Source organism: Pipra filicauda, unplaced genomic scaffold, assembly GCF_003945595.2.
Source record: "Pipra filicauda isolate LSUMZ 115617 unplaced genomic scaffold, ASM394559v2 scaffold279_size1008630_pilon, whole genome shotgun sequence".
Lineage (NCBI taxonomy): Eukaryota > Metazoa > Chordata > Aves > Passeriformes > Pipridae > Pipra > Pipra filicauda.
In genome coordinates, this window is record NW_024104397.1 from 573818 (window position 1) to 645906 (window position 72089).

Below are 72089 nucleotides of genomic sequence, written 5' to 3' on the forward strand. Positions count from 1 at the left end.
CTACCTACTTTCCAGGGCAATTTGTTCTTTACATACCTCTTTTTTGCTTGGAAATCCCTTAAGACTATCTGCACACACCACCCATCTTTCATAGAGAGACTTTCTCTGGTAAGATAGAGCATTCATCACAATCCAGGCTTAGGGCAAAAAAGCACAGAAGCTTCATTTACACTCCTGGAAACACCCAAAAGTTTAGATCTGTCAGGACTACTGCTAATTTCATTTGACATAGTGGTGATATTTCCCTTCCATGTAATTATTTTCTGGTTAGGAAATTTATTCACAAGAAAGTAATTTAGTCAGTTTTTATTGGATGAGTACTCAAAAGACACAGGTCAGCTGCAAGCTGACTTGAGCTTCAGTACTGACTTAGTTATTACTTTTCAGGGGGACGAAAGATGAGCTGGACAGCCCGGCCACTTGAACCTGGATAATTTCATTTATTTGTTAAGAGTTGTGCTAAAAACAGAAAGCCAAATCACTATGGCTTTTTAATTCTCAGGAGTAAACTAAGTATACTGTATCCCAAATGGTTGGCAGCATTTGACATGCAATGTTGGTTCCCTATATTCTCAATGAATGTAACAGAAACACATTTTAAGTAGACGGGATCATTTTATGAAGACAATCACGTTTCCCTGCAGTCAATGGATAGAAAGAAAAGGAGAAAATAAACACTCTAAAACCACACCTAAATTAATCTGAGAGTCCCCTTCAGAGCTCCTCAAGCATCAACCCCTTTCCTCTTCCATTCCCTTAGATATCAGCGTTTTAAGACAATCATAGATTGTACCATTATAGAATGGTTTAGGTTGGAAGGAACCTTTAAAGCTCATCGAGTCCAAACCCCCCTGCACTTAGCAGGGACATCTTCAGCTAGATCAGGTTGCTCAGAGCCCCATCCAACCTGACCTTGAATATTTTCATGGATGGGGCATCCACCACATCTCTGGATAACCTGTTCCAGTGTTTCAGCACACTAAATGTAAAAAATTTCTTCCTTATATCTAGTCTAAATTCATCCTCTTTTAGTTCAAAACCTTTACCCCTTGTCCTATCACAACAGGCTCTACTAAAAACTGTCCTCAGCTTTCTTATAAGCCCCCTTTAATTACTGGAATGCAAAATATATCATAGGCATGAGTAGAAATCACAGAATCATGAAACTATTTGGGTTCAAAGGGACCTTAAAGATCATCTAGTTCCAAAACCCTTGCCATTGTCAGAGATACCTTTAACTAGATCAGGTTGCTGAAAGCCCTATCCAGACTGACTTTGAACACTTCCAGAGGTGAAGCATCCACAACTTCTCAGGGCAACTTGTTCCAGTGCCCCACCATCCTCACAGTAAAGAATTCCTTCCTAATATCTAATCCAAACTGACCCTCTTTCAGTTTAAAGCCACTACCCCTTGGCCTATCGCTACAGGCCCTTGAGAAAAAGTTGCTTTCCAGCTTTCTTACAGGCCCCTTTAGGTGCTGGAAGGCTGCTTCAAGGTCTCCATGGAGCCTTTTCTTCAGGCTGAACAATTTCAACACTCTCAGCCTGTTTTCATAGGAGAGGTGCTCCATCTTCATGTCCCTCCTCCAGACTCACTCCAACAGGTCAACATGAGCAAAAGGAATAAATGATTGGACAATTAATTTCCATTTTCAAAAGTGTCCCTACCACCTAATGTTCTGGAAACCTAGAAGGAAACTATTAAGTCTTATCAAGACCCTATCACATTTTGTGATTTTATAGAAACTACTGCTATATGCTGTAAACAGAATGCATATAAGTGGAGTTACTTTAAGCTGAAATCCCAAGTACTCTTGTGTATTCTTTTGTGGGAATTTTACCAAAAGCCCTCTATAGCTGCTAAGGAGAATTAAAATGCTACTAATGAAACTTTAGGAGTACAAAATCTGTGAGGATTGAGGCCAAGATCCATTAATGCGTAAACTCCATTAGTCTGAGATTGTTTAGCACCATCAGTGACATAGGCATGCCAGTAGTAAGCATAAGGAATTCTGAAGAGTTTACATACAGATAAAAAAATAACTCGGAGCAAAAAATTTTGTCTACAGACTCCTAGAAATGGAGGAATATGGACATTAGTAGGTAAGACAACATCCACCTTAGTTTGAAATCACAGACAGTGAAAAGAAGGGAAATCAGCTAATTTGTGCATGGAGAAGTCCACAATTAAGGAAAAAATCTCAGGGAAATTGAACACATGAAGCTCTTGGAAGTTTCCTCAACATGTATCATTAATCCCTTAAGTAGTGCTGGAGCTATTTGACTGGTTGGGCATTTAGAAAATATATTACTGTCCATAACTATTGTTTTAATAACAATAGACTTGGTTATGACTACTAAAATTTTATTTGGTAAGGAAATAAAATGGCTTTCTTACATTTGTAAGTTGAAATTCATCTAGACAGGTGTCTAAATATACAGATAAGGGCTTAATTGAATACTCAGAAATACTCATCACTAATATCCACTAATTCCAAAAATCTCTTGATTGGCACATGTTACTAGTACAGAGATGTTGCCATTCCAGGATGGATAGGGGACAGACAGATGCTCTTGTACTAGTAACAGAGAAGTAGTTTATAAAAGATCACTGAATTTGCCATATCAGCTCATAACACAAAATATCTCTTACAGGTAGCAATATCACTACAGTATCACTGCCTGACCAAGACAGCATCAGATGTATTGCTGTGAAACGCTGAGATAAGTCTAAAAAGTTGCAAATCTAGGAGGTAGAAAATATGGGATTGCTCAAATATATAATTATGAGACATCACAGACAATTCTGAGACTATATTTTTAGACTCTCTAAATGTAGCAGCTAGGCTGAGAAGACAGGAAAAGACAAGCAATACCATACCCCACAAGTTCTAAAGGAAATCAATTTGTGCCATATGTAACCATGCAGTTAAAACTGTCTCAATATCAAAAATAGAAAGTAGTAAACACGATGACAATTTTTTAAAAGGAGTCTGGTGAAATAAGTCTGGTGAAGTGAAGTAAGTCTGAAATTGTACCAGGCAAATTATCAGAAAGTACAATAAACAGTAGAATTAAAGAGTTTATATATGGATGAAAAATATCTTGAGGAAGAATCAACATAGCTAGGTAAAGAAAAATGATACCTCACCAATCAATTGCAGAAAAATCTGTTTGGTATAATCCTCTAGGATCCCCAGAAAGCATTCCACAGGATTGTTCACCAAAGCCAGTTACAGACAAGAAGCTGTCGGGAAGTAAGATGGAAGTCTTCACATGAATAAAGATCTGCTTTAAAGCTATAAAACAAAAGTAAGGCAAAACAAACAATGAGTTACTTTTTTTCTCAGTGGAAAGAGGACAACAGGATCCTAAAGATATCTCTGTGAAGCTTTGTATCATTTAATACGCTCAAGAATGATTTGGAAAATTGAAAAATGCTTAAGTGATATGGTTTTCTATGCCACTAAGTTATTCAGGGCTCTAACAGCAACAGTCCAGTTGGTAGGGTTGGGGAAATTACAGAAAAACCTCATGATAGTAAGCAATAACAAATGAAAATCAGTCTACATAAAATAAACTAATGCACAAAGAGAAAAATAATCTTACCTTCATATTATCATATTATCATATTCAAAATTACCTATCATTACTTAAGAAAATATCCTGCTGTTTTAGCAGCACTTGTGAAAACCTGAGGTCAGCAGAGGGCAAAACCCATACAGAAGAAAAAATAGACAATAGTATAGAACAGATCGTTATTAATCCAAGGTGCATCCACAAGATGAATATATGGAGCTCTTTTGGTCTCTCCCCACTCTTCACTTCATAATGAGTAGAGCATAATTAGAGAAATTTAGAAAGGACAATGAAGGATGGAGAATGAGATGCTCAACTAGGTGCTTCAATCCAAACTCTATCTTTCTCTTCAAAGAATTTTGCTTCATAGATATTCTTAAGTGATTCTTAGAGATGCCTAAGTTTTTACCTGGCACCCTGAGTACTGACAGATCTGCTCTTGATCTGTCAGAACTGCTTAATGGTACTGTACTAAGCAAGCCAAAGCATGAAGGCTCCTTAGCTCCACATGAGCTGTAGTCACACTTCTGCAGATTTGGCACACATGCTATGGGGCCGGTCAAGGTCCTGAATCAAATGAGAAGGAGATGGTATTGCTTCCATACATTCTCCCCTTCTACAGGCCATGAAGAGATATGAATACTCATCAATCACCTCTCAGAGGAATGAGTGTGTTTCAATCTCTCCCACCAAAGTTACTCTATTCTCCAAAAATTAGCTAAATATAAGAAAGAATAATGTTAATATAGCACCAAATATCAACCTAAAGCTATCAGCTCAGCACTACAGCTCTTAAACTTTCCTGTGTGTCTTTTGATAGTGGGAAAAAGCCTCTAAATTACTCAAAAAATTCTATACGAATTGTATAATGTAACAGCAGGTGGCACTGTCACATCAAAACTCATACAATTATCTCATGTTCATATTTAATCAGATTTTGTTCATAGATAATGGAATGGAAAAGTGAGTGACATGCAAATTTGCACATTATAATTAAATATTGTTTTCTAAATATTCTTCTTCATTTCTGATTAACTATTTGTCTCGCAATGTTCTAATCCTGGATTTGAGCTATTACATTTGCCAATACACTTGCACTGATTCCTTTTGTTCTGTTCAGTCATTGTGGCAGTTCTACATTCCCAGAAGAAATAAGCTGAAGCATACATAATTATTTCTTCCAAAACTGCTGATCATCTCATAGGTAATAAGACACAAGACTGAAATTTCCTCTCTTATCACATACAGAACTATGTAGGAAATCTGTAATGACAAAGGAAAATGAGCTTTTACAGGATGTTTAAAGGAAAAGCTTTTTACCGAAAGATTTAACAAATGGCTAGAAATACTCAAACGCTTCATGAATGAGGAGCAGGAGCAGTCTGGCCATTATGAAACAGCAATATTTACAGCCATAACAGTTCATATATAGAATTATCAGCTGTAACCACCTCTGGAAAAGACCCCAAAACACACACACTGAGTTGGATATCTATAAGATACTTGTGAGTGCTTTTGCCCTTTACATTTGTAACACATGCTGATACACGTTTTTCAAGCCCCTTATTTCCATACTGAGGTCAAATTTCTGAAACACAAACACTTTACAAGTCACTGGGCACGCAATGGATAACTAGGTACAGCTCATGATTACAAAGCCTAAGCCAACTATCAGAGGAGCAACTGCCTGTTTAACTGCTGGTTCCTCTCTGCCATGTAGAACCTTTCCATTTCCCTCAATCAGATAGAGATTTTGTCTTCTCAGAGTAGACGGCTTAGACCATAAGCTTGAAGACAAAAGCAGTCTCTCAGAGATTGGACCTCTCCCTTCACAGAGCCATCCTAGCTCAAGGGAAGGTTTTCATATCAAAAATGTATTTCCAAATCAAAAGTGTAAGATTGCTGGATGGTAATGAAGGTTGTATTGGTCTACTTCTTATTGGATTGGACTAACAAAAGCTCAGATTCATCTTGGGTCAAATATTCATAAAGCATAAAACAGAGGGTATTACATCAGCACGTGTTTGTAAATCTGACTGTGACTCCTCCCTTACCACAAGGCAGCTCACCCTCTAGCCTGCCCTCCATCAGGAGGCCCCCTGGTGCAGGACACCAAACACCACATCCTCCCCCAGGAGGCACCATGCAAACACCACAGCAGGCTCCATCAGGCTGCTGAGAAATGTGACACAAACTGCTGTGTCTCCACATATTATGATATTTTGTAAAATCTTACACAGTCTTTGAAAGTCAAAGTAGAAAGCCCTTGGCTAGCCATCCCTTTCTCTGTGAGGTAAAGCTCTGACTGCCACCTGGTTTAGTGACAGGGAAGCAGCTGTAGAAACGTGATACACACCTTCCACAAACCTTATCCCCCAACCATAACTCCAGTGAGGCCAGATGTGGGATAAACTTCTAGTGCAAGGCACTCAAATCCCGTGAGACCTTTTGAAAAGCATATCTTTTAATACTTAATAGTTTATTTTCATTCCGTATCTGGGTTTGGATTATGAACAAAAGTTCAACACTTTCTTAACAAACATGAAAGCCAAGACTTTTATTTGACTTTGTATTACAATAAAAAATTAGATTATTGACTAATATCACAGGAATTTTGGAGCCAAGAATGAAGAAAGGAAAATAATACCAGATTTTAAAGAGAATTATAGAACTTGAAGTAAGATTTGTAATAAATGGGTAATTATCCATAATGGAGTTAGAGGAAATCTCATCACAGAGGAAAGTTTCATATACAAACCTTATCTTTGGCCTGCAATGGAAAATACAGACTAATAAAAATAAAAGTCAAATTTTAAATACTGCAAGAAGCTTGCTGAAATATGTGAATCTGCTAATGTAAAAATGTATTTGTGTTTATAACTGAAAAGCCAAGTTTGTGACATCTTGGCTTCTTGGTATAATATCTTACAGTTATATCACAGGGATCACATTACAAAAGGGATGGCCAGATCCAGCCCCAGCCTAGATGAGGGCCCCTGTGCAGCAGCACATGCTCTGTGCCTCAGAAGACCAAAACAGGGGAGCAGTTCACAACAGTGAGAGGAAGGTAGGGACTCTCATTTCAATTAGGTTCATTATATTCTTCCACCATTGCTAGATGTCTCCAAAATATAACTAGGTCTCTTCAACAGCTTCTCTGTATTCATTATCCTGTTTCTGTTGGCATCCAGAACATGGAATGAAGTGCAACAAACTGAAGCTGAACAGGAAAGCTGGACCAGGTGACTTCTTCATCTTCTTTTACTGAGGATCAAGTCTCCTTCTAGTGTTTTTAAGACTTGTTTTTTTGTACTAAATCTCCTCTCAGAAGGAAGAAGTAGAGGACTGCATAGAAAACCCAGGAAAACAAGCCACCCAAAGCCAGTTCATGTGGTTTCAGGAGTATGATGTTTAGGATTTAAGCTATTCTGCTGCCATACAAGATTAAATCAAAGTAAAAAGAAATCAAATGTTCAATTTAAATTTAAGATAGATTATATTCAAGCCCATACTGTTTTAAATTCTTCAAAGAGTATATAAACTCTTCGGGTGGAACAGCAGAAACAATTTGCTATCAGCGAGGCCTTTCCTTCAGTTATTAGCAAGACAATTTCCCAGACACATAAAAGCAATGCCTTAAGCCAAAGAAGCTTATCCTAATTTATTCTAATTTGTTTCAATTTATTCCAACCAGTAATCTGGCCCAGTACCCTTAAACTTGCTCGCTTGCTCATACATCTCTGTCTCCCAACTATATTTCAGTGCACTTATTATAGCATAACTATCTAGTTAGGTGGTACATTTCACACGTTACCATATTTTTCTCTCTGACAACTTTGGAAAGCACAGAAATTTTCTCTCTCTTCTGCACTCCAAAATTTGTATTACTGTGATGCTCGTGCTCTGAATCACACCACAGTGTTAAAAGTACTGAGGGCTATTACTAATCTTATAACATGTGAGAGTGAGCTATCAGGTTTTTACTTCAACAGGATATCTTAAACAGTGCTTCAGTGAAATTAAGTCACTGAGGTCTTTAGAAGGATAAACAGAAGATATAAGCCAGAAAAAAAACAAGCATTTGCTTATAAGTCTTCTGGTGTACTGTATTTTAAGAATTCATTAATCATTCACTAGGTGAAGCTGATACCTTACAAGCACAAAAAAAAAAAGATACAAAACAGCTGTAAAGGAATTGCTTCTGTAAAAGTAATGCTTTCATTTCAAGGAAATTCTTTGGGTAGGGTAACATTAATAATTAGCCTTAGATGAGATTTTTGTTTTGAGGTTTGATTTCCTACATATGACATTTTACTCATTTAACTATAAAGTATTTAAATTTTTTTAATAAAAATACTTTGGGCCTAACTCACTTTTTTATGTCCAAGTGTCTACTGTCATTTAATATTTCTAAGGGTACCTGACATATTGTCACAGGACTAGCACATGTGATGCAAAACATGTAAAAGGTCCATGCTTCCCCAAGGAAGCAAGAGGAAGCCAAGCAGAAGCACGTCTGTATATGTCGGGTGGTATGAGATGCACACACATAAGTAACATTATGGGAAGATGCAGTTAAACTGAATATGTCAACTGCAGGAAAAGAACAGGTAAAAATAATTTGAGGGTGTCCTTCGCCTATCTATCCAGACCATAAACCCTCATCTGGACAATTCGAAAGCTGATTTGGAAAAGAGGAAGGGAAGCCTCTATTTTAAAGGTAATATAAAATATCATAAGCCACAGTCAGAGAAAAGTTTGCTTTAAACCACTTCCCAGAAAAATTACTTGTCCTAGATTTAGTTAATGACATCCAACCTAGACACTTCAGCCTGGCACCTAGGATTTAGCAATACACCTCAGTTGAAGCCATGAAAAGGGAATTGTTGTGAAGCAAATAAGCAGCAGAGTAAAGCATAAAGGGGCTGGCAGTGTTGCTGAAGTAGCTCAAAGCAGCTCTGATGAATGAACTGAACCCTGAGTCACTGGAATGACCCTGGAAGTCATTAAAACAGCAGCAGCAGAGTCAGTATAGTTATTAAACCTGATGATCTCAGAACAAGAATTTAGGAAAGGAAGGACTTGTTTAGTCTAGAGAAGAGAAGACTAAGAAGAGATCTCAGTAATGCATACAAATATCTCAAAGTTAGGTGTCAGGAGGATGGTGCCAGACTCTTTTCAGTAGTGCCCAGCAACACGACAAGGAACAATGGCCATAAACTAAAACACAAGAAATTTCACTTCAACACAAGGAAAAACTTCTTCACATTGAGGGTGGCAGAGCACTGGAACAGGTTGTTCAGAAATGTCATGGAGTCTCCCCTCTCTGGAGACACTAAAAACCCCCTTGGATGCATTCCTGTGTAACCTGCTTCAGGTGACCCTGCCTTGGCAGGGGGGTTGGACTAGATGATCTCCAGAGGTCCCTCCCTACCTTATCAGTTCTGTGATTCTGCTAAAGAAAGGCAAGGTAAGGCTACAAAAGCTGACACAGGGAAGGGGACACAAAAACTGACATAGGGTACAACGACTACCTGGGTTAAATTTTTTCATGGAGAGGGGAATTCAAGTGAAAAGAAAATAAAAATTAAATCTGAAAGACAATACTCGTTCCACAAACCACAGATATCTAGTTTAAACTGATGAATTAGATTAGAACAATTTTGTTAATTGTATGAGTAGAATTTAAAGCAAACAAAATTAAGTTGTCACTAAGGTTCTTTTGTGGCAAGGAATATACAAAGAAGGACTATTCATAGTATCTATGAATTCACAGGGAATTCATAGCTTTGTAGCCTTTGCTCAATATTTCTACCATTTACTTTTAAAACACTTTCACTCATTAACAAAAACTTATTCCTACTATAAATGATCAAGTAAAACACTAATAACAGCACATAAATTTAATTATGCTTTCAAAGGCAAATGAAAAAGGATTATTTTACAGAATCGCATCCCAGTTATTCACCCTTGTGAAGGGTCTGGAGCGCGTGTGCTATAAGGAGAGGCTGAGGGAGTTTGGTTGTTTAGCCTGGAGATAAGCAAGCTGAGGGGAGACCTTATCACTCTCTTACTGAAAGGAGGCTGTAGCCAGGTGGCAGTCAGTCTCTTCTCCCAGGCAACCAACAGTAGGACAAGAGGACAGTCTTAAACTGTGCCAGAGGACGTTTATGTTGTACATTAGGAAGAAATTCTTCACAGTCATGATTAGATATTGGAATGGCCTGTTCAGGTACGTGGTGGTGTCACCATCTGTAAAACTCCAGGCTCCAAGCTACAAGCTCACCAAACAGCTTTTACTTAAAAAATATACAAGGCTCCAACAATATCCGCTCTCTGTGGATATATTAGAAGAGCTTTCAGTTCTTTTAACACCTTAAGAAAGAGCACATAGGAGAAAAGCTGCACACCATTTCTCAGGAAGCACTTTTACTGGTAAACTTTAGAAAATAAGAGAACTTGGCAAGACTTTAGAGGGTAACGTTCAACCAAAATAAAGCATTCCATAAAGCATTGACTCAGCCCATGCTAACCCACACGACTTAGCAAAATCCAACCCATCCGGCTTCAAGTTACTCAAAAGAGGAAAGGAGATTAGGAGAAGAAGAAAGACAGAGGAAAAACAGAATTATAGCTACCATTCCTAGATCCAGAGTCCAGCTACAGGAACCCAGAAGATTGCAGAGTTCAACAAGCATAGAGAGTGCAAAGTGCATGTCGCTGCTTTTATTTGCTTTGCCCCCCCTGTGGCCACACCCCCCCCAGGTGGGACTTTCCATGTTCGAGCCAGTCCTGGGCTGGGTCAGGGGCTCCGGGGTGTGGTGTGGGCAGTGCCCCCGGACTGTTTTGGACTGACAGCTGCTCCAGAGGTGCCCAGTGAGGCTCCCAAGGGCTGGGGTATGGGATAGGGCACTACCTCACCTTCATGAAATTCAGCCTGTCCTTTACCCCACCCCACCCCCCCTACACCAATACTTGAGATGGTTCAAACCAGTAATTAATATAATAATCCAGTGCCACACACCATCTCTGGAGATGTCTAAGGAAAGACTGGATGTGGCACTTAGTGCCATGGTCTAGTTGACAGGGTGGTGTTCAGTCATAGGTTAGACTCGATGATCTCAGAGGTCTTTTCCAACCTAATTGATTCTGTGATTCTGTGATTCTGTGATAAACCTTTTGTGGAATTATTGCATTCCCTTCCACCTCCACCCTGCCCCCCAAAGATCCTCTAATACTCCAAAGGCTTTAAAACCCTAAAAGTCAAAAATCAAGCAAAGAATTTCCTTCAGAAACTGTCAGTGGAACCCCAAACCTGAGTATTTAGCTACTTAATCTGTGAATTCATTATTAGCACGATCTTAGGACACTTCCTGCAGTCTGATAGATTCTTATTTGTGAATATTACATGTTTGATCCAAGCTATACCAACTCTCATGCAGCCTGAAAAAAGGAATAAAATTGATCAGCACAAGCATCGCCACCCCGAGGAAATCTGTTTGACAACAATGAAAGGTTTACAAAAATCAGAGACATTAAACAGATTTTTTTTTTGACAGGCTCATACCCATAGACATACACCTACTGACATCTATAAAAGCACTGCCTGTTGGAGTTTTAATATGTGAATACTACAGATATTGACACAGAACAACTGTAATTGCAATACTGTGAGTGAGGGTAATCAACACTAACATATCTAATTTTATAGATGTTTGAGGTGATTACTTTCATACATTTGCTTATACTTCATTATTTCCTCTTGCTATATGCATTCAACTAAATCAAGAAAAACTTACTAGTGTTGTGTGGGAATAATCTGTGAGATGACTTATCCCCACAGTAAAGAAGATGGATTTTAGCTATCCAACAGAAATTACCATGATTGCTTATTATTGTTTAGATGCAACAAGATGTGACTGGATTATGTAGAATGCTGTCTTCTTTTTTTAAAAAAAAATTGTTATGCTAGTTTTGTCTGGGATAGAGTTAACTTTCTTCATAGTGGCTAGTATGGGGCTATGTTTTGGATTTGTGCTCAATACAGGGGTGGTAATTAGAGATGTTTTTGTTATTGTTGGGCAGTGCTTACACAAAGCCAAGGCCTTTTCTACTTTTCATCCTGCCACACTGACAAGGAAGTTGGGGGTGCACAGGAAGTTGGGAAGAGACACAGCTGGGACGAGTGACCCAAACTGACCAAAGGCATATTCCATACTTTATAATGTCATGCTCATTATAGAAAGATGGGAGAGGAAGAAAGGGGGAGACATTTGGAGGATGATGTTTGTCTCCCCACGTAACCATTACACATTACATATGATGGAGCCCTGCTCTCCTGAAGATAGCTAAACAGCTCCCTTCCCATGGGAAGCAGTGAATTAATTTCTTGTTTTGCTTTGCTTGTGTGAATGGCTTTTGCTTTCCCTATTAAACTGTCTTTATCTCAATCCACAAGTTTTCTAACTTTTACCCTTCTGATTATCTCCCAGATCCTGCTGGTGGAGGAGTGAGTGAGTGAGTGGCTGCGTGGTGCTGGCTAGATTTAAACCACGACAGTGACAAGACATCATTAGTTCCTACAGCCACACTTAGGTATGCAAGTCACAGTGCATGAAACAAGAGAATTGTTCCAGGGAGTGTTCAGGTCACATTGTTGATCTAGTTGAAAACCTTGGGAAATGTACTCTGGCTAATTTAATGAGGTACTATTTATGTGAATGTGACAGACTGAAGCTGAGGAACAAGGACTGTTTTTATCCATGAAAGTTTTCTCAGAATTGCATTCCAAAAGCTCTCCAGAGGACAAGGAGTCATCGACCGGCACAAATAAACGCTCGTGCATGAGCGAAGTAGTCAAGGAATACACTTTCCCTTCTATGCACCCAGAAGTGATGAGGAATATCTGTCCTAAGTTCAGCACTTTATCATGCAATCCTGTAGGACGCAGATGCCTCTAAACATTCAGTCACCTGAAAGCATGAAATGTCCTGGGGAAGTACATCTTAATTGCATATGGCAGCAATTAACTGTCATCATTTAATCATAGCAGTACTTACCTATTCACAGTAATATTGTGAGGACTAACCAAATACTGCATTTCTAAAATTATTTGTGACATCTAAAAGAAATTATGTTATTTCAAAAATATTAAGCATTTTCATAGTTATCTAAATAAGTGAGCAATGCACGGGTACAAATGCTTGTATTAGTAAGCAAGAACTAATAACTATACTGATTTAAGTAGTAGAGAAGTTTTTTGTTGTTTTTTTTTTTTAATACAAAATACAAAAAGTAAAAACCTCTAGAGTCAGATTCATCTGGCAAACAATAGACATCTCAGTTGTTGTCTAGCCTCCCCTTTCCATCAGGGGAGACAAATGGACCTTTGTGAGGTGTGATTCATCCCATCCTAAAGCAGATGTGTTTGCAACAAATAATGAATTGGGTTTTTGAGGCTTCTATTTCTCTTCTTTGACTGAAGAGGCTAAAAGTAACTGGCAGGGTAAAGAAATCTCTGCTTCTCGTAGGCAGACAAAGTTGCTCAATTATGCACTCAGTCACATGCACAGAAAGTCAATTTACGCATAATCGCCACTTAAGAACCACAATTCCTCTAACAAAATTAATTATTCTAGCTACAGGATATATGTGAGGCTAGCCAATATACACAAATTAATTTTGTAAATTTAAAGGCTCTTGAGCTAATTTGGATGACTGAAAAGATGATGAACAGTCATTTTACATGCTACACCAAGTATGGGATTTTGCATTATTAATTGAAGGAAATTATTCAGTATAAAAAATGTAAATTGCAGGATTCTGGGGCAAAGAAACCCCACTTAAAACCAGCAGAAATGAAGTTGCCTCAGCATGTTTCTCTTCTGCACTGCACAGATTCATCTGAAGTTATTTCCATGGTGATGTTTCTTTCTGTATGAAGACATGCCTGTTCTGGTTCTCCTGTTTGTTATCAGATGCTCAGCTATTATGCCTGTTCAGAGCTGCAAATGGAATTGTTAAGTACATAGACAGATGGATTGGATATTTTTCCATTAGTGCAGATACATACATTAAGACAATAAAAAATTTTATTAATGATTCAATATTTGAAAGCTGTCAGAGGTGGATAATTTGCTGCTGTTACAGAAATTTTAAATAAATAATGATTAGTTTTGCCTAAAATATTTATCTTTCATACTAACTATTTCTCAGATATTGCTACTGATTTATATGTATAAGTAATATTTTTATAGGCTGGAATTGATCATATCACTTTTAAAGAAGATATTCTTGCTATTGGCTGTTATACTTTCTATACTTTTATAAGTGGGAAAAATGAAGGCAAAATTAAAACCTACCAAAAAAAAGAATTATTTTTTTGTCTTGTGTGCCACCAGAACATCATGATGCATTGCATAACACAATGAACACATTCAGGAGCCAGTGTCTTTGAAGAGTATAGACTTTATTGCCTGAGAGACGTTTAAAATTTAAAATATCATTGTCTATCATCTCTGCTAAAGTGTATAATGAGAAAGTAAATAATAACAGGATATTATTATTAATGGTTCTATGAAAAAAGGTCTGGCTCTAACCTGTTTGCACTCTTAGAAGAGAAAAATTCCTGGCTATATGATTTTTCTCTCTTCAACTCTTCCCTTCTCAGCTATTCAACTATCTTATCTTGAAGATGGACAGCAAACTTCATAAAGTGAAAAATATGTATAATTCTTTGCAAGGTCTTTCTCCTCAGAGTGTCTCTGGGTTCACCTGCATACAGAGGTCTCTCCATAATAGCTTACAGGAGTGTTTTTTCTTATCATAAGGGAACAATGAAGAGTCACCATAAAGTCAAGGCTCCGTAAAAAAATGGTAACAGCTGTACAAGTTTTTCATGTTCTGAAAGGAAGAGTGGATCTTACTTGTTTCATATAATTGGGTTTACTAATCAAGCACAATATTGCAGCAGCACGTCATGTTCTTTCCTGTGATGGGCTTTCCTAAGTGACAGATAAGCCCTCACCCAGATGATGATTTTTTTCCCCTGTAGTGGGATGGGGGAGAGAATAGGAAGGTTAAAAGCAAGAAAACCATACGGTTTGAGAGAAATACAATTTTGTAAGGGAAGGGGAAAAAAGAAACAAACAAGTGATGCAAAGGCACTCATTCACCTCCTCTCACCCACAGACAGGGGCCAACCAGTTTCCAAGCAATGACTGGTTTCAAAAGACTTACCTTGACTCAGTTTTACCACTGCCCATAATGTCATATGGTATGGAATATCTCAGTTTGGGTCAGCTGTCCCAGCTGTGTCCCCTCACAGCCTCTTGCCCACTCCCCAGCCTACTCCTTGGGGGTCAGAGTAGGAAATGAAGAAGGTCTTGACACTGTGTAAGCACTGTCCAGCACTAGCTAAAATACTGGTGTGTTACCGATACCATTTTGGTCAAATCTAAAACATGGTCCCGTATGGGCTGCTTTGAAGAAAATCAACCCTATTCCAGCCCGTCCAACTGCACTTCCCTTAATTTATAAACAAATGTGTTGAGGTGTTGTTAACATTAACAATGCCAATGTGTACATGAGAATGCAGCAACTTTCTATGGAGAAGAGCAGTGAGAATTGATGTTGGTTTGAATTCCCAGAAGATGGCCCAACCAGGTTCTTGCCCTGGTGATGAGAGCTGGCTAAGATAAGCACTTGCAACAGTTTACAAATAACTCAGGTAATAAGGTCTTGAAAGGAAGCAAAAGTCTGTGTCGTAAGTTATCACAGGAGAAACTAATGAAGAAACACAAACAGTAAAATGTAATCATTGGAACAGACCACAGGAAAGAATGAATACAAAATTGATTTAAGAGCTGCAGCATTTACCTGAATTGCTAGCAGAAAAGGAACTGACATTTACCAAATTAAAAGATTTCATCTGAAGGATAAGTAACTTCAAGTTTACTTAAGGAGAAGACCAAAAGCTTTGCTAGTTGGCTTATGGAGCAGTGACTTTAGCTGTTGAATAAAACAAGTAATCCTGGGCAGGGACAGTATCAGGAAAAATACATAGATTGTGGCATGTATTTAATGTTTATTCTGTCTCTGTTAATATAGGTTTAAATCTCAGATTGGTTGCTTTAAAGTTCTTCCTATGTTAAAGGACTTCAGTCTCTTTGATCTATTTTAAAATTTATTGTGAATAAGGCATGATTTTGCCATAGAAGCTTTCTTTCAGAGTAAAAGCATGGCCCCGTTTAAAGAGAAGTATTCTTCCTCTCAATATTTATATGTAATCTTCCTTGGCATTGCTGGGTTGTACCTGTTCAGTGATAGGAGGATGGAGAGTAATAGCTCCTAAAATTGCATTGGGTAGGTCAACAGTCAGTTATGATTGCATATCTTTTATTCATCTCTGAGGACTTTGGGGATTTGACCTAATGCGGCTAAAATTAAAATTTGAAAATTCTTATTAATCCCCTTCACCAATCTAATAACAGTGAGAATAACATCCAGCCTAGCATTAGACATATGTTTACCAAACTAAGTTTTATATATTAAAGCCTATTTCAATTACAATTTCAGCAGAAAATATCAGCAACTTGCTTCCCTATGCAGTTGGTGGATGAAAAGGTATCCCTTACTTTGAAAATAAAACTGCTCATATATGTAAGTTGCTCTACAGAACTACCTCCCCAGCTACGCTTTTTTTACTTCCTACCACATTGTAAAAGGCAAGAAAATAAATAGGGTCTGAAAGTGGGTAGTGTTCAGAGATACTGAAAACAGCTTTCTTAACATAGCCCTGATTCCATACTCTCTTAAACTGTTTTCACACAATGTGAACCAAACTGTGTGTCTTCTGATCTGTCTGTTCTGTGCAGCTAGCTCAAAGGAAGTGAGATCTGGCTGGTTTTGGCTGGACCATTTCCACAAGAAGAGCAGAATATCCCTGGAGGGAACAAAGCTGTGTTAATAAGCTCTTATTTCACTTGCCAAAGGAAACACCACAGAGTTGTCTACAGAATTTCTAGGTTTAGCATTTTGTCACCTGTTATTGCAAAAGTGACATTACAGCAGCTCTCAGACTATATGAAAGGAAGGCAGGCTTCAGATAACTAGATTGTAAAGGAACCACAACTGCTCCCAAAGAGCCCTGCTTCACACTAAGCAAAGGAGAAGATTCAGCAGAGGATCTAGTCAGTACCACTGTCATTTGCAGGAGTGACTCATGATCTGTGTGATGGGAATGGAGTTTATGATACAGATTATATCTTGTGTTGAATGCAATGGAACTCAGGGCTCAATGGCTTGCATCTTTTACAAAATTTGCAACAGACAAATACTAAAACTGCCAACATCCATTAATTTTTACACTTGCTATGATTTATTACTCACAAAACTTGGATCCATATAAAAAACTAAATATATGTTATTGAAACGGACCACTTCCATAGAAACTACTGTATGGCAGATGTCAGGAAAATCATGAATAGTGCTGGCAACATGAGCAGGACCCCATTATTCAGCAATCACAGCACGAGACTGAAGGACAATTTAACAGAACTGAGTGCGGTCTTTCACCCTGTGCACAGTTAAATTGTGGAGAATCTTGAACAAAGTCTTATCAACATCAAAAAAGAAATGTGTTCAAACAAGAACTTGCAGCATCATAAAAGGTTATTAAACATGTTAGGCTCCATGCAGCCTCTCACTTATGAAATTCCTGTGCTGCTGAAAACTAAGAAGGTGTTCCTGGAGGAAGTTTTCCCTCGATATGTCCTACCTATCATACTTTTTCCTAATTCTTTCCCTCTCTTCTACCACATAAGATCTGGGAGAGCAAATTAGATTTTAAGTTCCAAACACAGACTAATATATGAGATCAAAACACTTTAAAAATTTGGAAACACGTGTCAGAAATGACAGTAACTCACAATCAGCTGATTGTGAAGCACTACTTCTCTAAAAAGAGAATCAAGGCTACCTGAAAAGATAAGGACAAATGTTGGCACCTGCACATCCTGGCTTTTCCTGTATATCACAGTATACCAGCTGGAAAAACTGACTACACAATTGCCATAAAATCATAGCTTTCAACATGAGTAGAGAATATCAGGAAAACATATTATAAAAGAGGTTTTTGTAACAGCTGGCTTTTTGCTGAAGCAAATTTTTCAACTCCCACAACAGACATACTGGGTTGCAACTCATGTTTCAGCATTCCAGCAATTTTTTTTTTGTACAATCTCTTGAAATAATGCAATCTGTTTTTTCAGTCAGTGGTATACCAGGGAAATATCAACCGTAGCATTGGTAAAGACAATAGTTCAGACAGATGTCACTAGCGTTCAGTTGTCGCAGATATTCTGACATGACAAAGCAGTGCAGTAACCCCTTTGGTCTGAACCACAGCTCTGAACCAGGCAGGCATGGTTCTATCCAACATCACAAATTCCATGAGCCAAACCATCTTGGAAATGTCCGTGGTTCACTTCAGCAGCAGCATTTCACTGGCAAACTGCGCAACATCAAATGACTCTTTGTACTGTTATAGCGGTTTTTCCACTGCTCCAGAGAGATAAGAATATGGTTGCTTGAGTCAGTTTGCCAAGAAATAATAAAATTACGAAAGTTGTTACTTTGGTTCCTCATATACAAACGAGCAGGAACAATGAATAGCAGCTCCTTTAAGAGTTCTGCAGAAAACAAAATATGTGCCAGTAGTGCCTGTTTCTTGTGTCTCTAGTGGTAGAAAAATAAATTGTCTATTTTTGAGCCTTTCTACTCATAAAACATTTTTCTAATTTCTTTGAAATGTCCCAGATTTATTTTAGTGGTACATTTCAAAATAATTTTCACAACAGTGTTCTGAAAGTTCCTTTTTTAATGAAAATCTAAGTTTATGACTAGAAGAGAACCAGCACTCAGAATTAAGATGCTATATCATACGTGGATCTCCCATCTAATTGTGGTGATGTGAGTTCACATTATGGAAGTTATGAACACTATGATATTTTGCTGGTGATGTCGCTTTCCTACAGTGAGGAGTGAATAGAAGAATGCATGAAACTAAGGGAAAGAATATCCTTAACACGTGGCTTTCCTCTAGTGCTTTGAAGAAAACATTCTGGTCTGAACAGCTGATAATCAGACAAAAAATTTATTTTGAAGTGACATACCTGTATGCAGTCATTATTCCATAAAGGACATAAATAAACAGAAGGATGAACTTTGTCTCTCAAAGTCCCGTACATGTGCTGAAAATAATACATCAGAGTATTTTATGAGAAAATGGTCTACAGTTTTATGAGGCTGGGCATTTGATACTCACTTTGACTAGACAAAATCAAAACTTATAGCCAGGCTTTTAGAAACACCAGTAGATCTGAAGTAATTGAAAGCATCCACCCCTTGAATCACTGTGATGGGAGGGGAGTGTTTTCAGATCTCTCTTCTAATGGGGAAAATATTCCTGAAAAAGTCTTTCTGGTTGATGGAAAGAATGTCTACCGAAAAGAAGTTGAGTTAGTAGTTTAATGATTGAACAATATTAGTCTATTACAGTCAGTAAGGCATCTTGCTGTTCTGAGGTACTTCCCATTGATAGTCTTAACAAATTGATCTCACAGTTTTAAGTAATTTTTTGATTATTACTTTTAATTAAGTGCTGGTTTAATTGCTATCCATCAGAGGGACTGCACTCCTGAATGGCAATCCTGGACTAAAAATGGGTGATTCCTGAGAGCCGGCTGCATAACAGCAGCTGTTGACAGTGTCAAAGGAAAATGAATGAAGTTTTGTATTATTCATTTAAATTATTTTTAAATTTGATTGGTTTTAACAATAAAAAGTAAAATGTCTATGCAAATAAGTAATTATTTTTCTTTATGACACATTTGAAATACAGAATTTCTACACCTGTCCAGTGTGTCCAAGGAGGAGTATATTAGCCTTCATATTTGTGAGCAGCTTTTTATGTGTCTGAAGACTATTACAATGCTCATTCCCTTCCACTCTGTCTTTTCCTCTTGGGCCATGACTTACAAACCCCACCCTTGCTCTTCTCTACCAGATTCTCTCTGATCAGTGTATGCCTTTGCAACAGTCACTTGGAGCAGATTTCTGTGCTAACAAGTGCTGAATAGAGAAGTTGCTGCAGGTGTTGCAATGCTGCAATACAGCAAATGTTCAGCTCAGCTTCATTTAAAATATGGATTACCAGCATCCAAAAGATGAACTGCTATGAGACTACTCTGCAGCAAATGTTAGAAATGTGCATAACTGGACACAGCTGTATGCAACAAGTGGAATCAAAAGCTGATGGCATAGCACATGATGCTGGTGGCACAACACAAAATGCCACATTTTGCATGCTCCAGAATATCCCCTCCTGAGAGGCTCCATTGCAATGCCAGCAGCTGCCCGCCCTGGTGAGGAGTCAGAGGCAGCAGAAAATACAAATTTGCAAACGCAAATATTTTCAATTTGTCAGAAATAACTGTTTTATAGGAGAAAAGAAAATATAGTAAAAAGGGTGAACTGAGGACTTAAAAAGTCAGCATAGGACAGTGACAAAGATACTCCAGAGTATTTTTGAAAACAGGTTGACTGCAGGTCAGTTAAAACAGGCTCGCTCACACACACCGACTGGCCTTTATGCGAGTGACTTCAGACTTCAGCCGTGGGAGCAGGCAGCCTAAGTGAGGATGCGCTACCTACTTAGAAACACGTTTGGGGTTCCACACAGCACAGGAGGGCGACTTCCAAACAGCCCTGGGAACTCTCTCGGAGAAGTTCGCAGGGGCCGGTTTGTCCCGGAGGGAGCACCCGGTGGGCGGAGGGAGCGCGGAGCGCTGGCACACAGCGGATCCCGACCCGCCTGCAGGGGGTCCCGCAGTCCAGGGCCGTGCCGGTGCCGTGCCGGTGCCGTGCCGGTGCCGTGCCGGGTGGGGCGGGGCGGGGGGCGGCTCAGCCCCGTGACGGCTCCGCCCGGCCCAGCCCGTGCAGCCCCCGCTCCCGCCTGCCCCTCGCAGCACATGACCCGCCATGGAGGGGCGCTGGCGCTGCCCAGAGGTTTGGAGCCGGGGGAGCGAGCGGAGGCTGCCGCCGAGGGGGCGGCGCAGCCGGGCGGCGGACAGGTGAGGCGGGGGCAGGTGAGGAGGGCGGGGGCAGGGGCGGGGGAGGGCCGGGCCGGCCGTGGGGAGCAGCCGTACCTCTTCGCCCGGTCCGCAGCGGCTGCCTCGGAAACGGGGGCCGAGGGGCGCGGGGCTTATCTCCGGCGGCAGCGGCCCCGGGCGAAGTGCGGGCGCGGGGCGGGAGGGGACGGGCCGGGCAGGGAAGCGGCGCAGTCCCCCGGGCTGCTGTCGGGGCGCTGCCCGGAGTCCCCGCTGAAGCCAGTGTTCCGTGTTGTGTCGTCCCGGTTGGTTTCCCGCACCCCGACCCAGCGGCTGGAGATGAGCGCTGAAGCGGAGGGGCCGTCGCGGGCGGATGGTGCCGGCGCGGACAGCACGAGGTGACGCCGCCTCAGGTACCGTGGCTCCTTCAGCATCCTCGGGGGTGCGGGCGGCGCTGGGCGTGCAACACCCCGCCTGACCTCCGCGTAGGTGGAGGCACCGCTCGGAGGCAGCGGGGGCGGTGAGGTGTCCCTGGGACGGTAGCCAGAACCAAGGGACACATTCCCAGCCTGGTCTGGCCGCCCCCCAGGCGGGGCAGTCTTCTCTGCAGCTTTGTTGTGTTTTTGATCCAGGAGAGTGTGGGCTGCTGCTGGCAGCTACAGGATGAAGTCGCCTCCCTGCTGCATGTCTCTTTCTTCCCAAGCATCCCTGGATGAACCAGGGAGTAGCATGTCCCTGGGTTCGCTGAACTCCAGTGTTTTCTCCAGTGAGGAAGAGCAGGGGCCCCTGCTCCAGAAGGTCATTCCCCCCTTGGACTGCTTTACTATCAATGTAGGAGGCAGCCGCTTTGTGATGTCCCAGCAAACTTTGTCTTGCTACCCTGACACCCGCCTTGGCAAACTGGCTGTAGTGGTCTCTGCTGCCCGGGATGTGGCCTCTGGCCTCCTTGAGCTTTGTGATGATGCCAACCTTGTGGAGAATGAATATTTCTTTGATCGGAGCTCACAGGCATTTCACTACATCCTGAATTACTACCAGACAGGGAGGCTGCATGTGATGGAGCAGCTTTGTGCACTCTCCTTCCTGCAAGAGATCCAATACTGGGGTTTGGATGAGCTCAGCATTGATTCCTGCTGCAGAGACCGGTGAGTTGTGGGAAGATGAGGTTTGTGGGATAGTGGGCTGCGTAAGCTCAGCACTGACTTGCATTCAGGGACACGCAGATGAGAGACCCAGCAGCGAGGATAGGTGAGGTAGCAGTGCATTCAGAAAAGTGTGCTCAAAGCTGGATGAGTTCAGCCCCGAGTGCTGCTCTAGAGGTGAATGGGTGTCAAAAATGGGAGGAGATGTATTGGGGGAGGTCACAGATAACCTTTGCTGAGCAACAGGTTGGCAGGGAAGGTCAAGATAGTGAGACCCTAAAAGAAACAGGGTCTGGGTTGTCCTGTACTGGCTTCAGACTGGCCATGGAAGCTCAGATGTTTAAAGAGGACAATGCTGGAGATGAAAAAGGTTGTGAAAGGAGAGATACTCCTTCAGTCATTCACTTTGAGGTTATCAGAGTGATTGGATGTGGAGTCAGGCACGATGCTGGGAGGATTTGAATCCTCCCCACCCCACACTTTCATTTTGAAGGATTTCCAAATCCAAGCAGGAGAGGCAGAAGGGGGGGCTGGTCACCTGCCAGGCTGAGTGTGGGTGGCATGGCTCCAGCAGGAGCCATGAAAGGAAGCATCGCACATGGATGTAGCAGCTTACAGGGAGGGGGTAGCAATAGCGGGAACATGGCTCACTGGAGACAAATTGTAACAGGCAGTTTAGGAACGAGGTGGGTTTTGACTGAACCACCCCCAGGATGTTTCTGTTAATTCTATTTGTAGTTCATTTTAATTTTTTTCCACCATTTTTAATGGTACTGGTTTGGTTTTTTTGTGTTGAAGAAATGAATTTTCTAAAGAGTGTAAGTGCTATTTATCTAAAGTAGTTATGTCAAAATTACTGAAAAGAAACAAGCAATCTCACCTCAAAAGGATACCAGTTATCTTATGCTAGTGGGTTTAGTTCTGTAGCTGAGAGAGTTGGAGCCCAGTTTTCATCCCTTTCTTCCTTCCCTGAGAGGTGTAACTGAAAGCTCGTACTTCTCTGGTGTACTTTCAGTATGTTTTTGTTTCATGCAATTATTCTGTAAATATACTCTTGCTCTGAAAAATTATGTATTTGCAGACTGTAAATTTTGCTCAGCACAAATCCGTGTGCACTTTGTGTGAGGACCCATATATTTAAAAAAAAGAAAGATACCTTGCCATCTTAGTATGTATTGATCAAAACTTCATTTTCTGGCTTTTAATATGCCATCAGTTTTAGTATTGCAAATAAGCACCAATGTAATAAAAATGCAATATCATTAATCAAACTGAGGATCTGGGGATACCAGAATTGCTTACAAGAGTGCATGTTAGTCATGCAGCAGATTCTGCTGTAGTCAACATGATCCATATAAATAAAACGATATGAGAATAAAATTACTCTGCACATAGAAAGTGTCGCTGATGTGAAATGGGGGAATAGAAATATATCAGGTCAGTGGAAACATGCTGCAGGGTCTCAGTTAACAAAATCTTCAACCATATGCTTGATATTAGGGTTTTCTGAGTATGGTATACTTTAATGTGTATTAATGTGTGATGACTTGCATGGTAAAGGATGAAAAGCATATGCATATTAGTATTAAAAATCTTTTGGGGGGTGGTTCCTGGACAGGTACTTCAGGAGAAAGGAGCTGAGTGAAGCCTTAGACATCAAGAAAGATGCAGAAGAACTGGATGCCCAAGATGAAGAAGAGGACTTTTCTGGTACCCTCTGTCCCAATGTCAGACAGAAACTTTGGGAAGTTTTGGAAAAGCCTGGCTCCTCTGCAGCAGCCAGGACTTTTGGCACTTTGTCCATGGTTTTTGTTGTTGTGTCCATTGCCAACATGGCTTTGATTTCAGTAGAGCTAAGCTGGCTGGCACCACCACTACTGGATGCCCTCGAGTACCTGTGCATTGCCTGGTTCACAGTGGAGTTTGTTCTGAGGTTCCTGTGTGCACGAGATCGGTGTCGCTTCCTGAGGAGTGTGGCAAACATTATAGACCTCCTTGCTATTCTGCCATTCTACATCACCCTGCTGGTGGAGAGCCTGTGTGGTGGTGAGAGCTCCCAAGAACTGGAGAACGTGGGACGTATTGTCCAAGTGCTGAGACTGCTCAGAGCCCTGCGGATGTTGAAGCTGGGAAGGCATTCGACAGGTACTTTTGGCCATAGCAGTGGTACTTCTTAGTTTTGCTGCCTGCAACAGTAGTCCCTGGGCACAATCCTCCGTTTTGTGTGGATTTCTGCCAAAGCTTTGAAAAATTAGATGCCAATAATAAATCATGGTCTCTGTCCTGCAATATTAGCCTGTTCTGAAGGTGGTGATGATCATTCTTAAAATGCACCCAGTGTACCCTTCCAGGATTCCAACCATGAAGCAGGAATTGGTTGATGCCTGTCCATTTGTTTTGAAAGCCATCTCTGTGAATTGGCCCCAATTCAGCAGGAGTTACAGTGTGCTCACAACAGCAGAATGTGTCTCTATTTTTGTTCTCAATGAGTAGCTTTGATGCTACTAAGCGTAATCATAGGGGTTTGGGAGGTATCTTAAACTTGTTCTCAACCCTAGATTATTCCTATACTGATGCATAATTATCCCTTAGAAAGCAGTTGAGAGGAAGCTTATAATGGTTTGATCTGGCAGTGTGTTAGTTTTGCTTCATTATAAGTTTTGCAGGGTTTGGTAGAAGGTTTTTGAAAGAAAGGCTTATACCCACTTTGAAGGTAGCACTAATGTGAATGCATTCCTCTCGAACTGTATTTTGAAAATAAAAAAAAATATTTAATCTCATCAAGGCACTTTTGTGCTGACTAACAAAATAGTCACCCAAAAGTATGTTGATTCTAGTTATAAAGTTTCTGGTTTATTGCATTTTACTGTTACAGAATGAATGTGTGAAATTCAGTTCTATGACTCTTTCTATCAGTTTGAAACCAGATGTTTGAGCTGCTTGTATAACTGTAAACTTCAAGTACATTAACTTTCATGGATGGCCAAAACACTTGGTCCTATTTATTCTTAAAGTCATTATTCAGTATTGCCACAGTCTGTGTCACAGTGTTAAGTGCCTTTAATAATTCCATATTAGCTAGAAGTGAATTAATCATATAAAAATCTAGTATCCTAATCTGGAGGTGTGCTGGAACCAAAATATTCGTTCTTTTTACAGGGACCAAAATACCAGTTTCAAAGTACAAAACGCAACATATATATCTGTTTAAACTACTCAGAGCAGTGTTACCATCACTGTGCTTGCTTCTTTGGTAGTTCAGTTGCTGCCCATTTAGGTCCAGAATGCTAAATCAGATCTGTATAATTTAAATGTAGAAACTCACTGTTTTGATCTTCTGTCAGAGGAAATGCTGCTACTAAGATGAAATAAATAATAAATGTGCTAATAAATCAAAATAGAAACACTTGCAGATATGAAGTCCAGTTTCTGACCCGTAGAGGTATGTTGCAGAAGAGAGCTTTGTTCATGTGCTTCTAAATACATCCTTAACCACAAGTCCTAATATAAGATGAACCCCATAAGTATGATACATAGAGACCATCCTCCTTGCACAGCTCTAGGCAGATAAATCTCAGTGTTCAGGGGTGGTGCTTGCAACTCTTCTGCTCTCTTGCCTCGGATCAGGCAGCTTAAAGCTGCCTCACAATGAAGCTTCTCTCTAACTCCTGGCTTCTCAGACCTGACAAAGCTTCATGCACTGCTCAGTTGTTTTGTATGGCAAGAGGAGTGCAGGGTCAGAAGTTGTAGGCAGCAATTCTTCTTTCACCGAGTGGAGGTGTTCACAGTCACAAGGAGAACATCTCTGTAGTGCTGTGCAGAACCATAACAAAGCTGAGATCACAACTGCAGCCTGGCCCTGCTGTCAGAGGAAAAAAAACATATCAGTTCTTTTCTTCACTTTCAAAAAAGGGTAACTGAACCCTTTCTGTGAGAAAAGAACAGAAAAAGAAATTAAAAAAGTAATTTCTGCCCCTTCGGAAGCTGAAGCCAGCTCACAGGAGGAATGTGATACCTAGGAACACCTGGTCTAGACTGATGTGAGTAATTATGCAAAGTGGTATACTTCATCAAGGAACCACTGAGAAATCAGTAGTACCTCTATTCCTTAAATATATAGCTAGAGGGTGAGACTACTCTTCCAAGATATCAAAATTATGGATTTTAGTCCCTTCAAGAATAGATGAGAATGAACCTGCATTTATCTTGTTCTCTGATGCTCCTCAGCTGCTGTCTTCTTCCTGGGGCCTTGTTTTCTCTGAAGTTTTGCTGGTCCTCCTCTGGGAAGCACTTACAGAGGGACTTCTTGAGAAGTAGGATGTGAGCATCTTGTGATGGCAATGGGCATATGTTTGAGAAAAGACAGTAACATATTTCCGGCTGTCATGCCGCTGGAGACATGAAAAAGTGAAACTTCAGCACTTTTAGTGCTAAAAATTTAGGATTATTTAAACACTGTGTAAATTGAAGCTCCTGAATATCATCTTGTAGTGTCAAGTCTTTTGGGGCAATAAAGAGATGGAACTTGACCTGAATGGCAGAAATGCTTCCCCTTCCTACTCCTGGGGCTGCTTGCCAGCCTCACGCCAACTCTGTTACAGCACCTTAGCACCTTGCAAGCATGAGTAACCAAGCTGTCACATCTCCTGGCAAGGAGTTCTCATGGGAAGCCGTAAGACTTGCTGAGGTGACTGTGCTGGAACAGCCCTAGTTTGACCATGTGCTAGAGCTCATAGACATTTTAAAAAGTTACAAAATAATGTAGTAGAATACTTTATACATGTGATTATATACCAACTGATTCTCACTTAGAATGAGATGTGGAGTCCAGTAACTTGTCCGATTCATAGATTTGTCTAAAAATGTCTCCTGACTTCATCTAAAGACATGAAGAACTATATCATAATTTCAGGTGAGGATAATGGAACTAAGAATAGTAAGAATAAAAAAATCAGACTCCTGAACAAATAGAGTAATTAACCATAGGAAAAGTATTTTACTGAAGGTGTCATCAATGTGATATGAAGAGTCAACAGTCACTGTTCTGTTCCTCCTTATTTTAATCTCGTTTATGTGAGAGATGCATTTTTTCTAGCTATAGTATTTTCAAGATCCATCATAAGGTACAAACTCTAGCTTTATAGTATTAATTTATGCTTTGAAAACAAGTGCTACAGGGATAATTTTAAATCGGAGTACCTTCTTCCTAGCTCACCTGAAAGGACTTACTACCTTGTTCAGTAGGAAGTTTTACAGGGAATTGTATCATACTAATTTCCTTGGAAGATGAGAATTTGATCTGGGTCCTTGCAGTTATCTCACAGAGCTTTTGCACTGCTGATATTAGTGTTTCCAAAATATGGAGGTATTCATAATAAGAGAGAAAATATTTCACTGATGTATCTTATTCCCCTTGTGTTACAGATTTAATCTATATCATTGCAATAAACATTCTAACTAACAGATCATAGTTACAGAAATATAAAACTTTGATATGGGCAAGTTCTTAACTGGAGTTGTTAGCAGATAGCATTGAAAAAAACTAACAAAACATTTCCTACAAACTGTAGTGTGTACTTCCATTTTTGGCTGTACATAAACGAAAGCTTTAAAACCCACTATACCTGCAGGGGAAAAGAAAGAGCCAAAAGCAAGACATTTAACATCTTGTAGTTTGAGCCTGTGGAAGGAAAAGCAAATAAAATTGCTTATAACACTAGTGCATGTGAAGTCTGCAAGTAGAGGCAGAGCTCCAGTAAGCTATTTTGCAAACACTAGCTTAGTGATAAGTTTACCCCATGAAGGGTAATTCATAAAGAATGTGTTTTTTAATTTATTAGAGAAAACATAGCACATTTTTAAAGAACAGTATTAAAAACCAATCCAAAATCACTTGTGATTCAAAAGATAATTTCAGTCTCCCGTGTGTCTCAGCTGAATTGGTACCTTGTTATCTTCCTTCATTGTTTACATGTGTAACATTTATCCATTGCACTATTTTGGGATTTACTTTCCTGCTTGCTTTGTCAGGCACTGTAGCCTTGGATCAGCAGCTTTGAAAGGAATGTAGGGGGTTATGGAAAGTGGTCAGCTGCACGTGAACTCCCTGTGCAGCTCACAGGCAGTAGGACTGATGCAGTACATCAGTGAATTAATGGGATTACAAACTTGCATTGGGAGGCTTTGCCATCTCCAGTTTGGCAAAGTGCGGCTGTTGCTGGAAAACTGTATTTTTTTTTTGATGTGCACAGATACAAGATGATAGTTTTTTGGGGGGAAAAAGGGGTCGAAGAGAGTCTACGACAACTATAAAAGGATTGGAAACAGTCCCTAACAAAAAAAAAAGTTACTGAGTGAGCTGGACTGGGCTCTAAGCACACACCTGGTACCACAAATTTGGTAGCTGAGGGCTGCTTGGTCCAAGAGAAAAATAGGACAATGGCTGGAAAACAGAGACTTGGTACATTCAGCCTCAAACTGTGAAGCAGGTTCTTTTAGTGTGCTTTTAAATAGTTATTTAGATAACATTACAAACCATGCTAGATCTTCTCTTATAGCCAATTACTAAATCAAGATAGGTTAATTTGTCTAAATTACATGTGTACATGGTTCAAATGATAAGTAATGAGGAGAATTTATATGCTCTGTATTAAGGAAATAGAGATTATGTCTGAAGTTCAGTCTAAGATTATGATCTATTTCTTTAAATCCCTTTTTCCCAGTAGTGTTGAGAACAGCACCTCTTTTTTAGCCTATGGGCAGTGCCCAACTAGACCAGAAGAAGGGTTTGTGGGAGATATGGTGGTCAGAGGCCGTCTTGGGTATAGTGACCATGAAACAATAAACTTTTTGATTCTTGGTGAAGTGAGGAAGGAGCTCAACAAAACCACTGCCTTGGATTTCTGGAGGGCAGACTTTGGCCTGTTCAGGACACTGGTTCAGAGAGCCCCTTGGGAAACAGCCCGTAAAAACATAGAGGTGAAGGACAGCTGGACATATTTAAGAAAGAAATCTTAGAGGTGCAGGAGCAGGCCATCCCTATGTGCCTACAGACAAGCCAGTGGGAAAGAAGACCAGCCTGTCTGGACAAGGAGCTTTTGCTGAAACTCAGAAGAAAAGAGAGTTTATGACCTTTGGAAGGAGGGGCAGAACTCAGGAAGAGCACAAGGATTACATTAGGTCATGCAGAGAAAAAATTAGAGAAGCGAAAGTGCAACTAGAACTCAATCTGGCCATCACTGTGAAAGGTAATAAAAAGTGTTTTTATAAATGCATTAACAACAAAAGAAGGGCCAAGGAAAATTTCCATCCTTTATTGAATGTAGGGGGATCATTATCAAGGATGATGAAAAGGCTGAGGTACTTAATCCCTTCTTTATCTCAGTCTGTAACAGAGAGACCGGTTATCCTCATGGCAACCAGGCCCCTGAGCTGGTAGACAGGGAGAGGGAGCAGAATCCAAGTCTATGGGTCCAGATGGGATTCATCCTAGGATTATGAGGGAGCTGGCAGAAGATGTCACTAAGTTGGAAGGGAGTGTTGATCTGCTTCAAGGTAGGAGGGCTCTGAAGTGGGATATGGACAGGCTGGATCAATGGGCTGAGGCCAGTGGTATGAGTTTCATTAAGATAAAGTGGTGGGTCCTGCACTTGGGTCACAACAATCCCATGCAGTACTGCAGGCTGGGGGAAGAGTGGCTGGAAAGCTGCCTGGTGGAAGAGGATCTGGGGCAGCTGATCAACAGGAAGCTGAACATGAGCCAGAAGTGTGCTCAGGTGGCCGAGAAGGCCAATGGCATCCTGGCCTGTATAGAGTGGCCAGCAGGTCTAGGAAAGCTGTCATCATCGTGTACTCAGTACTGGTGAGGCTACACCTCAAGTACTGTGTCCAGTTCTTGGTCCCTCACTACAAGAAAGACATTGAGGTGCTGGAGCAAGTCCAGAGAAGGATAACAGAGCTGGTAAAGGGTCTAGAGAGTAAGTGATATGAGGAGCGGCTGAGGAAGCTGGCATTGTTTCTCCTGGAGAAAAAGAGGTTCAAGGGGGACCTTATTGTTCTCTACAACTACCTGAAAGGAGGTTGTAGCGAGGTGGGGGTCAGCCTTCCCTCCCATGCAACAAGTGACAGGGCAAGAGGAAATGGCCTCAGGCTGTACCAGGAGAGGTTCAGGTTGGACATCAGGAAGAATTTCTTCACAGAAGGGGTGGTTAAGCATTGGAACAGGCTGCCCAGGGAGGTGGTAGAGTCACCATCCCTGCAAGTGTTCATGAAACAACTGGATGTGGCACTTAGTGCTATGATCTAGCTGAAAGGTGGTGTTCAGTTACAGATTGGAGTAGATGATCTTGGAGGTCTTTTCCAACCTTATTGCTTTTGTGACTGTCAAAACATGTTCACTAGCAGTTGAAGAAAAACATAAAGCAGTCAGCTTTTAGATAAGAGATGTTTTGCAAAGCTGTGATGACAGCTACATGAATCAACCTACTGACAGCCTTTCTTGTCTTTCAGGTTTGCGCTCTCTTGGGATGACTATCGCTCAGTGCTATGAAGAGGTTGGCCTTCTGCTGCTTTTCCTCTCTGTAGGAATCTCTATATTTTCCACTGTGGAGTACTTTGTTGAGCAAGGTGTGCCGGGCACCACTTTCACAAGCGTACCTGGTGCTTGGTGGTGGGCAACAACTTCCATGACAACAGTTGGTTATGGTGACATTAGACCAGACACTACCATTGGTAAGGTAGTAGCCTTTATGTGTATTCTATCAGGAATACTGGTTTTGGCTTTGCCAATAGCTATAATAAATGACCGTTTTTCTGCCTGTTATTTTACACTGAAGATAAAAGAAGCTGCTCTTCGGCAGCGCGAGGCTTTAAAGAAACTCATGAAGAACTCATCCAGCGATTCAAATATCAATGTCAATTTGCGAGACGTGTATGCACGCAGTGTCATGGACATGTTGCGGTTAAAAAGCAGAGAGAGAGCAAGTACAAGGAGCAGTGGTGCAGATGATTTTTGGTTTTGAAGTTATTTAACCTTGTATAGCACATAGACCAATTCAAAAATGTAGTATTAAGTGTCTCCTTTTTTATTATTCGCCACATAGTGTATTTGCTTTTCCAGGTGGAGTTTTACTTACTTGGATGTACTGAAATAACAATTATATACAAAAGGTAGAATTCATAACATGAAATCTCTCAATGAGCTCTAAAACCTGCTCTCAGAACTGGATTGTGGTGGGTGAATTGGGAAATAATAGATCCTTGAAAGTAAAACAATGATGCAATGATTTGTCCATTCTTATATCCCTGCTAATGTATAGTAATAAAGTCTTGATGAAAATTGCCACAGTGTTTTGAATTTTAAACATCTAGGTTTTGTAATTGCACTGGGAGAACAAAAGTCAAAGTCGTTCAGGAAGACTGAAAGGGGAAATCCAAGAAAGTGAAATGTTGAATAAATTTAGGATGACATTTCTATAAGAAGCTTAATTTTGATCTCTTTTCTTACACCGATCTTCTACTCCATTTGCATGAAAAAAAGGTTATTAGACCAGAGCAGTGTGGCAGGGAGTTAGGGGATTGGAGTGCATGGGTTTGAAATTTTCTCATTTGAAGAGAAGCAAGTGGCTACCAGATACATAAGGGGTATCAGGAGACAGGTGAAAATATTAAGCAGATGCAAGATCTGTAGCAAAGTACAAAATAGTCATGAAATAAGTGCCATACTATAGAGCATCATCTGTATTTGCTTCAGAAGTTGCAGGAGCTAATACAGCCTTTGCAATACACAAGTAATTTACAAACTTAATTTGAACTATACCTTCTTTATGTGTTTTGATTTCCATGACTTATTTGTGTAGCTAAACAGTTTTTGTGCTCAAGTAAAGTTACCATTGGATAGCAGAAGAAACAGAAATTGTAAAAGATAAAAAGCTACTCATTTCTCTGTCTCCCATTAAAATCAGTAGGTATTCCAAGTGGGTCTGATTTTTTAAAAGTTAATCATCTTCACCGACCCGTTATTAGAAAAATACTTCAATAAAGTCTTTTGTTCCAAAGGAAAAATGAGTACTTGTTGGACTGAACGCTTACTCTAATGCAGTACGCAAAGTAAAAAAGTTATACAACCAAAGGTATTTTCAGTCCAGTTTCCCACCATTTACCTCTACTGTGGCCCAAGACCATTCTTAGTAAACAAAGCTTTTCTTTAATATAATTTCACTGTTCTAGACTATGACATTGCCATAGAATGCATATAACTCAACTAGTAGGTTAAATAAATAAAGTCACAGACCTCTCCCATGTCCCATTTCTTTGGGCAATATAAATAATAAAAACATATCTATTAACCGTGGATTATTTAACTTTATGTATTTATGTACATAGAAGGCTTAAACTGCCTTCAAGAATGTATGAATGGGTGAAATAGCCTGCTTTTAATAAACATTGAATAATACTTGTTTTGAAACAAGTGTGTTTTTCTGTCATTCCTTATAAATTGTGGTGTAAATATAATACAGCAAGAAAGATGTTGAAGGGCACCTTGATGCAGACTTTTGGCATGAAACTTTTTCTGATTTATCAGCTGGCATCAGTCAGCATTTGGATTTAGGACCAATGCAGCACATACAGCTGTCATCAGGGTCAGAAGGAAGCCAAGGAAAACACTGGACACCAAAAGAGGGTGTCTTGCTCCACCAGAAATTGCCTAAGTGTGAAAATTTGTAGATCATGGTCTTTGTTAAACAGAGAGCCAACTGTGTTATCACACTGTTCCCCTCTCTCCAAATATTCTGAATCCATCGTAAAACTCCCAGTGATGTCCAGGAGACAAAATTAATTCTGCAGGGGAAGGTCTGATGCAGCCCACTCTAGGTTATTATTTCATAGCTCCTTGGAGCAGGAAGTCTCTCAGGCTGCACAAATTGTACAGGCTGTTTCTCATTCAAAAGTCATTCTAATTATAGAGAATTAGGAAGAAGCTTTCATTGTGGGATGGCTGTTTTGTAATGTCTTTTGTGCTCTCTTGTACAGCATCTGATCTGTGTTTGAGAAAGGAAATGCAGTTAGATAGCTGATTTATTCTCTTCAGGGAAAGGCTGCTTTATTGCATCCTGTGCTTTTTATGAAAGACTCAAAAGAATGAGAGAAATGTTCTGGGGTGTATTAGTTGATTCACTCCTTTTACCAGCTCTGGAGATAAAGTTTCCTAGAAATGCCCATGAAGAAACGTGGCTCAGACTTTATCCAGTAGCTGCTTTGGCTTCTATTTTCAGACCTCTTGATTTAAAATTCAGTCTCCTAAGCAGTGTTTGTCAATCATGTTGTTTATACAGCAAGGTTATCTATCACATTATGGGCTGAGACTAGCAAATCATTTTACGGAGGAAGGCCAGTTCTGCTTTCAGCTCTTACAGACAGAAGGACCAGAGCATTCGTACTGAGAAACACACAGTACAGGACATCACAACTCTAAAACATGAAGCTGCACCATGTACTTGATACCACAGATTTGGGAAATAGCTCAGACACCACTAAGGCACCAAATAAAGAATGTTACTGAACTATCTTTAGAATATCACACTAAAGATAAGAAGCTACCTCTTGTCCTCTCATCTGTTCTACCATTTCCATCCCTCCACAGACTTGGCAGAAAGGATCAGTAACATTGGCTAAAAATTCAGCATTTTAACTCAAAACACCAAGTATTTTCACAAGCTGACATCAAGGGTGTAGCTGCAGCACATACAAAGAAAGCCTGCATTAACCTCGCTTCCCTAGTACAGGAAGCAGTAGTAGTGAAAATCACAGAATCGTAGAATCACAAAGCAGTTTGAGTTGGAAGGGACCTTAAAGATCATGTAGCTCCAACCACCTTGCCATAGGCAGAGACATCTTCCACTTAAGTAGGTTGCTCCAAGCCCCATCCAACCTGGCCTTGACACTTCCACGGAGAGGACATCCACAACTTCTCCAGGTGTGTGCGTTGACACGAGCAGGCAGCTGGGACAACCACAGACTTGCAGCTAGAGTGCAAAGAGTAAATTTATTCCTGTTATGTTGCTAACCAGGGGATCCTGGAAGCAACACCTGGGCAAAGGCACACAAGCAGAGATGCAGGCACCGTTAAACTTGGTCCATGTTAGATGATCACTGGCCTGCTGTTCACACAGGCTTATCAAGTGTTTCCCAGCTGCAAGGTCCCTTGATCAAATTACAGTCCTCCTTGCCATTTTAACCCATACCTTCCAACACTGGGCAACCTCACCACCCTCATAGTAAAGAATTTCTTCCTAAAATCTAATCTAAACCAACCCTCTTTCAATTTAAAGCCGTTCCCTCTTGTCCTGCCACTACATTCTCATGTAAAAAGTTCCTCTCCAGCCTTCTTGTAGTGGCATAGACTACAATGTGGACAAACAGCCTGAAAAATCTTGCATACTTGTTTATAGATGCTTAAGGACAGATTTTCATTTGGGCCAGTGTGGTTCAAATCCACTAGAACTTTTCAAACATCACTAAAATTTTTCTTTGTCATTTTTACTTTGAAGAAAGCCAGCAGCCTCTGGGTCTCATCAGGCAGAGCACTGCCAGGAGGTCAAGGGAGGTGGTCTTGCCCCTCTGCTCAGCCCGATGACACTGATCTGGGTGATATGTCCAGTACTGAGCTCCCCAACACAAGAAAACAGGGACAGGCTACTGGTGGTAGTCCAGCAAAATATTGGAGGACCAGGTTGCAAAAATCAGCATGTCAGGGAACCCCTATGTCCAGGAGAGTTGGGTGTGCTGGTAGCCTCTGTGGCTGTTTTAGAAAAGTATTTAAAAATTCATGTTTGTTAATATTTTACATGTGTAAAATATTAGCAAAAATGTGATTTACCTATTGTATTGTACTGATATTGATCCTGAATGCATACTTCACTAATCACTTTAATTATGTGTTGTTAGTAAGTTAATAAAACACTTCAATCTTGATTTGATATAAACTGTGTAAGCTGAGTAATTTTTCCTCCAGACAGTTTTCCTGGTCAACTCTGAGCTTGTGGGACTGCCACATGGCAAATATGTTTGAGCACAAAAGGGAGCAAAATGGAAAGGAGAAAGTTAAGAGGTCTTTTATAAAATAATTTATTTTTGTTTTCCAACATAGCAAAGTATTCTCATCGTGTTATAATTATTTTGATAATGAATGATATGTTTTTCTCATTTGCTACAGTACTGTCCTCTCAAAACTCCATTGAAGTATCCATGCACAAACACAGCTCTACCAGAACATACTCTGTTGAGATGCTCACCATCTAAACCACACTAGAGCAGCCGTTGCTGATGTCTCCAGTACACAGTTGTCTGTGCTCTCACCACACAACCTCACTGCAGAAAGAGTAGAGCAGTGCAGGCTGTAGTCATACCTCTGATTGCAGACAGGGGCCTTCAGGACTCTGGGCTCTTGTAAGATCACCAAAGAGTAAGGCTGGAGTTAATTATGTCTCTAGGACCGAAATGCATTTTTCAATTACAACCTCTTGTCAATCGGGGGGGGGGGGAGGGGTTGAGAGTTTTAATGAGTCCTGCAATTATAATGGCTTTTCCTTTTATTTAAACACAAATACTAAAAACCACATACATCTCCAGACAACAGCAGAGCTGCCACACGCTCACTGCTCATAACAGTTTGATGAGACATTTAAGTTTGGTGCAAATAGTGAGTTTGACCTGATAAGCAGTCAGTAACTGAAGTCATCCCTTAATAAAATGGATTTTAATTAAAGACTAAGCTGAAGAATTCAGTTATAACTAACTTTGTTGTTGTTTGTTATATATGAAATAGAATATTTTCTGACAAAACTGTGACCCTGATGTATAGGGCTGGTGTTTCTGCTTTGCAGACATCGGGAACCCCTTTAGCTGGGGTGGGGATAAGGAAGGAATCCCATCTATGTCATAAAAGCATTCCCAGTCTTTCTTATACCCCCAAGAAGCTTCCAGTGAGATGAATTTACAGCATATCAAAGAACCCAGAACAGCCTGAAGTTAGGTTGGGTCTTATAAGAATTCATAAAAACAAGCACAGTGAATTGACTTGTCCTAAACACATTTTTTTCAAGACAGCCAAAAAAACCAGCAATTGGCTTGAAAATAGTTAAAAGATAACTAATGATTTCACTCTTTACAGCTGGCTCTGTGTTACAGATTTCTGAATTGTAACTCTCAGCCCGATGTATGAAATGTGTTATGAAATCTGAACATATTGAATTATGGAAAAATATTCCGAGGTGAATATGTCTTTGCTTAAGAACTTCAGTGAAGCAACATTCATAAACTCATAGCTCTTTTGTCCTGGACTAGCAACATCACTACAGCCTTTAGAACATGATGTCAGGAACTGCCAGAGTTACACGCTCCATGGGTTCACTCCATATCTTTTGCGATGTGTGTTAGATGCTGCAGTGATAAAAGCTATTACTACTGTGGCCCTGAACAGACAGATTAAGCCATTATTAATTCTGAATATATGAGAAGAAAAATAATGAAGGTAGAACAGGAAAGAGAAAATTAATTTAAATTTAAATTAATTTTAATTTAAAATAAGAAGTTGACATTCTTCAGCTGAGATTTACCAGTGTCTTTTTGTGACTGACCCTGTGTGTGTTAGTCCTCATATCTTCTCATAAGAAATGGAGAACACATGGTTCAGTGCAGAGGAAGAAATTCTTTTCATCTCATTAACTGACATTCATCATAGGTCCATACCACAAATTAGATCACATACTAGTAATTCATACCTCATTCTACCATTCACCCTTGTATATAAGACACACCTCTGCCCTGAATCATGTGTAAGTACATGCCTCATATTTGCATTGCTCTTCTGTAGATCAGCATCAAGAAATAAACACAAAGTTAAAGGAATAAGATTGGATTGAATCAATTTGCAGTTGTTGCTATTTGTTATTTCTGCTCTCAGTTTTCATTTAATCCTCCCATCTTCTCTTCCTGGGTGGAATTGCCAAAAAAAAACAGATGGAAGAATTGCCAATCACAGTCTTTCACTGTTAAAATGTAGACAAACCTAGTCCACAAACCTGTGTTCTGTTTTCCTATATTAGAAACAAAATCCAAGTCAAAAGGAATGACTGTGGTGTTTCTTCCCCAGACAAAAGATGGCATTGATTAGGAACAAACAGGACCAGTTTTCCAAATTATTGGAAGCTGTATGCTTACACTTGGCCAAAACTGACCTGTCATATAACACAGCTATCTATCACTAGGAAACTAGACCTGAGTAACAAATAAAGAAGGAATACATTCTGAGAAAATACCTCTCCCCTGAGTTTAGACAGTTCATAGATTTTGTACCACAAACACACCCAAGAGACACAATCCCATTGTGCAAATGTTACACTAAGTCAAAACACAGCTCTTTCTTAAAGACCCTTCCATCCAAATGTGTAGCACAAACCCAAACCCTGTATTCAAACTGAGAGTGTAAAGGAGCAGAGCTTGTCCAAAAACCCTTTATAGGGATTTATTGTATGAATAATGGGACATGTGCCCCATGGCAAGTCTACTGATGTAATGGAATTACACCAGCATGAATTTGGCCAACTTCCCAGCCAACACCCTCTTATAAGAGGCTTTGTTGTATGAAGACTGGAGACCAAAACCAACATCCAGATTATGGCCTGTGTTATGCAGACTCCCTCCTTCCATATGGAGATGAATCCAGTTTCCTTGTGCCAAGCATCACTATGGAATTACTGGCAGGCTGAGCTAACAAAATGCCACTGGCCAGCACTACAACACTGCATTATGCTGCAGATGCTCTCATCAGCTGTCCAGCAGACGTGACAATACACAAGCCAAAAAAGAAAAGAAAAAGAAAAAAAAAGGCAAAGGCAAAGGGGAAGCTCTTGTGTTCACCTATCAGCAAGATTTCAGTCTAGTTCAGAGCTAGTGCATTTTATTATCAATTATTTAATGTACTTAAGAGTTCAACACTAGAGTAAGCAAAATATTCAATGCAAAATTGATGGGTGTAATTTATTCAGTAACTTTCTGTATCAAGAACGTCACTTTGCAATGACACTTCAGTAACCATTGCTTACATTCCCTATCACATACATCATCACAAACTTCAGGCCTGTCTCCAGCTGGTGGGTAGAGACAGTTTTGCTTATTCATGGTAGGCTTCCGTTCACATTATCCTTTCAGTTTCTGAAGATCAAGCGTGCTTTTCTTGCCTGTGTTTTCACATCTCAGATCAGAGCTACATTTGCCAGGGAGACATGTTCCTTCAGAGGATTCATGCCAGAATAATGTAGTCTGTGATGCAGGCACTAGTAATATGAGTTATTAAGCAGGAGAACAGGATACAGGTGCAATAATAGGAGAGAAAGTCACAAGTGCCTGTTTCAGAAGCAGAAGATGCTATATGGAATGCAGTAAGCCACAGCTTTTGTACATGACATCCTGCAACCCAAGTCCAGTCCATGAGATAAAACCAAGTGGTCATTAAGTAAGCCCAGTCAAATGCAGCCCCACAAGTCATGTACGCAGAGAAGGAGCTGCTCTGCACATCCTCAGCTCCCTCTCTAGCTTGCCTATTCTTCATTTTTCCCAGCCAGCCCCCCAAAACTGTGGAACAGTCCCCATTAGGTTACCTGCACCTGGGACGATGTATTCAATGCCACTGAACTAGCCCAGGGAGCAAATATTCTTGAATTCTAATGTGTTAAGTGATAAAACATTATTTGCACATTCAATTCTAGAATTGCAATGTATTTTTTCTATTTTCCAGATGGTTTCATTCCTTCACCTAACCTTCCCCTGAAGAGGTGTCCAATTAGCAAGGTAAAAAATAATCTGTTGATTAAAGGGAAGATTTTAGCAAAGTCATTTAGGAATCTCAGTAAGGCAAGCAAGATGAAAATACATTATAGTTGGCTATAATTAAATATATAATTTTTTTTAATAATAATTATAAAAAATAATTAAAGGAGAAAATAAAATCTTATGAAGACTCAAGGGTAGTTTAAGCCTGGGCTAAGAAAGACAAAAGTCAGAAACTATAGAAGAGGTAAGTCCCAAATAGGAAATCCAGGTTCAGGAACTAAATGTTTCCAACTATGCAGCATATGGCAACTCCCAAGCAAGCTACTAACTGTTTTGAATTTCACTTCATTGTGTACTCTGGGCAAGGATTAGAAATTTACTCGTGTCAGAGTCTGGTTTACCAGTTTAGGTGTGTAAACTCAAACACTTAAAAATTTTGATAGACTGGACAAGATCTGGTTTTGAGTGAGGGAAATAGCACTGTAGCTGGGTGTATGCTTACCTTCCAGAAGCTGAATAGTTATGAATCCTTTACACTTTAAAAAAATCTTTTATTTCCTTTCTGGAATAAGAAGATCTAAAACATTTGTTTAAAATGCAAAACATCTGAATGCACATGCCAGGTTCACCTCCTCCATTCCCACTCCAGCACACGTAAAACAGGCTCTTTTCCAGGGAAAGGCTCCTGAAAAACATTTTAGAAAGAATATTTTAAGTTTGGTTTTGCACATTGGGACAAATTTCATACCAGGGCAAAAGCTAAGTGGTAAGTTTGCTTCAAATATCTGAGAAGTGTTGGTATCTGCCACACAGTCGCAGCATTATGATAAGGGGATGAGAGAAAAAGAAAACAAATAGTCATGTCAGTGAATCAGCTGGTTGTTTCTGACATGAGTTTAGCACAGTGCAATCCAGACAGAAAAGACAGGGAAACCACAAAGGAGTGGCAATTAGATTTCGCTATCAGTTCCATTCCTCAGCTCCAGAAACCAACTTAAGGGTAGTAATTGTAGCACATGAAAAGCATCCCCCATACTTATTTGAGCTATATAAAAAATGACAGGCATATTCCTGTCCTTCCAAGGAGGAGGCATGGCCAGCACTGGTGCTCAGAATGTCTTTGGAGGAGCAGCACTTAACTGCTGCAAGTGGCCTCAATCCATGGGTTACACTGGCTAGCAGGATGCCTAGCAGGAAGGTTTATATCCCTTCTAGAAGCTGCAGAGAGGTTTGAGAGCTGACACCCAGAGCTGAGACAGTGAGACAGTGATAGGATGCTGCTGGATCTCAGTTTCTGATTCAACAAGTGTGTTGACACTTCTTGATATTTTTGGAGTCACAACAAATCATGGCTTAAGAAGAGGGCTCCAGGTTTGCAGCTTGTAGAAGGCCCTCTCATACAGCATCTCTGGGGCCTGTAGCAGAGACAACTCTCCAGCTTCCGTCTGTGCAGCTGTGAGTAAGAAGCAGACATGCCAGTGACCATCTGATTGAGCTGACTCCCTTCCCTTCCCTCTTCTGTAATTTGGAATCAATTTTTCTCCTATACACGGAAAGGCAATGCTGGAGACTTTCTATAAGTCTATTCCTATTCTGTTGGGCTGTGTGCTCAGAAAAGCATAGAGTATTTTGTAAACAAGCAATTAAAGGCTGCTTGAAAACCACTTCTGCTGGAAGGATTCAGTCCCAATTGCAGTATTCATATGGTTTTATCACCACAGCAACCAAGACTGTACACAATACTGGTGGTCATGGACAGCACACCAGTACTTGGTTTCACGATTAGAAACAAAAGCTTTGTCAGTCTGTATTTCTTTCCTGCCATTGCAGGCTTCCTGATTGAAATGCCATTTGGAGGGCTTTGCTCTGGATTGTAAGTATATTAGTCTTTGTCTTACATAAGATCTCAGAAGGAGGTTAAGCTGCAAAGCTTCACCAGGTCGTCTGGTTAGGATTTGACATGTTATTCATGTGCTTCTAATACACACCTGCCAGCACAGTGACAACATATTTATTAACACACATGGGTCCTGTTCCTTCTGAAATAAGACAAAACTATCATTTAATTCTGGTACCTACAGAGTGGGATGAGTCTTTTGAGTTCCTCATGAATGGCATCTAGGGAATTCTGCAAACCCCATATTAAATAATGCTCTACAGAAATATTTAACTCACCTGCAACCTGAAAACTATATAAATCTAAAGATATGATCTTTGTAGAGCAAGACAACTAAATCCAGGATAATACCCACAATCTGTGCTTACAAAGGGTTATTTTGGATTGACTCCTGCAGTGTGTTGATATGCCTGAGGCAGCTACACAGTACTGATGAAAAAGCCTGAAAAAGGTGAGGTTCTAATCTGCTGCCTTAAAACTCACAACAGAACTCCCAGAATGGGTGAGCAGTATTAGAGCCAGGAGTGAGAGACATCTAACTTGACCCTAGATTAGTACAGTGTAAAAAACCTTGCACTGACACAGATCATCTTAATGACTCTTTGCAGTGATTTAGCTAAAATAGGATGTCTAAAACATAATTGTTTGTTACTCTCTATTAGCTGAAGGGACCTTTAGAGTGACTAGCCCCAGTTTAGACACTTTAGACACTTAGATTTTGAACTCAAAGTTATGGAGAGATGAATCATTTCTCTGGAGACGTTTTTGGCACCAAGAAGTTTATTGTCTAACCATTCAACACATAGATTTCAGAAAAGCTCTTGACTCTGGATCCAGATAGAACTGCTTTGAATCAATCTATTCGGGCTGCAGATGGAGAGCTATAGTTCTTTCTGGGAAGATTTACTGTATTGTAAATGATAATGAAATTTTTTTTCTCCTTTTTCTCACTGAATTAAAAATTCTTCTTCAGCTCTCTGAGTCCTCTCTTAGTGCAAGTAAATCCACGAATTAAATGCATAAACATATCACCTCTGAATATTGGGGGGACAAATGGTTAAATATTTATTATCTTGTTTCTTTAGCCTTGTTGTTTTTCTATGACTATATCACACATCAGATAATCTTAAAAAGTTTACAAAACTTGATGTTTTCATGAATTTTGGTTCTCTTTCTTCCATCAATTCAGAAAGTGATTTATAAATTCTCCATTTCATGTCTTCCTCTCAGAGAAGGGGAATAATACCAGGTGCTTTGAGTGATCAGCTACAAAACATGAATCACAATTACTGAATCATTGAAGTGAGCATTTCACAAACATCCTTCAGTCTGAAATTTATTTATGCAAAACTGTTCCACAACTTCTTGTAAATACCAAATAGTTGAAAAAGAGGAAAAACTCAGGTTTTTTGTTTGAAAATCAAATGCAGATCTACTTTAAAATTGAACAGTAATTGTAATGACCAATTTGAGCAAATACATGATGTAGTGTGGGTTCCCTTCCAGCAGTAAAAAACATATTCTTAAGTTTTAACTGATTTTTTCATAATTTGCATGATAAGTATGTTATTTTAAACACCTGTAAAAGACTGATCATATATACCTGATGTTCATTTTACTTGTAAGACTATATAATCTAACTAGTTTAAGCAGCATCTGTTACAGTTATGTCTTAGTAAAGGCCATCAACTTAATGACAGACTCTTTTTAAATTATTTTTTATGTTTCGTGTATCTGCTCCACAAACATTACTCCTGTTTCTGACCTGAACAGTAAGCAAACGCGACATTCACACAATGACTTTAAAGTTGTCATGATTAACTCAACAGGAGACATGAAGAGAAAAAGGACACATCACACTATAGAAGTGCATGAAATAGTTAATTTGTATTTTTTATAGACTGCTAACATAATTTCATTCCAGATGGCAGTGAGAGTGCAAATCTGTTCTGTTCTGTGAGGATATGGGTGTTATTATGGGCTCCAATGGATCAGAATTATTTTTCAATGTTTTTTTTCATAGAATATTTTAACCATTTCGAACAACTGCTGTTTTGTTTTGTATGCTCAGTATGAAGTATTCATATAAGATACTGCCTGTCATTGCTCTCCACAAAATGCCATACCATGGAGATGATTTTTTGCCAGGGGCATCTCCTCTTAGAAGATGATAAGATGATTAGTCTTTTCCATGCAGGATCTGATCTTAAAGGCAGTCAGTTTAGAAAACAGACTCTCTCTATTACCATAGCCTTTTCCCTCATTTGACTCCTGCACTGATGTTGCACCTAGAAAGTTTTTTTTCCTATATAAGGACTCCAGTGTCTTCACATGTCTCAAAGCAAGAAAGCTTAGGGGTTGCCTCTCCTTTACTCTGGGATGCTCCTCAGTCTCCTCGTCTGGTAGGATCTCTGTAGCTTTACAACAAGGATGTTGGTCTGCTAGTTCGCACTTCATTCCTGAACATCAAAGCCCTAGGGAAAACATGAGGTTATTAGCGTGAGTGTCTCATAATTTTTCAGCCAGTTCACCCATGTTTCGTTGCAAAACAAAACTAAATGTTGTGCAATCTTGAAGTTTTAAATTTAAGAAGTATACTGATTTCAATACACACGTCCCACCACTCTGCATTAAGTATCTGTCCCCAGCTGCACAGTCCCAGACCAATCCCTCAGCACCCAGCACCGTGTTGTTTTCAGAGGCCCCACCAGTCAGGAGTTTCCTCTCAAACCTTCCTATGTATTCCCTGTCCTAATTGATGGCACTCTTTCTTTTAGGAAAACCACTTTCAACATAGAACACAGTTTTGTTTGCCTCAGGATCTAATGAAGCACCTCACAGTGGAATACATTTGATAAAGTCTCTGAACTAGCTACTTCATGGTAAGAGCCAAGACAAATACCTTGTATATGTGTTGAGAGACAAAGAAGAAATGACAACTAACTTCACTCCTTCCAGTTAGCTGCACCTCACCAATCAAAAACAATGTTTTAGGCTTTAAAATCCCTTCTATATTTTCTGTCCTGCTTCTCTTTGCTTTAATGAGGTTTTTTGTTTGTGTTATCAGCCACTTGTCCAAAAGATGCTTCAGAATTGCCTTCAAAGGACTTCTCTGATGTGGAAAAGAACTGCAGTCTCCATCAGCACCTGTTCTGCTCTTGAATGGAACACTAGAGAGACATAATTCCTTACTTCACTGTAAGGTAACTCGAAGAGTCTTCAAGAAAACTAGTTAGCTATTTCATTTCAGGCTATTAATGTTTGACATAGAAGACCAATGACATCAAATTAACAGCATATCTATAGAAGCTAAAAAGCAAAATAAAACTAGTTTGCTTTAAGATAAGATCTTGTTCTGATCCAAGAAGAATAATGATACTAAGATATTAATAAATGGGTCAATAAGCACTGGAACTTGCAATCATGGTATGATTATAAAACAGAAAAGCTGGGAGTAGAAGGCTGAGCCTCTACACTCTGGACCTGCTCGGTAACAATGAAGTGCTAATTGTGATATAATGATATTTAGGGTTATTTTTTAATTTGCATTTTTTCATCTCTTTTTCAAATTTGCAATATTATTTAAGCATGTACTTAAGATTTTTATTCAGATATTAAACTGACAATAATGACCAGAATACTAAAGGATTAAAGCACAAAGCTGTCACTATATTGAAGCTTGGACAAGAAGGCGGACTGTTCAAACCAGAGAGAAATCTTTGCTCTCTTTTTAAATAAATTGAAAGAAGGAAAACACAACCTTAAACTTCACCCATAGGACTGTATAACTATATTGGCAATTTTCACTATAAAATTTCAAGCACCTTTAATAAGTCTCTTCTTCTTAAAATCAAAAAAGACCACTGAAAGTGAATGAATGGTACTGAAAATGTACATGTCTCACACAGTTTATACCATACTATTAAGAACCTATTTCATCTTCCTTTAACAGATTTTTTCAGTTGACTGAAACTTAATTAAATCTTATAAGTGATGTTAAGGACATGTCTATAGCATAGCACTTGTTTACACATTGAATATTCTCATGTGCGTATGTCTGTACCTAGAATTCTAGTCCTGATTCGGACATTGATTTGAGTGCTACTTGTTCCCTTATAAAGGGAATTCAGGTAATAAATCTGACTCTGCAGGTGATGAGGTAATTGATGTCTATTTCTAAACAGGACTATACAAAGCAGGTGGAAAGAAAAGTAAAGACGTTTTTCTTAAGTAGTTATTGAAATTACTGAAATATTTAATTGCAAAGAGACCTAAGATATGTATGCAGTATATAAAAGAAATAATATATATGTCTATTTTGGATGTAGTCTATGCTTTAAAACAAGGTCAAACTGTATTTGATAATGGAAATTGTAGGGTAATGTATTGTAACTAACCAACTGATTATTCTGCTTCTCTACAACTTTGAATTTTGTTACACTTCATAAAGCACATTTGTGCTTTAGTGTCTGTTCATCTGTTTCATTGTTGGAATGCTCAGATGCCTCCTAAAATACCAGAAGTAAAAATGATAATTTCTGATGGCTACCAAGTGGCTAATTAATGACACAAGTATACCCCAATTTATGTTTTTTTTAAGAATTTGTTTGTTTGGTTTTAGTAATTATACTAAAATAATTACTTCTTAAACACTAATTTGAAAAGAACAAATTTCACTGTGGAGAAAAGTCTTTTTAGCATACATTCAAAAATATAAATGTAGTGTCCTTCCTCTGGGTTTTTTAACACCACAGAAATGTATGTGGATGAATGTGCTTTTGCTGCGATCAGATAGGATCCTGGAAAATGGAAATTATGGAGAGGAAAAAAATCTTCCAGAACTGAATATATCTGTAAAAAGAAACCAGAGATGTCATAGAAGGCTGATGGGAAGACCTGATGCTGCATGAAGGGAACCATTTGCCTCTCCTGGGGTACTAAACTGCACCAAACTGAATAATGAGCCAGGGAACAGCATTCGATATTGTTGCAACATCATTTCTTGCCGGACAGGGTGTTAGAGATGGCATTGATTAACTCATTCAACATAGACTTTATGAGCAGCTGGATTTCACTTTCCCCTTTACAATATAATATTATTTTAAACATACCTGTGAGTTGGACTTTCTTGGCAATTACTTCAAATTATGTTCGAAGTTGTTTAAAATAGAGAAGCGGATTTATGTAATTATCTTAACATGTTTCTCAGCAAGACATTCTTAAAAATGAGGACAGTTTTATGGGAAAAGAAAAATCCTTTTTTACTTGCCTACACTGCTGAGCTCTTACCTTGTTTTCTTTAACTGAGAATGCATCTCTCATTCTCACATCCCAAGCAGACAAGTGCAATCAGTGGCAAACAGTGAGGATGAGAGAATACGTATACTTAGAGGCTACAGAATAATCTTGTTATTCCACTTTTTGCAAATTGAAAGCAGTGGGAAATGGCACTGAATGACTAGTGGTGATTCAGTAGTGATGAGGAGCTATTCTCATAAATTAGAAATTGTGAAATAGTAATAAGAAAAATGTCATTTAAAGCATAATATATAAAGTTGTCCAAATTCTTTCTGTAATATTGCACATACTCAATACATGAAGGATTTAAGGGCTCTAAATCACTATGAACTGTCAGGATTCAGGAGTCTCTATGGACTATGTGAATTATTCAAGATTGGCTACCTCATGTTTCTATCTGGGCAAAAGAAATGGCTTGCAGGGCTTATTGCACTGGATCTCAGTAGACTGGAGTTATGGAGTAGATAGGTTGGGATGGAGAAGTGAATATGTATTATTGCCATTTGCTCTCCTCTGACTTCAGTGGCCTTTTGCTGTGCAAAAGTAAGTAATTTTCACTCCAATACCAAAACTGTGTCTTTGATATACAGCACAATAAATAAGTTTGATCCAAACTGGGACTTCTGGGCATTACTGTAATGCAAATAAATATTTCTCCACGCGCTTACAAAAATCTGTTAAAAGAAAAGATATTAAGGTTGTATATTCAAGCACATGTAAGTTAGAGACAGTTGTATTTATGCTTTCCCCTGTGCTTTTAATTCTACCACATTGTATTCCCACTTGGTATGATGAATGATTTCTTCAGGAGAAAAAAAAACAGCTATGAAACATGCTGAATTTTATTATATATCACAACCCTGACATTATTCAATATCTGTGAGTTTGTTTTTCAGAACTAAACCATGGTCTTTCAGACCATTTTAATATCTTGTTGATAAAAAAAAATGAGACAGAATTTATATTTAAATGTAATATTCCTTCCCTTTCACATATCAGCAGTTTGCCTCTTGGCCCTTATTCACCCCAAATAAACATATGCCTTCACGTCATGAAGAGAATTCATTACATTTTGACACCTACACCAGGAAAGATCCTTTATCAGGAAAAAAAGAGGATAATAGCTGGATCCAGAGCTGAGCGTAACCCAGTTTTGATGCTGCTACATAATGAGAACTGATGTGGAGTGGGCCAAACTGGTGGCAATACTTTGGCATGGGGCAGATGTGACCTGTGGTTGGCCAAGCACATGACTCTGGTGGACAAGGGGTACCAGGCCAGTCAGAGGAAAGAGGATGAATGCCCATACCAGCCCAAATTTCTTCCTCTCCAGGGCCTGGTGTAGCTGCACTGTCATCACCTGTCCATGGAAAAAAGCAATCAGGACCAGCAGAAGTTCCTGCCTATGTAACAGAGGAGTGTGTGTTGTCTATAAGAAGCTGTTGTTCTCTTTCACTGCCCTTCATGGTCTGTTACTGTGATCCCAGACATGGCCCTGGAGAGTCAGGGAGAGAGATCTGATCCCTGCCATAAGGAGGGAAAACCCTTGAAGGGTCGTGTTGTGTCCAGAGGAAGGAAGAAAGATCTGATCTCAGACCCCACCCCTTCCCAGTCTCTGGAGGGGCTTGGGTTTAGTCCTAGTGTTTCTGTGTTCATTTATTTTGCTGATCTGCTAAATCTGAGTTAAATCTTCAGGGACCAAAATATGTACTTTCTGGAGTCTGTGCATTCCCGCTGCTGGGTATCAACAGTGGGAATCTTTTCCAAATCCACAGATATCTTCTTCAAGCAGATCTATAGCAGAATCCTTTGCATAGGGAAGCAGGTGATATTTATACAAAGGGTGAGAATTAGCTGCCTTCTGATACAACAGTCCTTACAGTCATGGACTGCTATCATTCTTTACATAAGCAGGAAGGAAATTTGTCAAAGTCCATGGGAGATTAAAGTTTCATACAAGTAATACCGCAATACCAAATATTGTGAATATTAAATTGTCAAATCAGAATACTGAAATGTTTGTAACCATTGCCCTCTGTTCACAGAGACTCAGCACTGTCCAGAGCAGAGTCCCACCACATCTCCAGAGCTGTCTCTGTAGGTCCCTTCACTGGGGGCCCTCATGGATTTGTGGCTAAAGACCAGCAGTTGCCACACAGTGATCACTCAGAACAGAAAAACAGTTCACACCAGATTCAGGGCAACACCTTCCCACAATTATTAGGGTCAGCTCTCTGTGAGCCATTGCCCACTAACTGCCTGTGTTTGAGAAGTAAGGCCAACAAGAACTCAATCCTCTGTACCCAATCCTTGCTCAACCAACTATTTTCAGAGCCTGGAATTAGTGGGACTAGGAAGTAGGTGGGGGACCATTTGCAGAAGTGGATCTATAAACATGTTGTCACCCAGAAAAGGGCAGGCCATTCTGAAACATTCTGACTACACTGAACTAGTGCTGTGCACTCAGGCACCAAGTCCTTCAACACCTGACATGGGAGAAAAGCAGTGTGGGTTGCATGGAGTCACGATCCATGTTGCCCTCGCACCGTTCACCCACACAGCAACCCAAGGGCAGAAAGAAGAAAGAGTAACAGAGTACCAGCATAGAAATGAGCAAATGAGGGCATCAAGGCCCACACAACATGAGATATTCTGTATCCAGATACTATTTCTATTTGGTGTTTCTATACCAATTTCTATGTTCATTCTGTATTGATTGAATGTGTTCTTACATAATGACCATGGATGCTGCTGTGACCTGGTCAAAAAAGGTGAAGCTAGACTGAGTAGTCCTTTTGGAGAAATGGAGGGTAAATCAGTTCAGGCACACACACTGGATAGGGCCAAACAGCTTCATATAAATCTCACTGCTCCTCTAGATGATCTGTCACTGTCCAGCAGCATCATGTAAGCTTCTTCTAGCAGGTTGGATTCAAGACAAGTCTCAACAAGCTAGTCAAAGAGAAAACCGTTAAATATTGCTAAATATATACACATATATATATAATACATAATATAGCTGCAAAACAGGGGCTGGGGAAGCAGAGAGAAAATACTACATACAATTGCCTTGTTATGTAACATATTCTTCACAAGACATCCACTTGGTTACTTTCAGTGACAAGACCTTAGGTGTAGCCCAGAATGGTCACTCTAATATTACAGTGTGAGAGGTTGTTATATAAAATTTGGCCTTGTGACAACATTGATCTTGTCATTTGACTAGCAGCGGCAGAACAGAAGCCCTCAGCAGAGCAAACTGTCTCTATAAATTAAAGGTCTTGAAAAGCATGAGTGTTGTGGCGATGCTGCTGATCACCCAGGTGGCTGTCCAATAAGAGGAAGGTGTTTTCTGGCTGAAGCTATAGTTGTGCATGTGGTCCTCCCTTATTAAAGTCTTTCAGTGGGATTCCTTTTAGATTCAGGAGAGAAATCTTTCTGGCTTACAACTCACTGGCAAAACACCCTGGTCCTTTAATGCAGTAAGAAGGGTGGACATTTGCCAGGGTGCAGCTGGTGAGCAGACGTGTTAGACCATGCACCAGCCTGCAAAGGTTGTGAGGACCTGCCATGCCTGGCATTTTGGTTTACATAATTCAAATGTGCACAATAAGGAGCAGAAACTTTCTGTGTAGCTTTCTCAGGGGTTCCAGGTCTCCCAGACCACACACAAGAGGTTGTCGGCATTTCACAGGGTTGAAATAGTCTGAATAGTTGAAGAACTCACCTTCAAGGGCCTTCAGTGAGCACTCTCAAATAAGAATGCAGACACAGCCTTATGTAGCATCTCTGCTGAACTGGGAAATTTCAAGCAATTTCACTTCTCTACATGCTGAATGGGCCTGATCCTCAACCTGTTGAAACAAATTTGTTTTTCTTCAAATACATTCTCTTTAATTTATTAAGAAGTAATTGAAATTATGCATTACAAGGAGTTCTTTTGCCCATAATATTACAGCTGGTAAACTCCCAAATTAAGAAAAATTCCCAAAATAAGAAGAGTTGATGGGAAAAAAAAAGATCCTTCATCACGTTTGTTTGTCTGTTTTTTTCTTTCATTCATAAAACAGTATATTAAAAGCTGCTAAATATTGTCACAAGATCATTTGACCATATAATCTGAGGCAACAGTTAGCCACAGAAATGTTTCCTCCTGACAGCCGAAGTTGTTCTAGAAATATGAGGAGCATAACCTAACCAGAAACTGTTTTTTTAACATCAGTACATATTTGTGATGTTGACTGTTTGTAATAGGACTTCAGAGATTACAGCATTAAATTAAACACAATAGATATAGTTAATGAGAGCTACAGGGAAATGAAGAAAATTTATTTGAGAATGTACCACACAAAGAAGAAGTATTAAATTATAAGACTCTTTTCTGGCTGTAAAATACATCAACCGTAACAGCATTTCCAGAGAAACTACTTACAATTACTCATCCAAATGAGTGAGATAACATTGTCTCAGAAGTAAATACCTTATGAGCAAAAGCTTTCATTGGTACTGAATTTGTTGATAACACCCTTTTGTCCAATATATATTCAACTTGATATCTCCAGAGTGATGAATGTCGTGTCTCTGTATATTCTCAGCTTCATGGGTTCTGATGCCCAGATCTCATTATAAAAGATTAAACTTTCAAGGATTAACTTCTATATGCATTCAAGAATGCATCCATTATTATATTGTTATTGGGCGGTAACAGTAATTGCCTTTGGTTTAGTCGCTTACTTGGCAGAGGGCTGAATTTTTGGAAATTAGGTATTTCTGCAGACTGCTAGTGGAGGAATTGCTGTTTCAGTTTTTTGTGACATTAGTGTACCCATTCTGAGGTACAAAGGAAAAATAATATCAGTAAGAGGTAAGAAGATTTCTCATTAATGTGTTTTTTCATGAGGTACAGGTCTCAGAAATCACACCGCAAAGCTGCAGTTGAGGAATTCATGGGGCAAAAATAACAGCTGACTCTATGAGTCAGAATGAGACTTTAGAGTATTAGCATAATATCTCACAGGTTTTATTTCCACGTCATAGATTTTACAGGCAAAATTTATCCATAACATAAAAACATTTTGGCTTTCTAGCTCATCTTTGAAAAGACTTAGCCATTAAGGGGTGGTGATGGATCACATACAAGAAGTAAGATTGCCACCCAGGCTAAGGCAAGGAGAGTCATAAAATTCCCTAAGCAGGGGAAAGGTCTGAGCAGCAATTCATTGCATTTGATGAGAATTAGAAACCAAAAATAAGAGTGTCTCAAAATTAGGGAACTGGCACACGAGGAGAAAGACTATGGAAACAATGATGGCTACAGTGAAGAGGTATAAGGGAAATATAGCAAGAATGGGAGGAAGCTTAAAGCAGTGTAAATAATGAGATACTGCAATGGAAAGAACAAAAGAAGAGTGGGGATTTAGAATGAAAGGAAAATAGACAACAAAACAAGGCAAAAGGAAAAAAAAAGAGTCAGTTGAAACAGTGAAAATAATGTGATGATGTCTCATTAATTATGGTAATATTGAATAGAGAAAAATGTGAAGGTACACTTGGGAAGGCAAATCAGAAAAAATTAGACAAAACCTGTTCTTTTTTCCAGAGGGATTTTTTTTTCTGTATTTATTTTTGCCATCTATCCAGCAGTTACCACACAATTCCTTTACAGGAGACTTGCTCTGGGAAGACTAACATGAGCAATTTACTAATGGGAGGAGCTCATTTAACTCAAGATATTAAACTACCAGCTGGAAACTGGCATGAGATGAAGGGAGAAACTGCTCATGAAACTGTAGGAATAGGACTGGATAAAACCACCAGGGAAATTCATCCCTACTGACACAACTATATTGTCTGTCTGCACCTCTAGATCCTGACTCCAACCATGAGATCTCACACCTTGATTTGAAAACAGTCAGTTATCTGATTTGAAAAGATTTTTTTCTGCTTTTAAAAAGATTGTAGGGCATTTCCAGTGTCTTTCAATCCATTTAGCAGGCCTTGTATTTTTCCTTCCTAGACAATCAGAGCAACAAGTCTGAAATAACAAGTGGCAAGAGCATTTTAACAAACAGAAAAAAAGCCAAGCAGTGAAGAACTGTTAGTCCTGACAGTTTTAGTGCCATAGATACAAACATTAATAAAGTTTTAGGAACACAGTAGTTGCATGCAAGCTTATTTTCAGAAATTACTTTAAATTATAATTACCGTAATGAGCGCACTAAAGAAAAAGCATAGCATTATATAAGAAACGCCAGATGGGAACTGTAATCAAATTTGCAGATGAAATCATTTAAGAGAGAAAACAATAATCCCAAAGGTGAGTGTACTAAAATAATGACTGCTATTCATGGAAAGGAGGTATGAACTTTCATATCCTAAATTATAAAAAAAAAGGGTTTATGGCATTTTATCTGAATGTTTCACTGACATGTACTTTAATTTTGGGGGGGTTTGAAGAAGTTTGCTGTTTGTTTTTCTCTTTTTTTTTTTTTTTTAGAAAATAGATTCTATCAAGTTCTTATAGTGTAGATTTCTTTGTAGTATTTTACATATATTCTCTAGGGGTTTTCTCTCAGCTTAGGTTGAGTGTAAAAAAAAAAAAACCACCAGCCACTGAATATTAAGCAAATGCTTAAAGATATTTTGAAAAGGAGATTTTTTATTCACTTTATCCTTCTATTTACAGTTTAATTTAAATGAGTAAGAGGAAAATTAACCAAATCATGAGCTCATTGTGAACTAATTAAAGATCAAAAAAAAAAATCCATAAATAGATCAAAGCACTTCAGAGAATTAAGATTTAGGTGCTGAACTGTTGATACAATATGCAGTGTGTTCTATCTTTCTATTATGAATTATGTGCATTTGTTTACAACAATGTCAGAGATACATACTTTATACGGCTACAGCTTTGAGCTTCTTTAATATGTGCAACCCATTGTCTCATAAATTACACCTTATATATGCATCTGTCCTAGTTAGGACAACTGAGACCAGTTCATCAGGGTATGGGTGTAACCCAAAACTGTGTATTCTATAGCCTTCCATGCCATTTCCCAGAAACTGTTATCAATGAACCATTTACACCATCTGCCCATAGAGCCTGACTCCTCAGGCTATAAACTAGGTGTTAAGAGGCCTGTGAGATAGGAGGATGCTCCTGTCCTCACACCCTTTGTGGAACTCCCCGCCCTGAATTGGGCATTCCTGCCTGAACTGCAGGATATATAATCTTGGAGTCTTGGAACATTTGGAACCACTCTGTGGGATCCAGAGAAGGACTGTGGCTCATCGCTCTCAAACAGACTTGGCTCACCACCCTATACTGGACTCCAATCACCACTTTTGACCAGACTGCAACGGCTACAGCTTTGAGGTTCTTCCCCTCTCCCTTTACTTTGGACTCAAGCGGGGCCCAAGGAACACCACGTTGTTCATGCCCCAGGGTACTGGGTTATACATTTGGGTTTTGTGGGTTAAGACCAATTGTTTGTTTGTATGATTGTACTTACTGTATTATTTTAGTAAATTGTTATTCTGACTTATAATCTCTCCTTTGAGTTGAGTTCATTTCCCCTGCTGGTTAACTCTTAAACCAGTACAGCATCTTAGCATTATTTTGCTAGACAAAGAAAGTAAAACACACAGAAATAAAGAAAAAGAAAGTCAGCTCTGGAGCCTTTAACCTGGCCATCCTTTCAGCTTAAGCAGTGGTTTTTCAATTTTACAAGTTTTTGCAAGATCAGTATTTAGTTTAGAGCCTGATTTAACAGGGGTAATTTTCAGTTCTCTTTTTAGCTGCGCCCTCCAATTCACCTTACTGAGGGTTGGATGGTTTTCACTCCCATAGCACAAAAAACCAAGGAAGTATGAAGAAAGAGGGGGTCAGCTGCAGGCTTCAGATATGTTTCAGTCTGTCAGTGTCCTCAGACAGATTCCGGCACACCTAACACATGTGGGCCTTCCAGCACATGTTGGCATTAGCTGAGCATGAAAACACAGGCTTCAGAACTTCAAGGAAACACAAGCAGCAGATAGATACAAAATGCTCTGGGACTCTAAACAGAATAGTGAGGTTGCTGCCCATGAAAACTGGGTCCAAACCAACAAAAAATAAAAGCAGGTTCAGTCACAGATCATGTTTGCCCCACCCAGGTGACTCAGGTCAGATGATGGAGGCTGATGGTCCCAGCTTGATACCCCAGGCTGGGGTACTACCTGAGGTCAGCCTGCAAGCTTGCCCACGGGAAGGAACAGGAGCAGGGCACATGTCCTAGCTAAACAAAGTCCTCTCTGGTAAGGCTTCTCCTCTGTGAATAGCAAACCCCACCTCTACACAGGGTCTCCCCCATTCCCCATCACCAATACCCAGGGCAAGGAGCCACAGGCTGGAACCTGGAGGCTGGGGAGCTGGTGAGAAGGCAGCTGAGTGGGGAATCAGAGGAGAGAAGACTTGATAGATCTGACAGTAACTGCAGGAAGGGACTGTGCAGGTTCAAATCACCAGCTTTCACTTAGAGGGGGTTCAGGGAGGACCCCAGGAGAAGTGCTGGGGGCATCCAAGCAACATATTGATCAGCATGTGCAATGGCAGGCTTCCCTCCTTGAAGGGAGACCTGAATCATAGCTTTCTTGGCAGTATACCCAAGAAATTCAGGGGCATAAACACCACCTGCTCTACCCAGGAATTGCCTTGACAGTGTCAGCTGTTACATTGTCCATATTTTATTTTTTTTTTAATTATGATTCAGTGACCTAAACTGGATCAGAACAATAGCGAAAATGTTATCAGTGAGAAAGCTTTGTTTACAAAGCCACACTGACCACCAGCAGCCCAGCTGCCCTGCCAGTGACTCTGATCCCCTGTCCCTGCTGTGAGTGAACCTCAGAAACCAACACACCCTCAAGGCAGAGGAACTAAATGCAGTCACTACATTTCCTTCTGATTTGTTTGCTCATCACTCTGTTACACTCCAGGTCGTATTATGGACAAAAGAGAATGCACCACATAGCTCACCAGCTTGATATCTGCTGTTAACAACATGCTGACACACCCACCTATGCTCCAGTCTCCCCAGCTGCTGCACCACAGACACATGAATGCCTCTGGTCTATGGTCCAGTGTGCTGCACTCAAACCCCAAACATACACATGCACAGAGAATAGAGAGCTCACACCCAGAAAAGGACTGAGAAATGGAGTTTAATGAGATGACAGGATAGACCACGCTGACTGGGCAAAGGGCATGGCCAGACAAAATTACCAACCAGCAAACTGTTCACAGGCAGCTGGCCACTTTTATCACCTTATCCCTCTATTTTATGTTCTTCCTCAGTCTGCTCCCTTCCCCCATCTTTGGTTTCTTGCTTTAACCATCCCATGATAAATCTTAGACCACGCTGACTGGGCAAAGGGCATGGCCAGACAAATGTACCAACCAGCAAACTGTTCACAGGCAGCTGGCCACTTTTATCACCTTATCCCTCTATTTTATCTTGTTTGTTCTTCCTCAGTCTGCTCCCTTCCCCCATCTTTGGTTTCTTGCTTTAACCATCCCATGATAAATCTTGCACACCCCCAGAGTGCTCTTCTGAGTATCCCATAATGAGTGCCATCCCCCAGGTCAGGTACTCCTCCAAAGTCTGTGCAGTGCCCCAGAGAACCACACCCCTGGGAACTTGCAGTGCTGGGTCTCACTTGACTTACGGGGTGGATGCTCCCAGGACAGCCCCAGGGGTCTGGGGCAGGGCCTTGTGTCCCTGACTGGGACACTGGGACTCCCCTGCTGACCTCCCACCATGCTCCTCTGTGTGGGAAGGGGTGACCCTTTAGCAATACCCTAACAAACACCAGCACCACCAGTGGGAAGCATTCTGACTGCTACTGAATCAAAATAGATTTGTCCCTTGTGGTCATTTATTCTTCTTATAGAGCAGAAGAAGAAAGAAAGAAAAAAAAATTTATAAAAAGACTGGCAGCACTTTCTCTACTACAGAAAATAATGCTTCAAAGTGGAAAAAGGAGGATGGAGTGGAAGACCTATTATTTGTCCACATACATTTCCACAAACTGGAAGCCCTTGGCAGTACTGGCAGGGCAGCCAGGCACAGCTATCTGCTCACACTGTGCCAATGCCCCCGGATAAAATGATCTCATGTGGCACCAGGCAACTGGTCCAGCTGTGGAGAAAGGACTCTGAATCACACAGTGATTATGAACATCTGCAAGAGTGTCCACGAAAAATTCTTGTCCCTATTCTCTTGTACCAGTTCCTGGCTTCACAGCCAGTACTCCTTTATGTGGCAGGATATACCCTCAAACAGTGCCTCGCTGAGGCAGAAAAACAGAGCTAAGCACAACCATGTAGACAGGTAAAAAGGAGCAGGTGCTCAATTCTTTTCCAGGAGATACCAGAAGGGAGCACTGAGGGATCGCATCCTAACACTAAGAGAGCACAGTGGGCCATTGAATCCCAGAAAATGGATAAGGAGACTCAGCAGCAAGGTCAGGCCTGCTCTGAAGAACAGAAGCAGTACTATTTAGTGAAGATTTGGCTACAGACTTCTGAGTTTCTGAGCCTTAAGGCTTGCTCCTCTACAACCTTCCTGATTGTGAAAGGGCACCCAGTGGAAGTAATGATGGCAGCTGTACTGAAAAGATGCTTCAAACACATGTTGGATGGGGTACGAATGGAGACAACAGCAATCAGATGATTCAGTGCTGGCTGCACATCTTTTCTCAGCTGCCAATAGCACAGGGTCTGACTCAATGGGCTGCAACAGCCTGTCTTGTAGATAATCCTCCATCATTTTCCCTTCTGCAGAACTTCTCAAAGTACTAAAAAAAAAAAAAAAGTGTAAGATAATCTGTAGTTCTCCCTCCCTTGTAATAAACAGGACTTCTTTCTGCCTCCTGTCTAATTACTGATGGTATGTTTCTGTGGTGCAGCAGTGAGATGTCAATGTCCTCTTGAGTTATACTGGACAGTGATTTCAGGTATCATGTGATGGACTGCCTTTACAAGCTTTTTAATTGAATCATCCACATCTCAGTATTCCCTTCTGAGAAGATAGAAAACAGGATGTTTTTGACTTTAAGGTCTGATAAGATGCTATCATTTAAGTTCCCTAGTGCTCCAGAGACAGCATGATACAGCCTATAATTTTGAACAACTCACAACACAGACTTCTTCTTCCTCACAGAATTGTATCTGAAAGTCTGCATCTAGATAATGGAGCTGCACTGACTCCAGGGTGCCTTTGAACATAGATAGCCAAAACTCCTAGAAGTGCAGAGGAGGCACTCTTACAGCAACCATCACAGAAACATTGTCCTTGGATTCATATTTTTCCTTCCTCTGAAAAAGCCTTTTAGAGCATTTGTGATCTCCTGCTGAAAGGAGCTAATGTAACTCCAGAAAGCAGTCATAGCATTCCATGTACCTCTCTAGGATAGGATTCAGCTGCAACATAAGGCAGGGCTGAGCTGGAAACCAACACTCCTCCAGTTTAGCTGAGGCAGAGAGTAAAGTTCCAAATCTGAGCTTAATAATGCTGCTGGGCCCATGGGTGTGGGTGAGGTCTCAGGTGAGGCTAGTCAAGGCCACCAAGACTCATTGATGCACCTGGGCTCCTGATATCCTTGGCTTCCAGCTGTCACTTGGTGGCCTTTCAGAGAGTTTGTGTCATATTTGCAGCTTCACATGGCACATCTGGGGTACCTGGTGGATCCTCAGATGTTAGTGGTCGCCTACATGTTGCCAGCTGACTTAAACCAGTCAATGGATGGGATTCATCTGCAAATTAAGATGTGAAAACCCACATATATCACATGTGCTACAATTTAAGCTGTTGTTGTGTTAGTGGGTTCCTAGAAGTTGAATAATTTTCCTGATAAAGATCTAGTGCTGTTTGAGATGCTCCTCAGTATCCAAAGCATCTCTAAGATATCACTACAGGACTGACAGACATGACAGGAAGAGTTATGTGGGATTTAAGACCTTTTGCAATAATTACTGCAGGTCAGACATAATACTTTGGAGCACCCTAATGATGGGACACCATGTTTAGACAATCAAATCACAAGTATTACTGTCAATGTAGCCTGAAGAACTTCTGGACAGCCAAGAATTGGGTGTTTATGTCAAGATGGTCTGAATAGTCGTTTTAATTTTACTGACTAGACTTCCCTTTCTTATACTACTTTAGGTGTGAAATTTCAACTAAATCCTAAGAAATCTACTCTTCCTCTTGAGTTAGGCCTCAGAGACACAGTGCTCTGCAATTATGTTTGACAGTACAATCCCTTAGCTCTCTGGGATTATAGCCCAGACTGACTTTGCCTTGGCACAGCTAAAGAGAGAGAAGCATTATCTTTCCCAGAATTAATTTTTAAATATGTCCACATTGAGGAGACAAATAAACACAAAATTCTTATAGAAGTTCAATGCTTGGAGGAGTGAAAACTGGTTTGGTATGCTTCAGAGTTCGAGGTGCAGCACCTTGGAACAGTGCAGTGTTCAAAGCTCACTAAACCCTTCTGAAAATCCCCTTCTTTAAGGCATTGCAAACCAGAACCCCAAAAAATGCTGTGCAAAAGTAGCATTAGGTCAATATTCCTTAAAAAACCTGGCTAAAGCCATCCCAGCATATCTTCAGTTTCAACAATACTTGGATATTTCAACAACTGAAACACTTCACAGGCACTTATGGTTTTTACAATAATTATGATATTGTGGATGCTATGTTAATTCTCTTTTTCCTCGGAAGACTCTCATTATCTTTGTTTTTTATTTAACAATATATGATCCCAGGACATAATTTTGATTTACTTTTTATCAATTAAATTTTCTCTTTTCAATTTATCCGAAACTGTGAGTATTTCATAATTAGTTTTAATTTCATTTTAAGCTCTGCCAGTTCAAATTATCTCCAAGCACTTAATTAAATTTCATTCTCAGGACACAGTTATTCCATCTAGATTTTGTAATAGTTTAGCATGCACATTATAATAGACTTGATAATAGTTATTCAAACACACAGGCCTGTACAATTTCCCTTAGATATATGACTCATATATTTTATATCCTATAGTTCTCAAAATGAGTTGTTTCCAGCTATCACAAAAAATAGATTAGCTCAATTTAAAATATACGTGAGGAGTAACAAAAACAGACTTACACTTAATTTTTTATCAAAACTCACAAAGAACCCTGCCAGAAAAGGCAAACAATGACAAACTGCATTTTTCTGGTGATCTATGGTCACACAAGATGGTTTGCTGGAGGGTTCTCTCATCTTGGGGGGATACACTAAGCACCAGGCTACGGCCTGCACAAGGCTGGGCTCTGTCCTCTCCTCTCCTCACAGGTGGGAGCCCCCACTTCCAGGGCGGTCACTTTAGCAGGATGGAATCTATTTCTTACCTGGCACCCCAATGAACAGCAGAGTCTGTTTATAGCTTTGAAGCAGATTGATGGTGGTGATGAGAAAGAACTATTCTTTTATATTCTGTGACTTACAGATTAGGCTACATCTCCTTTACAGGTTTCAGGTTTTTTAGAGAAAGAATGAGGTCCAACCCAAGCATCTAGAAAATGTACTGGTCACCCTACTGGCCACAGGAGACTTCCAGACTAAGTACTGTGGAGAGTAAACCATACATGGGGCAGATCTTAACATTAGCTCTGCAACTCACAGAGCAGATTTTCCTTCCTGAAACTGGAACATCTTTAGTAATGTTGGCCTTACACTCTCAAACTTCCATTTAGAAACTTTTATTTAAAAAAAAATTGTCTAAGTACTAATTGTGAAGTAGCTTTCAGAAAACATTTAAGTATATTTTCTCATATAAATATGAGGCCTGTAAATCATTTACAGACAATAAATATATTGTCTGTAAATGATTTACATCAGACTTTTCTGAGCGCAGTGATCCTCTTGCCTCACCTGCAGTTTCCAGACAGAATTTAACTTTCCAAACTGTAAGGTTAAGGTTTCATTTCTTCCAGTTGTTTTTAGGAGTGAAAAAGGATTCAAATCAGACAAAGCATCGCCAGCTGGTCGAGGGAGGGGATTGTTCCATTCTACTCTGCACTGGTGCGGCCTCACCTTGAATATAGTGTACAGTTTGGGGCACCACAATGTAAGAAAGATATTAAGCTGTTAGAGAGTGTCCAAAGAAGGTCAACAAAGATGGTGAAGGGCCTTAAGGGGAAGCCATATGAGGAGTGGCTGAGGTTACTTGGCCTGTTGAGCCTGGAGAAGAGGAGACTGAGGGCAGACCTCGCTGCGGTTACAGCTTCCTTGTGAGGGGAAGAGGAGGGGAAGGTACTGATCTCTTCTCTGTAGTGACCAGTGATAGGACCAGAGGGAATGACCTGAATTTGTGTCATGGGAAGTTTAGGCTGGATATTAGAAAAAGGTTCTTCAACCAGAGAGTGGTTGGGCACTGGAGCAGGCTCCCCAGGGAAGTGGTCAGAGCACCAAGCCTGAAAGAGTTCAAGAAGTGTCTGGATGACACTCTCAGGCACATGGTGTGACTCTTGGGGATGGTCTTGTGCAGGGCTAAGGGTTGGACTCAATGATCCTTGTGGGATCCTTCCAACTCAGCATATTCTGTGTTTCTGTGATTCAGTTCAGGACCACCTGGAAGTAACTGTCCACTACCTCTTCTCCTTACTGCTGAAAATTTTTGTGGTCATTACATTTCTTCCACAGTTACTGGAACTTTATAATAAAAATTTTGGATTGTTGGAAATATTTTGTCTGTTGTATAACTGGAAAGACATGTTAAAATTGATTCAATTCCATTTATGTCCAGAGCCCACTGTTTCTCATTGGTTAAGCCTTTTCTGGAAGCACTTAGATAGAATTTAGGCTGCAAAAATATGAGTCTTCCCATGAAATTTATTTGGAGAGAAAGAAATGTCAAGTCTAAATTTGGGGAACCAAAGCAACAGTACACACACAGGTAATATAGTAACTTAAACAGTAGTTTTTCAAATATCTTTTTTTATTATATTTCTCCTCTTTCCAAAATCTTCTGAATTACTCTCAAGGGCTATGTAAAGTGATAGCATAATCCAAAGATAATGCAGCTTATAAAACCAAATAAGTCTCCAATCCCTAGAAAACTTTATGTAGTCCTGCAGTAAATTACATTCCCTTAATTCATCTGTAGTGACTTCAATCATTTGAAGAGCTGAGTAGCAAAACTATTATAGGGAAACAATCAGCCCTCCTTCAGCTCTCAACAGTTTCTAAAATAATTTTAAGTCATCTGCATTCCAGCTCATACACAGTGGATAAAGATTTAAGAAACAGTAAGATTTTTCCACCTCTGCCTCACCAATTTCTGATGTATTATGGTGACTCTCATCAGCCACTGGATGAATTCTGGGTATTTCTCCTGTTTAACAATAGGTGAGGGAAAAGCCTTTAGTCTGCAGCATATCCAGATACACTATTAAAAATATTTTCGCATTTTTTAACATTTTCAGTGTTATTTCTGAAAAAAAAGCAACTGAAGAAATCTGACATAGCATTTCACACATTAAGCAAAATAAAATATTAAGTATAATTAAACACCACACTGTACATGGTCTAATTCCCACTGATGCACTGATTGAAACTCCCATCACCTGTAACTGTGCAGACTTTGTTAGGTGTGGAGCATCTTTGATGCCTACAACCACAAGTAAGGCTCAAAGTCAGAGAGGTCTGGCTTCCCAACATTTTTCCTCTGTTTTTAGGAGGGAGCTTCCTGTCTCCTACCCACTCCCTGGGCTAAGCCTGTTCTCATTTTTGTTACCCACAGTCCTTCTGGGTGTTTGGTTGGTAGTACAGCTTTATCTGCAGTGTACACAGGTCGGGCAGTGATCCTGTTCCTCTCTCCCCCAAGTCTGAACTACAAGAAAAGGATTTTCATCCAATTCTCACACTGAAACTTTATAAAATATAATTAAGAGGTTTTATTGCACAGCTGCTCATAAGAAGATCTTGACAAACTTTATTAAACTGACTAATTGGCAACACAAATTTCTTATTCAAGTGCACAGAAAGATAACTACCAAAGTGCTAGAATGTTAGTTTGCTGTCCACAGGGAATTTTTAAGGCTAAGCCTGAGTCATTTCTATAGTTCGAGCTGTTCTGAAATCAGGATGACATTCATGTGCAATGACATTCATAAGACTGTCAGCCGGGACATACATTCCTCAATGAAAACATGACTAATTAGGATCATTAGTGGTAAAGTTTTATTATAGAATCACAGAATCACGGACTCATCAAGGTTGCAAGAAACCTTCAAGACCACCTAGTCTCACCATCAGCCTAGCACCACCATAATCACGCCCAAAGCAATCCCAAGTGCTGAATCCAGACATCTATTGAACACTTCCAGAGACATTGATTCCACCACTCCCTAAGTTGTAACCATTTACTAAACATCCCATGATGGAGGTCTGGTTGTCAGGAGTTAGTCTCAACTCCATTCAAATCAATAGAAGGTAGTGTCAGGGATGAGAGAGAGGACAGAGCTACAGCCTTTCTCAAGTAAAAGGAATAAGTGATTTTAAGTCTCCTTGTCCTCTGCATCTCCAAGTTCAGTTACAGACTTGCAGGGAGGAGGAAAAATGATACTCTATCTGCTGTTCCCACTCCTCTCCTCCCTTCTCCAAGTACAGCCTGATGGAAACAAGCAGGACTGGACTGTATCAAGTCACAGGAAATGGGACAAACAACAGATCCCATCTCCTACAGGTCCTTGTGAGTGCGAAGCCTCAACTAGTCCTGCTGTCCCCAAGCCTGTCCTTCAGCAGAACCAGATTTAGCATGATGACCCACAGCCCTGTAGAGTGCAACATGGTAATCCCTGACTGGGGATGTAGGCATGTTTGTGTAGGGCAGGACATCCTCCAGTCTTCTCCCAGGTAACTATCACATGGAAGAGGTGATGTGATCAGGTTGGACTTAGAGCCCAGGCAACCCGTGACTGGCTGTTTGTGAAGCGAGAGCCATTTCCTATTGAAAAATAAAAGCGAAAACTAAGTTTCTTCCATGGGTTTGAAAACTGAACTGGATGGAAATGTTGTTTGGATGCAATTTCAAATTGTGGTTGGACAGGGTGCTAGATAATCAAGGGTTGGACTTGATGATCTCAGAGGTCCCTTCCAACCCAGCTGATTCTATGATTCTCTGATAATCTTGCTGAGGCTGCCTTTCCCACAAAATCTTAGATCAGATTATCCTTGAACTTCCCTTCTAAACTGAACTGTTCTATGATTCTACGGAGCTTCAACTTAACCTAAGAATAACACAGAATTTTTGAACACAAGAGATTAATTCAAAATATTTAATTGCAGAGATTCTTTTCTCCTCATATAGTATAACTTGTTTGATTAAAAAAAACCCGAAGTTTCATAGCACAGAAACTAGCCAAGGAGAATCTGGTCGTGTCTGAGACAGACTTTTAATTTCTAATCATACAGAAAATTCACAGACACTAGAGGAAACACATGGAATTTCAGGACACAAGTACGATGTCTCTATGTATTGTCCATGGCCTTTTAAAAGTATGGCCTCTTTCAAGATTGCATTCTGAGAAGCACTTAGCCCAAGTTTGAAGCCTCGAGGACCAACTCATCCACTGAGAGACAGTGTTGTTTCTCTTCCTTCAGCAGTGATGAAGATTAGGGACAAAGTCTCAAGAATTATTTCTCTATTCATGTTGTTTGAGAAGAAAAATTATTAAGTAGTCATGTGGTATCGTATCTATAATGGATATACAGGTATCTGTACTGATTAAATAAAAACATAAATGATGTCTTTATATATTGTGTTACGGCTTCACTAACTTTTCAGTCCATTTGTGGCAGCCAACCTAACTGAAACAAAAATGACAGATCACAAGGGTAAGCCTGTGCTATAAGCAGTTGTTTATTCAAGCAGTACTCTAATCCACGACCGTACTCCATATGTTCTGTAAGACTTTCTTAACAATAATCTTAGTACTGTATTTGGCTGGTATTATTTTCTTAAGTAAATCATACAAGTGAGTTGGATTTGCAAGAGCTTTCCACTTAGGTAATGTTACATTCATTGAAAAAAAAATCAAGCCCAAACACATATTTTGAAATGAAAAATTAACAAATGAAACTTTACCACATATTAACAACAAAATTTCGGAATGCTTATGTTATTTGAATGGTAAATACTGGCTAATGCAATGAAAAGATGCAGCAGTGTATAACACAGTGTTTGCTTGGCAATATGTCAATAGCCATGTTTTTCTGCTCAGGTACAGCTGACAGCTGTTCAGGAGTCCCAGGAGCGTTAAAGGGAAAAAAATAAATCATCCCTAACACAGAAGGCCCTTCACATGCAAACACAACAGTTATTAATTTTCTAATAGTTAATATGGGGATATGAACAGTGATAAATTTATTATTATTATAAAATACCATACAATACTGAGTTGGAAGGATCCTCAAGGATCATCTGGTCCAACCTTTAAACTATTAGCATGCATCTTCACATCCTTCTAAAACCACAGTTACACATTCAGCTTATTCTGGCCACATATAATAGTCCCAACACCAGGTTTTCAGCAGGATCAGAAGACGTAATTCCACTGAAATGAGCATTATTCTTCAGCTGGCACCAGGCAAGGACAGACAAACAGTAGTTTCTCCTTAGTGCACAGTTACAGAGGCAATGGTAATTCACACTGCAGTATTCATGTCAAAACATTCCACAGTGAGGTAGTAACTGATAAAAGGTCTGTTTGAGGTCATCCCTCACAGGTGTAAAGTAGTCAGAAGTGTTTGCTCTGCATAACAGACCCAAGGGAGAGCAGATGTGAAGATTTAAATTAAGATCCTTAAAGCATGGCAAAGAACACCCAGTGCCTGCATGTGGGAACTCCCTGCTGTAACTGTAGCATGTCTGTCTCAGAGTCCTAACGAGCCAGTAACAAACTGGCAACAAGCTCTGATTGCTAGGTGACCTTTTCCGTTCTTCTAAGCTTTAACTTGCACATAGCTTCAGTGGCTTCACTTAGACACTGGACAGGTGTTGGATAAAATGTATTTTACTGAATATAGGAAACCTGCTCATGTTATGATTAGGACACCAATAGCCATCCTTTGTCCTGTACCCCAGGAGCATGAGCAGGACATGAGGTTAAGGCCACCCAAAACAGGGAGCACACAGCAGCCTGGTGGGGTCTGTGCGGGCAGTGGGGAGCATGGCCAGGCAGAAGGTTTGGAGCCCTGTGCAGGGAACATCGTGGATGAGGCAGTGGAGCCAGACATGCCAGGCATTGATAAGTTGAGGAAGGAGGAGGCACAGTAGTCAAGTACATGGCTCAGGACTGTTCCAGCAGTAGGAAACAGAGCTTCTGGGGGGCCTTTGCAATTATGGACTTGTGTTGGCAGCAGTCCTTTCCTGTGCATGTACAGGGATGACCTGGCCCAAGCAAGGGCTTGTTGCAGCTGCAGCTGCATTCTCGGAAAATGGCTTTGAAAGAGAGTCCTTTACATTCATGTAAACATATGCAGCTACTGTTATTATTAATAACAGAGGGGGGAAATTCTGGCAATATTTATGGAAGAAAGTCCATTGGCTTCAGCAGTTTTCCAGTCTGGCTGAAAATTGCTTTCCAACCTGTGCAAACATTCGTGTAAAAGAGAGGAGAGTGTTAAAATCAATCCCAAAGGGACAGAGGATTTTGTGGATCCTTATATTAATCATTATAAGCAACTAGTCCTTTTTACAGCGGAATGAGTGTGCACATGAACGCTCAGTGAATATGAGAGTGGGGATGAGGTGTCTTTATGAAAATAAAGTTCCCACTTTCAAAATTGGTGAGAACTTGAACTGTAGTAATATTTGTTTGTATTTCAAATTATGGTTGCATATGAAAGATGCTTCAGTCCAATAGGCAAAACCTGTTTCTGATCTTCTTAGCAAATCTAATAGAAGACCAATATATTTTATCTGTGTATTGGAGTCAAACTGGTTATTCACATTAATTCAGTAGGGCATATATCTTTAACATCTTTATCATACTCTGAGGGAATGAAAATGAATGGGTCAGTCTTATGGATCCAATCTTTGAGAAATAACCTTTTCATGTGTCTTCCCAAATAAATTACCTCCCTACCTCATTAAAACAGAAGTTTTCATACTCACCTTACCTATAATATATTTTGTTTCTGATCATAATAAAAGAGTAAATCTCATTAGGAATATCTTTATCAGTACACCACCAGGCTTTTATTTGAGGTATTTATTACCAAAATGGAAACATTCTTTTTTTCCTTTTTAAGTGAAACAGTATTTCTTATTAAAATATTTAGCAGCTAAAAGCCTTTAACCATTCTTTCTTTATTATTTCATCTGTTTTGTATTGACAGTTTTTAAACCCTTCCTTAAAGCTAAGCAAGGCCACATAAAAAAAAATAAATAAAATAGATTCCAATAGCAGAATTGTGATCAAAAAAAATGAGACATTAAATATATAACAGACTGTGAAGGTGTTTAAGATCAGTACATCTACATGAAATTCTTTCCAGGCTATAAACCACACAGAGAGAAACACCATCCTGAAACAGTGATTAGTGCTCAGCTTCCAGTTTCAGATGTTCCCCCGTAGTCAGCATTTCCAAGCAGCTGCTCCCTGCTCAGCACACCCGTTGCTGTAGGGTTCTTCTGTCCCCAGGCAGTCAGGTCCCCACCAGAGAAGCAAAATGGCCATTTTTCGCTCTGCCAGCCCTGGCAGCTGTGCTGACCAAAAGCAGGCAGCAGCATGGGAAAAGGGAGGGAGATGTTAGAGGGCTAACAAAAATCTTTTGAAACCCAGAAAATTTTGTGTATGTGTATCTATCCTTTTATATAGTGATCCATATTTTATAGATACCTACACTTTAGTTGCCTGATAGGATCTTTACACCAGTCTGGCTACATAAAAATGCTACAAGGCAGGTCCACATAATTTTCATTATTTTTTTTTGCAATATAAGGGCTTTGTTTATGAAAGAACTCCATTCACATTACTTCAATAAAAAATATGCCAAGGGTTGCTGGAGAAGGTCTCACTACAGCTCTCCCTTCCATCAGAATACCTAGAGCTATAAGGCATCTTGAAGCAGCAAGAGAGTTTTGGGTTCACTGAAAGGCAGGGAACAATAAATCAGTAAGAAAAACTTAGCAAAGGGATAGAAAGGGAAATCACGGAATTCTGTCCTTAATAATATATAGGATAATCTGATATACGTAAAGGAGAAATGTGGTGTTTCCAGGTAGACCTTACACTAGAGTTATTAGAAACACTCAAATCAAAAGTAAACCTCAAAATACCCAATGTGAGGAAGCAACAAGCCTCATACAGTCCCTTGCAGGAGAAGCAAGTGACACACTCAAAATCTGTGTGGAAAATCAAGCCACATTTTCTAAGTCATAAGGTATTTTATCTCAAGACTATGCTGCCTGGGTGAATGAGTTGCAGGTTTAAAGCAATAAAGTTTAGATCGAGCTGTATGAATATTTCAGAAGGTCACCTGGCAACATTGACTAGGCTACTCTTTACACCTCACTTTAATTTAATTCTTGACCTTATGGTGAACCAATTTTGTAACATGGCTGAGGAGCTGGAATAGCTGGTGTATAATTTCTACCAGCTAAAAGCAATATTAAAACCTTTCCATTTTTAATAACTCTGATATATTTAATAAATCATCAGCCAGTATAGGAACAGGGATATTATAAAAAGTAGAAATGCATGTATGGACTATCCATGTATATGTTGGTTTGCTTATTGTATTAGATTTAGGATTTCCTTATACATTTTAAAAGAACAGAAAGATGTTTTTTTATCCAAGTAGAAGAATATTTTATTGGAGCTACCAAACAACCTTGACTCTGCCCTGTAGTGACACTTAGAAGGAATAAAGATGAACAAAAAAAAATTTCTTCCACAATTACAGCATTCAAAATACTTGTTGCAGTAGTATTTCATAGTATATACTCCTTTGAATAGTAATTTGGTTGCTTCATTTAGCAAATTTATTTTAAAAATCATGTTCTCAATCCTTATTCAGAAGGAACAAAAATATTTCTGTCTCTTCAAAATGCAACTGAGTGCATTTTAGTTACCCATTAAATTATGAGAATTATTAGCTAATGCAACAAAATTAGCTTTCGGTAACTTGCACATCAAATTATTTTCTGAAGAAGCTCATCATTTAATGAATGTATGTGACCTGCTGCTGAGAATTTGTTCATCAAGCATTTATTAACATATGGTTCATAGAATCATAGAAACACAGAACCATAAAATGGCTTGGTTTGGATGGGACCTTAAAGATCATCAAGTTCCAACCTTCCTGCCACGGATAGGGACACTTTCCACTAGACCAGGTTGCTCAAAGCCCCATCTGGTCTGGTCTTGAACAATTCCAGGGACAGGGCACCTACAACCTCTCTAGTCAAGTAATTCTTTGCCAAATGATTTCTGGTTAAAAACATAAACTAACTGAAAAAAAATCTAATCTGAAATTTCTTCTTGTATTCATACATATTATCTACCCCATTATGTGTATACATATGTGTATGTGTGTGTGTTTGTATACATACTTTTGAAGACTAAATTCTCCATCAATGAAATAATTCTACCATTTCTGTTATGCTATTGGATATTTATATCTGAAGATATTTACAAGAGTATAACTATGTGAAGCACACTAAGACTTCGTATCCATCTGTCTTGCTAATCAGGGAACAAAAAAATCTGATTTATACCCACAGAGTGATTACAAATGAAGCTGAAACTGCCTTATGGGATTCAACTCTTTATCCATAACTGTGGTTATTATTCCAAATCCCTAAGAGTGAAACCGTGACTTTTAAAAATATTTCCCTCGATTTCTTTATAGCCCCTGAAAAAGTTTAAGACAACCTCATGAACTTTAGTACACTAACTGTCACAGTTTCCTTCTAGGTTAAGTAAATAAGGATATTTAACATAGGGACTAGTGTTAGGTACTAGTATGGCCTATGTGCCAGGTTTTGAATGATGCATTCCTGGACTCAAGCAGAACTGCTCTCGTGTGTGGTGTCAGGCTCTGGTCCCAAACCAGCTTGAGAGGGTTAGAAGTAGAGGCACTAGCACTTTGCAAGAGGTCTGATGTCAGATATGCTGAGGACCTGTCACTCTGTGTCAGTAGTTTGATGGGCCTATCTTTGAAACCAGAACTCTTATCATCCAATTATTGCCAAGTATAGTTTTAGGCTGTAAACTTTCAGACCCACATCTCTTTAAGAACCTTGTTTCAATTGTGTGGGCAATTGGCAAGAAAGATATGACTAGAGTTCCACTTCTGTGTGGCTGCTTGCAAAGGCTGCAGCTTTCACTGGATCCAAAGCACAGAGGCCTCGAGGGCCTGGGCGCTTGCACTGGCAGTACAGGTGAAGAATTGTTTTCACATGCATAGGAAAGTATCTACAAAAAGCACAGAGGATTTAACAGGATGCATTTTGATTTGGGTACCGTCTATAAGGAAGTATAACATTTCTTGAATTTGTCATGTCAGCTCAGCATAAAAATTGTTCTGCTGTGTACAGAGAGACACCAACCTATCACCACTTGTACCATGTTTGAGGGCTTGACTGGAACATATGAAATGCACTGATTTTGCAGTGATCCTCTATTCACCAGTAAAAGGTTGTTTTTCAGTTTTGTGAATGCTTTCTAATACATCCCTGGACAGACTGCAGGCAGTGGCTTCATTGCTTCTCATTAGGACACTCATCATAGAAGAGGCTGAAATTGGAACTGATCTATTAACAAAAAAAAATAAATCAAAGAAAAGAAATGGGTGATTCTGCCAATAGCAGGATGTATCCCTCTAGTTTTCAATGTCACCATTAGGGGGAAAAGGAAACAAGATGAAAAGCTACAAACAGGGAATGTGCAGCAAGGAGCTGCTCATGCCTCTAGCATTTATCAAGCCATGTTTACTTCTTTTTATCCTTTCTTTGCATTTGCACACCTGTATTAACCTCTTTGTTTTCTTCTGATTTGATGATGAATTATGACCTTTGCAAGCACTTCAGATTTTATACTTCAACTGGTTTTCCATGCCCTACTTGTAGTTTTCCTATAAGCAGATGTCAGCAGTTCAGCTGATTAACCTCGCTGGCATCCAGTCACAGGCACATCTGCAGTCACATTTCTGAAGATGGATAGATTTAACATCCTTTGCACTATTCTAAAATTATGTCTACATAGTTCATCATTTAGCCAGAGAGACTGAATTTTATATCGTGTGCTGAGCCAGTAATACTCATTTGGGAATAGTCTTGCATTTGGTTTTTTTTCTGAAGACTTGAGCAGGCAGAACTCTACAATACCATTACCTGGATGAAGATCTCAAACATAAGTTAGAGATACCATTCTGTGTTTTTTCCAGGTGATGACTGCCACCTCAAAAAAGGCTGGCTGGATATTTTACAAGGGAAAGGTTCTCTGATAGGCAATTTTTGGTTTGTATAAAGCATAATGTCCTGTGGAAATACATTTATTTCAAAGAATGTATGTTGGAAACATTCCTTCCTCCCCTGTCACTTCATACTCAGATAGCTTGAATAGCCACCTGACTCAGAAACAGGACAACTCTAGTTCAGCCAGGGATGAATGGCTTCCAGGTCCACAGATCCATATGAGAAAACTTTCACAAGTGATTTTGCTCATTTCCTGTTTTAGCAGGTTGCTTTTAATTTGGGCTTTTTAAAATATAAGGGCTTTACCACAAATTGAAACAAATATCTTAAAATCTTGGACTGGTCTTCGAAGTTGAGTTTTAAAAAAATGAGTTCTGCAGCCATTCTATTCCAGTGGCTCTGGAAAAGCTTTTACTGGCTTTAATTACCTGGAATAAGGTTCTTAGTTTGCAATAAGTCGTCATCACTGACTTCAGCCAAGACAATGTCATATTTTTTTATTGAGACATCATTATACATTTCCTTGATGAAATATGAACTACAGCATCCTAAAGTACAGATAAAATTACCTACTTATTCCTCATAGGCCTTGTGAGATGCCTTTCCATTACTGATATGAGCTTTTAGAGCTGCCTTTGGAGTCACTGGCTAAAAGGTCAAGTGCTGAGCCTTCATTATACTGCATGAGGGGAACCAGCAATTAAGATAAATTGACCTCAGGCACATACATTGTTAATTGTGCAGAGGGATCTTAGAAGACCGGAGAGAAAATAGGAGCTGAGGATTGAGAAAATCAAAGTATCAATCAGAAAACTCAAGAGAAATCAAGAAGTTCAAGAGAAAAGGCAAGAAGTCTGGTTTGGTCACACAGAGGTGAATGACCAGAGTGTTGGTGTCCCAGGCCGGGGCAGATGTTTGGTGCTTAGGTTGTGCTCCACATGGCACGTGTGTGACTGTGTAAGAAAGTATCATCAAACTCTGCCATATTTTCATATGAATGTTTTAAGAACTATTCAAACTCAGTCTCATCTACAGACAGTTGGATTTTATTTTCATTTTAAAATTAATGCAATTTGTTTAACTAATCATGTATTGTGCCTTCTTCGCCAAACCGCACAAAATGCAGGATGTGTACCACAGGCTGGTCATGCCTACAATCTGTACAACAGAATGACTAAGTAGTTTTTGACAGACAAGGAATGTCTCTCCAATTGCCTGGTTCTGGAGTTTTATTCTCAAAAAATAAATTCATTTTCCCACTCGTTCAGGTATTGAAATAGATTAGGGAATTCCAGTTGAATATTATTGATTGCTTGTTTCTGTTATTATTTAATCCCTGAGGTGATTTCATAGCAAACTAAAAAACATTAGGATATACACTTCTTCTACTTACATTTCAGAATCATGTATGGCCATTCAAGGCAAGAGAAACAATTCTCTCTTTAATTGTTTCTGTATGGTCTCACTTTGGACTACTGTTTATAGGGTTGTTAGAGAGTGGGCTTTAGTCATAGTAATTTTCCATTCTGCCTGCAATTCAAGTTGGTAACTTTCTTTGAAGTTTCAACAACAAAAATATTATCCTGCTTTGTTTTTTATTCAGGCAAGAAAAATAAATTTCCAAGGCTTAAAAAAACAGGTGCTCATTAGACACCTGTTAGTTCCTGGGAACAAACAGTTCTTCCAATAAGCTCAAGAGGGGCTTAATTCAAATGCTGTTTGTCAAGGCCAAGG

General features: G+C 39.7%; 1 protein-coding gene across 2 annotated transcripts; it reads left to right on the forward strand.

The window, feature by feature from the left end:
- Positions 1–20543: 20543 nt before the first annotated feature.
- Positions 20544–32294, forward strand: KCNV1 (potassium voltage-gated channel modifier subfamily V member 1). 2 transcript variants are annotated; one of them, XM_039382659.1, is made up of 5 exons: positions 20544–20726; positions 21018–21100; positions 21320–21832; positions 23448–23974; positions 30338–32294. In XM_039382659.1, the coding sequence occupies exons 3-5, from the start codon at positions 21351–21353 to the stop codon at positions 30847–30849; spliced, it is 1521 nt and encodes a 506-aa protein (XP_039238593.1). In that variant the 5' UTR covers positions 20544–20726; positions 21018–21100; positions 21320–21350; the 3' UTR covers positions 30850–32294. The 2 variants fall into 2 exon arrangements, with proteins under 2 accessions (XP_039238593.1, XP_027599083.1); XM_027743282.2 differs by having other exon boundaries at positions 20544–20711.
- Positions 32295–72089: the final 39795 nt, after the last annotated feature.

Excerpts from the sequence above, each read along its gene's own strand:
- KCNV1 (XM_039382659.1), top strand. The coding sequence starts at position 21,351 with ATGAAGTCGCCTCCCTGCTGCATGTCTCTTTCTTCCCAAGCATCCCTG. Across the intron at positions 21,833-23,447 it reads GATTCCTGCTGCAGAGACCG|GTACTTCAGGAGAAAGGAGC; the intron begins GTGAGTTGTGGG and ends GTTCCTGGACAG. Across the intron at positions 23,975-30,337 it reads GCTGGGAAGGCATTCGACAG|GTTTGCGCTCTCTTGGGATG; the intron begins GTACTTTTGGCC and ends CTTGTCTTTCAG.